The 61760-nt window shown below is 48.3% G+C and overlaps 1 protein-coding gene across 1 annotated transcript; it reads left to right on the forward strand.

Annotated features, from left to right (window-relative positions):
• Positions 1 to 2369: 2369 nt before the first annotated feature.
• Positions 2370 to 48227, forward strand: LOC133349346 (very-long-chain enoyl-CoA reductase-like). Its single transcript, XM_061562700.1, has 13 exons — positions 2370 to 2946; positions 5460 to 5594; positions 7409 to 7460; positions 22831 to 22875; positions 26258 to 26361; positions 26555 to 26670; positions 27045 to 27153; positions 30445 to 30517; positions 35782 to 35819; positions 38524 to 38581; positions 41023 to 41111; positions 43476 to 43521; positions 45055 to 48227. Exons 2-13 carry the CDS (start codon positions 5481 to 5483, stop codon positions 45180 to 45182), a joined length of 972 nt encoding a protein of 323 aa, XP_061418684.1. The 5' UTR covers positions 2370 to 2946; positions 5460 to 5480; the 3' UTR covers positions 45183 to 48227.
• The last annotated feature ends 13533 nt before the right edge of the window (positions 48228 to 61760 follow it).

Raw genomic sequence — 61760 nt, forward strand, 5'->3', positions numbered from 1 at the left:
TGTGCATAAGCTTTCACAACAACAACGAACAAACAAACAAGAGAAAACAACCCATCAGCATTTTCCCGAAGAATACGCATTGTGATCTCATCTTGTGGCCACCATCAAAATGAATTGGAGCAAATGTGTGACCGACTGACAGCGGCTGTCTCGAGCAAAGTGATGGATCATGGAAGATGTGACGTGGATGGAACAAAGCCCATCCACTGCCCCCCCCCCACCCACCTCTACCCGTTCCTCTCGCCATCCCTGGGGGTATTACGGAGGTCCAGAAATGTAAATAACACACGAGCGCGCACGAATCGCAACAAATCGCCGGGCGCACTTCCTACAAACATTCCTTGAAATACAAGTGACCACAGGGGCCAGGGCCCCGACAAGGACAGCTGAGTGCCCTGCGTTCCCGTTCATTCCACCGTGTGCATTCCGTGGCTTCGTTTATACATATTGACAATGTGTGCGTGCGTGCGTGTGAGCGGGTGACTGCGTGGGGAGCGGTGGTGTAGCGGTTAGCGCGCTGCGCTACGAACCCGGCCACCCGAGTTCGATTCCCGCTCACGGCAACCAACACGAGTGGCGATTATTTGAACCGGTCCTGGGCCCTCCTTCTAGGTCGGCTCAGCCTAAAATGAGTAGCTGGTGCGGTGTGTGAACGTCAGCACTTGGGAAGACAGAGGCGGCCGGGCGTGGTGCTGGCCACCCACCCCATCATGTGCCGTGCCAGCCTTCATTGGTGTTCGCGAACAGCACTTGCCCCAACGGTCTGTTAAACACTATACGGGGGATCTTTGTCTTTGGATTTGACCGTGCGTGTTTGTTTTGCGTGGTATTTGTGGTCATGCGCGTGTACATTGAGTGTGGCCGATAGCGAATTCTCCCGGTATGTCACCTAATCTCTGTCAGGTCTCAGAAGTATAACGCATTGTTCGTACTGGACAATGTTTGAATTTTGGGATATATTTGTAGGCTGCCCGTGACTAACGTGGTGGGGACATTCTGAGTAATTTAGCCGTGAGCAAAAATATCTAATTCTAAATTTGAAGCTTTCGTGACTGCAAGGATTCATATTCTTAGGTTTTTTCGGTAAAGTCACGTAGGTAAAAAATTTAAATTAATTAAAGTATAATAAACAAAATTAAAAATCACGACGTTTCGGAAGCAACACAAGCCTCCGTCTTCAGGTGGAACCGTCACAGCCACGACAGCTGTACCTGAAGACGGAGGCTTGTGTTGCTTCCGAAACGTCGTGATTTTTTATTTTGTTTTATTTTACTTTTATTAATCAAATTTTTTTACCTACGTGACTTTACCGAAAAAACCTAAGAATACAAAAATATCTAAGTGTATATATATATACACACTTATAGTTAGCGACTTTTTGATGCCATTAGTTGGCTCGTGTTCATATCAGAGTTTATAACGTTTTATATACTGTTGTGAAATGTACAACTATTATACACGTGGCATGTTACTGCGCGCATTCGTGAAGTTCTAAATTTGTTCACGTTGAGCGATTTCTTTTAAATCCGCTGTTTGTGACAAATGTTGCGAGATTGCGCGCAACAATGCACGTCACTGGCGGCGATCAAAGCAGTGGCGGAGGCGATGGTGCTCGTGGTCATGGATGGTCCTCAGTCCTGGGACTCCCCTAGGTCGACTCAGCCTCGGATTAGCACCTGGCTACGATGTATAAATATCAGCGCTAGGGAGACAAAGGCGGCCGGGTGTGATGCTGGCCACCCAAACCACTCGCGTACCTGGTCAGCCTTCATAGGTGCTACTCGCTTGGTGGCAATGACAATGGTATGTTCCTGATGGTGGTGCCAATGGTGGCAGTGACGGTGGCCGCGTTGCCGGTGTCATAGGCGCAGGGTGACAACACCAGGGTAGCGAGCGATGGAACAATATTTGAGAGAGCAGACACAGGGATTTGTTTGTTTAATAAATAAATCGACGTCCACGTGCCACACGCACCATGCGATGCCTTCTGCCCTCCCTTGCCCATGAGCCAACGTGCAACTCTGCAACTCTACACGAGAACCACCCGCGTTTAGACCTCGCTGCCAAGCCAGTGTCTGATTTCCAGGCAAGAATTTTGCTTCGTTGGGCATTTAAAAAAAAAGTGTTCTAACCTCTCATCAACCATGTCCCCACTTACCTCCCCACCTCACCATTGCCGTGAGCAGCCCCCCCTCTTTACCCCCAACTCCTTCCCGGCCCCCTGGCCCCATCCACCTCTTACCCCTCCCCCCTCTACCCACCCACTCCCCCGTCCTGCCCCCACCCCACCCCCACCCCTGATATTTTTATGTACGCGGTTATTTATTTATTTACTTATTTAAAACTGCCCAAACAGCTGTGCCAAGCAGGCGCGAATTGAGTCAGCTGTACCAAGTGGGATGGATGGAGACAGGAGGCTGCGCATCCCCCCGTATCTTCTGCTCGCACTTTTCGACGGCGTGCCGAGAGCCGGCGGGGAGCGGCGGGGAACGGGATGACAAACTGAGAGCGCGCGCAGGGAAGACGCAGAGGCCGTCAAGAGCCGCCACCGCCACCGCCGACGACACCGCCACGAGAAATATTCGACGCGGCGCAATTTCTCGCCGTTCAAATTTTCGCGGATAAATTAACGCGCGCGTCATTTTTTTTTTTTTTGGCCGCTCTCGCTCGGCCCGCCCGCTCGCGACCTGGGCCGGTGTGACAATTATTCTGTTTTTTCTCGACGGTCGGCAAGGCGTAGGGCTGCTGGGGGAGGAGGGGGGGGGGAACTTTTAACGGGACAAAAAACCCTCGGTAAAAAAACGTCCGTATCTCAACAAGGCACTTCTCCGTTGGACATCCGCGAATTTTTTTTTGACTCCGGCAAGGTGGCCCAGAAAGCGCGAGGCGGATCGCAGCGGAGGCTGTGGCAGGCGTCGTTCGGAAGACGCCACACGTGTCCCCTAGGTGAGGTGTCTTCTTCTCTCGCTCTCTCCTACCTCGCTCTCTCTCCTATCATGCGTAGCATGTCCTCTGCGCGTGTCGCTTCTGAGGTTCTGTGGGCACCAGGGCTCTCAGGAGCTGTACCTGAGCGCGTTCGATGCTTCTGCCTCTCCCTCAATGTCTCGCTGCCTGCCTGCACGTCCGTTTGCGCGCCTCTCCGTGAGTTTGCTCTTCCCGTCCGGCTCAGCCAATGCTGTTTCGCAACTTGGTGCAATCGGCAGAACCGTCAAGAGTGCCTGCCCGTGACTAGATTGACGCGCTTCGCTCGTCTCGTCCCTTTCCGCACGAACACAGTTCTGGGGGTTTTGATGGCAAAGAGCGTCGTAGTTCTTGTGTTCTTGATTTTTTAAATCTCTTTTAATTCCCCCCCCCCGCCCTGCCCGCCCCCCCCCCCCCCACCTTTCCCTGCTGGTTTTGCCCGGCGAGTGCCAGGAGCGCAAAGTTTCATTCTCGCGTGAGCCACGCGCCGGTTCTTGTTGCCACGCTCGCTTCGTGTTCGCGACGATCGTCACGTGGACGCGATGTGAGCGCTGGAGAACATTGGGCCGATGTTGAGCGAGCGCCGCTTTGATTTACTGAATAGGCACCAAAAACACATCGTGACCCTGGTCAACGTCCGAGCCAGCGTGAAGAACGGCGCGTTGCAACGCAGCCGCAGTTTTAGCGCAATTACAACGAAGAATAAATCATCATTGTTGCGTAGAAGTTCGTGCACCACGCGGCAGATTCCCCCAATGCCACCCCCCACCCCCTGAGTTTGATTCCTGGCCTTGGTTGACGGAGTGATATCTGAACCGCTCCCTCTGGTCACCCAACCCCCTTCACCAACCCTGCACTGACCATGTGGTCAGGCACCAAACACGATCGACACAGCATGGGGGACGCCTTCATCCAGCAGTGGATTGACAAAAATGGTGTAATAATTGGTTTTTTTACCCTTTTATCTGGCAACAAAACTGACACCTTTTTTACAAGCAATCATGTTTGCATAGACCACAATAGCTGCAGTCATAATGCAAACAAAAATAATGTTATGTTTTTCTCCTTGTAAAAAACGTGTCAGTTTTGTTGCCAGATAAAAGGGTAAAAAACAATTATCATATTTTTTACTGGCAAATGAGGTTCCATTATATTATGGTGTATATTATTTTTTATTTAAATTTAACATCCGCATTTTCTTTTTCACAGAGCCAGCAACATTATCAGTTATTTGCCTGTGCACGGGCCATCAAAATGGGCAATATTTTTTTTCATGACTAATTAAAAAATATATATTTTATATGAAAGACTGAAAAGCCAGTGTGACCGTTTGTCATGGGTAACGGTACTGAAATCTAGCGAAAAAAAATAGACTTTTCAAGAAAGAAAAACACACAAATGATCGGTTTTAACCCGCACAAAAACACACCCCGTGCCAAATTAGCGAGAGCACAGTAAGCTCATCATCTAATCTCACGGTAGCGGATAACGTTGCAGCCCTGCCTGGACTTGCTCAGGCCGCTGTTGGCAGAGGAGCCTCCACTTGACAGAGCTCGAGACTGCCACTCGAGGGGGCACTTTGGCCAACTCTTCCACACTGCCCAAACAACTGGCATCTAAACTATAAACTTTTATTTTATTTGACCAGGAACACAAATGATAGCCCAAATGAAGTGGCTTACCATGCAAAAGTGTATACCAGCCAAATACTCTAAACGCATGTTTCTAAAAACCAGAGCAACCGGGAAAAAAATCTACGCGACCACAGGGAGAGAGAGACACGCCAACTCTAAATATACAACATGCATCAGAGTCGGGATCGGGATCGAACCCACGACCTCCTGTATACCAGGCAAAGTAGTTAACATCTCACCACCGCAATAGGTAGCTATACCCACACTTTTAATCTTTTTTACCCGCACCACTACACGTGATCTGCCCATCGACGAACCGCGTGATGCGTTAATGGGGTACCACCGGAGTCAGTTGATCGGAAGAAGGGTGGAACAGGATTCTTGACAAACTTGCATCAAATGTTTCGGCTTCCGCGCCGGGAGATCGCGTCGCGAGTCCGGTTTACCATCACACCGCTGCAGCGGCCGGCGGCAGCGGCGGCGGCGGCGGCAGCGTAGCTCCGATCACATGGAAAGACTAAAAATGCGCGCGCGCTGCCAGCATTGTGAGAACAAGTTGTGTGGCCCCTACGATTAATGTGCGTCACGCCCGTTGTATTTGTGTCCGCTGTCCCAAAGGACACGGCGAAACAGTCACCGCACGGTCCACTGGCGAGCAAAACCCCAAATTTAAATTCGAAACGGCTCCTGCTGTTGTGTCTATCGGCCGCCCGACGGGACGGTCCACGGGCATCGCTTCGCGCCGAGTGCAACGCAGCGGAGTCGCTCGCTCGCGACGCCGCGCTGCCTGGCGCGCTCGCGACACGTCGGCCCCGCTAATCCATGGCCGCCAATAACTTAAAAATGTTTGCTGCCGTTTCCAAGTTCCTGGTGACAGCCCACCAGATGATGGACAAGACGAAGAAGGCAAGCCGGGGAAAGAAGGTCAGCAGGGCCACCTTCTTCGAGGTTGAGATCAAGGATGGCCTCAGCAAGGATCAGCTCTGTTTCATGGACAAGGTACTTGTCAGATTTTTTTTTGGGTCTTTAGGAGGTGCGGGCACAACTCTCGTTGTGTGTTTTTTTTGCTTTGGTGCGATGTTGTTGTTGTTGTTTTTTGTGCGCGAAAGTTTATGACATGCTGCGTCGTCGCGCTCTCTCCGTTCGGTCGCTTAGAAATGTTGGCAGAAGTCTGCCAATTAGGCCGTGTTGTGTTTGGCAGTGTCACTTTTTTGAAAATGCAAGCAAAAAATTGGGTTCGGAGTGATTTTGCTACTTTTGTTGTGTCGCAGAAATGTTTAGAGGGATAAAATAAAATAAAAATAACTTACAAACAAAACTTTAAGTGTGCGTTTCTAGTCTCACGGTCACCTACATTCTCCAATAAGCAAAATACGGCCCAAACAGTATGAAGTTTGCTGAAGAAAGTAAAACTCGGTACTAAAGTTTAAATGCAATAGTGCAGTCGCATCCACATCCTAGTGGCGCCTTGGCTTCGGCATTGCATGATGAAGCCTCCCGATAATGCAATTTCCATGTTCTTCCGTTTGATTAATGAGCTTAATAACTGTCCCTCCGACCAGCAGAGGCCGTCTAATGCAAACCGAGGGTCGATTGCCAACATGGTCAGGTCACGTTCAAAAATAACTTTCAATTTGCAAGGCCAATGAGAGCCAACTTTATTGGATTTTTTTCAAAATCTCCTGCTTATATAAACGTTTTTTTCTTCTCTTTAATTGTCATCGTGGGCTGCTGCAAATTATAATTGAATCGCACCTTCTCATCACGGGCCCTGTCAATCAAAGTGCCCAGCCCGGGACGTTTTGGCAGATTTTGTGAATGGGCCATCCGCCAGAGTCCATGAATCAATTGAGTGGTGAGTGCCTCCTGGTTGCTGTTCGCACACATCACGGCTCAAAAGGCCAAGTGGCCAGCAACGAACAGCACCGTCGAAGTTGTAGAAGATAAGTGGTCGATACTTTTGTTGCTTTAGGAGCAAGGTTCGAAGACATTTGGGGGGGGGAGTGGGGGGAGACAGACGACGATGATGTAAGCGATTCCAAAGTCGATGCCAGTGTAAGGGAAGGCACGGGAAGAGAAAAGTTCTTGACCTGCGGTGTTGTGGTTTAATGCAGTGCGGATGAGTTGACCCATTCAGTCTGTTCGACTGAGTTCTCAAAATGTACATCATCTGGTCGAGCACCAATTGAGACGAGGCTCAAAAGAAAGCTGTCTCTGGTGTGGACCAATCAGTTTCAAGGACAATGCATATATTATCAGTGTGGTTTTTGTTTGCATTTCAACTGCAAGTATTGTGGTTAATGCAGACATGAATCCTAGTAAAAAAAGGTTTCAGTTTTGTTGCCAGAAAAAAAGGGGAAAACCCCTATTATTATGGGTGGAAGAATCGATGAGTTAAGATCAGGGGGACGGTAACCGTGTGGTAGTAGCGATAGAAGAGCGACATGGAGGTGCCTGTCTGAAGCGACCTGGCCACAAATGATAGCTCAAAGAAGTGGCTTATCACGTGGAAATGTATACGCAACCACGGGGAGAGAGAGAGAGAGAGAAACATGCAAACTCCAAATAGACAGGCGTCGGAGTCGAACCCACGACCTCCTGCATCCCAAGCGAAGTAGTTAAGATCTCGCCACCGTGGCACCCACGCGGACCATCACGGCACATGGGGACGCCTGAATTCAGCAGTGAAATAACAAAGCGCTGCAAATTCATTTAAAAAAAATCCATCTATACATATATGGTGTTTCATCAATGAATTCATTCCTTTACAATCCGGCTCGTGTGCTATATCCCTTCTGTGTTGCGACGTGCAGGTTGAGCCGACGGTCACCGTCGCTGAGCTCAAGGCCATGTTCCAGAAATCCTGTGAGTTGACATCGTCGCGTGCACGTGCGGTGTGGTGCGACGCGGTGTGACGCGGTGTGACGCGCGGTGCGGTGTGACGCGGTGTGACGTGCGGTGTGACGTGGTGTGACGCGCGCTGCGACGCGGTGTGACGTGCGGTGTGGTGTGACTGCGGTGTGACGTGCAGTGTGACGCGGTGTGACGTGGTGTGACGCACGGTGTGGTGTGACGCGGTGTGACGTGCGGTGTGACGCGGTGTGACGTGGTGTGACGCACGGTGTGGTGTGACGCGGTGTGACGTGCGGTGTGACGCGGTGTGACGTGGTGTGATGCGCGGTGTGGTGCGACGCGGTGTGACGCACAGCCCCCAACGCGTTTCGAGTGAAGAGCGATAAATCCGGCGTGTGAGGCGGCCGGTCGTCTACGGTTGGGTGTAGAGTAGAGGCTTGGCGTGCCAAGGTTGGCACGGGCCCTGGCGCTAGCAATTAAATAGATGGGGGGGGGGGGGGGCTCTGTCCAATTGCCCCCCCCCCTCCCCACCACGAAGCTGGGTACTGGGAAGTGTTTAATGTTCAGTGAAGCTTCAGGCCGAGTATCACAACGCCTCGTGAAGTGTAACCCAGTGTCTGGGCCCCCTCCGTGTCTGCCTGCGGGCTCCAGTGCGATCGCACCGCCTGCACACTCGATAGCCACGCCACTGGTTTGGGTTGACTTGTACGTACGTGCGTATGGATATGTCCGTTGAATTTTTTTCGCTCCGTACGTAACCAACCGTGCTTATCAGAGATGCGATTTGGGGCAGGAAGTGGTTGACAGCTGCCTTTATTCGCAAAATGCTTCTCCCAGCCACTGCTGCTCAACTTGGGAGATGTAGGCCCAGTGTTTACATTCCAGAATGCATCGGGTTTTTTTCCCCCTGCACTAAAATTGTGCCTGCCTCTATAACGGTTGCCCCGATAGAATTGACGTCACGTGCTATGGCATTCAAGATATTTATTCGGTGACCTGTTGACCTCAAAGCCATATCCCTATTCCTTTCACTGTGACGGGGCTACGTTGTGGGCAGCAGAGGGCAGGGCAGTAACATCTGCTGTTGTGCTGTACTTCTACGCGTCCACGTCTACGCACACCCACCACCACCAACCCCTATTGACCGGCGTGGTGAAACATGGTCGATTAATTCTCACAAACTACGAGACCCTCATCCCCCAGTGGACATAAAAAAATGACTGCACGTGCACTTCTGGGGAAGTATGGTCAAACAACCCCCATGGCTGACATGGCGTGGGGAGGTCTTCATCCAGCAGCGGATTGACAAATAATAGCAGGGACCGGTCTCTCCAGGGAACCGATCGCTGATGACTCCGGAAAGGAATTGAACCCACAAACCTTCGTTGTGTCAGGAAATGTTTTAACCGTAGAATTGCCACCAACCCCAAAGCGAGATCCTTGTTCAGACTTGGCGAGGCTTCCTTTGCCGGAGGGCAAATCACCTTGAATACACGCGATGCCATCAGATCTCTGAGGTTAAGCAGAGTTGAGCCTGGATGGTAATTGAATGGGGGAGATTCCCCGGGAATGCCAGCTGTATGCTGGCTTGGCTTGCGTGATGCATAGAGAACACATTGTCCTGCGGGGGGAGCTGGTAAGAACGTTGGGTTGCTCGGTCAATGGTCAGGGTCAACGGCGGCGTGGTGTATTCCGCAAATATGGCCGACTGTGAGGGCGGGCACAAGCCGGCGTGAGTAGGTTAAACGTTGAGTTTTATAAGGGCACCACGGGGTGACCAGCCCCTCCCCACCCAGCCCCACCCCTCCCACCCCCCACCCAGCTCCACCCTCCCCACCCAGCACCTCCCCACCCTCCCCACCCAGCCCCTCCCCACCCTCCCCACCCAGCCCCTCCCCTCTCCACCCAACCCCACCCCTCCCATTTTTGGATGCACGACGGACAGACGGACACAATAATCCCCTGTGGGCTGGTGGAACCAGGTATCTACCAGTATAAAATATATATATAAACGTCAGAGCCAAAGTCAACAAATAAGGTTAGATGCGATGTGCCAGACAAAGCACTTTAGCCTTTGATCAAATAATCATGAATGTGCCCGATCAGATCTGAGAAGGTAAGCAGAGCCAAGCCTGGTTAGGATGGGAGACCGCCTGTCAACACAAGGTGTTGTAGACGAGGCCTGCGAGGTGAAACAGTGCCACGGCAATGGGATTCTTGAATCTAGCCGTGTGGAACGTTGAATGTCACATTCTCGAATGCACGTGGATTTTTTTCCGGATTCTAGAGATACGTTCCAAACGGCCAAACATTCACGTGTGGAATTGGCCAAACGTTCCGATGCAGGAGGACTTTCGTGCCAATAAAAAGTGTTGAGGCTCAGTAAGGCGTTTTACTGGTTGAAGAAAGGGCACTTTTAAAGACTCGTAGGTAGTTTTTTTTGGTGGGGTCGTGTAGGTAAAAATTTTAGTGATAACCCTCCACCACCCGACAGAGCCAATCAAATCAAGTTGTCACGTGATGGGGGGAAATATGCCAATGGGTTTGGTTTTCAGCAAAGATCAGTTAACGTTCAAAAGCAAGCAAAATGTTGACAATTGACGGTGGAGGGTTATAGTAAAAAATTGTTTTACATTATACCCAACATAAACTATTTACATATCGTAATATTGATCATGGCATTATTAATATTGGTATCGTAAAAGTAGCCTTAACCCCCAGGTTCTGTTTATTGCCTGGCTTTCCATACAACCGGTGGCACATTTGGTGGGCATCCACGGATAAAATTCGCCACTTTACAAACGTAAATTTTCATTTTATTTTCGAGGCAAAGAGCCGCAGCGGTAGTTTCGTTTTTTCTTTTTTCTCCGTCCCGCTGCGCCATCACTTTACGTCGCTGATGCCCCAAGTACCTTCACCAATTCAGACGTCCGTCGATCGGCGGCACATGCGGTGGGGGGAGAGGGGGTAGACGGGGGCCCTCTGGGTCGGCCGTCTTGCATCACCGGGGCACGAGGCTGCAGGAAACGATAAGTTTAGCCGCCGTCTCTCGTAAGGCCTCGGTGCAACAAGAAAAAAAAAAAGCAATCCCCATAACCCATACAACGACGTGAAAATAAAAATACGCTCAAAAAGCGATCGCTGCCGCTGTATAATTTTTCACGCTACGGTATCGGATTTCACGACGACACCGCGGTTGTTAGGTCATCCTGTAACGTTGTACTCCTTGTATATGACACTTTTTTTTTTTTACTTTGCTTTAATAAGTGATTTACTTGAGTTTGCCGTACGACAAAAATGACAACGCAATGTGATCGCCATGCCGTCAGTCACCCCGGATAACATTTTGTAAAGCGCCATTTAATTGTAAATAGCTTTTTTACAATGCAACTTTCAAACGTGTTCGTTGTTTCTTCAACATTTATTTTGCCGGCAAATAAAACACGGATCAAGATTTAAGCGAGCCACGATAATTATCACGATACGACACTGTTTGGAAAAAAAACGAACGATACGATTACCGTACGGCTTGTATGATGTTACCCATTTTAGTGCATTACGTCAACTCTAAATAGACCTCGAAACAAAAATATAAATGTCAAAAATCTGGAGCGCGCGGTTCTGGGATTACGGGCCTTGGGATTGCGAGTTAAGAGCGGACAATTTTGGATGACTGCACCGCAACAGCTTGCTATATGTGAATGGCTGATCTCAAAGTTAAAGGCGCAGTCCTGCAATTGCTCACTCGGACCACTGCTGGCAAAAGGGCCTCCATTGCTGGCCAGGCGACTTAGAAGAGGTGTGAGGGTCACCCAGACTTTACCCCGACCACACACGATCTACTTGATCGAGTGGCGTAGCCATTCATTAATTCAGCCGTGTGGACAGAGGCGGCCGATGTTAAGAAACCTGCGCTAATTGTTGCTACTGCCGCCGCCGCTAGATCGGATCGGAGCGGTGACTTCTGGGATTGCAAGTCCACATTGCTCTAGCAAAATCTCCAAATTTGGAACGACGACAAAATAAAAATAAACATTTTGAAGCACGCGGTTACGGTAAACTAGAACTATTTAAAATTTTAATTTTACCTGGTAAGGCTCATTGAAATATACAGCTCTTTTTCAGAAGCGACCTGGCCATCACACATGATAGCTCAACGAAGTGGCTCATCACGTGGACATTTAGAGCAGTAAAATACTCTAAAGTCTAAACGAACGTCGATTCTAAATGTGGAGGGTCAAACGGGAGGACCCGGAGAAAAATCCACGCGACCACGGGGAGAGAGACACGCAACTTCCAAACATATAGCAGGCGTCAGGGTGGACATCAAACCCACGACCTGCTGTATACCAGGCGAGATAGTTGCATCCCCTACCACCGTGGCACTGGGACCGTGGATCAGAGTGAACTGTTACTTGCGGTTGGCCGCTCTGCGTGCGGCTATTTGCGAGCAGCTGTTTAACCGGGAGAGAGAGAGAGAGGGGAGGGAAAAAAACCCGCAAAACTGCAGCTCTCAGCTAAATCCTCTGGTGACACGGAAGATGCGAGCGAGGCGGCTGGCGACCTTCAGTGAGGTCTTTGCCGAATGTTGCTGTCAGGTCTGTAGAGAGAGGGAGAGGAGAAAACAGAGTTGTCCGGTTACTGGAAGACAGCGCCCATGTTTATGGAAATAGCTCAACGTCAACAATGACAATGTTTTACAGCAGCCTGTCGATGAATGCACTGCTGGATGAAGGCCTCTTACCCCACGCTTGCCTCCTCCGTGGGATGTTGTTTGTCCACGGGTTTCATCGCCGAAAGATCAACTTCAAGGACAGTGCATATATTATCAGAGTTGTGTTTTTTGTTTGCATTATGGCTGCAGGTATTGTGGTCTATGCAAACATGGCTCCTTGTAAAAAAAAGGTGTCAGTTTTGTTGCCAGATAGAAGGGTAAAAAAAAAAACAATTATCATATTTTTTACTGTCAAATGAGGTTCCAATGGTATAAGCCACGTCGTTGAGATATCATTTGTGGCCAGGTGGCTTCTGAAAAAAAATAGCTCTATGGCTCAGTGGTAAAGGAAGAAAAAAAGTGAAATAGTAAAAATACAGAAGTGTTGATTTGAAGCTTTCGTGACTGCAGGCATCCATACTCTACGTGACTTTACCGAAAGGACCAATGAGTATCACAGAAATGTGTTTTGTTAGTAAATCCGGAGTGACTGAAACTAGCATTAGCTACTTGACCTGTGAACGGTGGCCCAGGCAGGATCCGGGGGCGATGGATAGCGAACTCGATGACCCGAATTAAATTCCCGCTCACGGCCACAACACCGGTGACGATTATCTGAACTGGTCCTGGGCCTCCCCTAGGTCGACTCAGTCTCAAATCAGTACGTACGTGGTTTTATTAAGGCGATACATGTACAGGGGATCTTTGTCTGTCTGTGCCCCAAATTCAAGAGGTAGCGTAGCGGTTAGCACGCTGAACTATGAACCCGGTGACCCGAGTTCGATTCCTGCCAATTATAGTGGTGAATATTTGAACCGGTCCGGTGCCCTCCCGCCTAGGTCGACTCGGCCTCAAATGCGTACGTGCTTGGTGCGATGTGTGAAACATCACCACTTTTAGGGAGACAAAGGCGGCCGGGCGTGGTACTGTGACCCCCCCCAACCCCCTCGTGTGTCGTGCCGGCCTTCAAAGGTGCTGCCACCCGCTGCTAACAGCACTTGCCCCGACAGTCTGTTAGAGGCTATGAGGGGGATCTTTGTCTTTGGGCCGCGTGAACTCCGGCCAGTAACGCGATCCCTCGGTGTACAGTGTGCACATGTGTGCGAGTGTGAATATAAATTTAGCAAAGAGTGGCACCTATAATTCTAGATGAGAGTGCGTGTCGCGCCGGCCTTAATAGGTGCTCGCCAACAGCAGAACTTACCCCACCCACCCCCCCCCCCCCAAAAACTTTCTGAGGCTAAATGTGGCACAATTTGAGTTTAACGTATCACAGTCTAAAAATAGGCAAAACCGTTCATTGGTTTAAAATCTAATCTGTAAATATTTGGGGGGTGGGAGGGTGGGTGGGGGACCCATCACGGCAGGCTAGAAACCACAGGTTTCAAAGGCTCTCGGCCTTTGTGTGTCATGGAAAGCCGTCAGCAGTTCCAGAATGACTACATTGTAACAATAACATATATATATTGTTCCTGGGTAGTAAGTGTTATTTCCTAATTGCTTATGCGTCAAAAGTATAGAAAGTGGCTATTATTCCCCACAAACTTTGCTTTTGTGACCAGGACAGTGACATTTTGAAATTTACCTATTTCCACTGAGCATATGTGTCATTCCTTCACATAAAGTCCTGGTCACAAAAGCAAAGTTTGTGGGGAATAAAAGCCACTTTCTATACTTTAGAGGCATAAGCAATTGGAAAATAACACTTACTACCGAGGAACAAAAATCGTGTTACATAGCGCTACAATGTGGCCCTCTCGTCAAAATGTCACCATCGAAAAGCCTCTCAGTCGGTCACATTTGCTCAAATCTATTGTGACGGTCACTTGAGGCAAGAAGGCCACGACAAAATGCACTTCTTCGGTAACTGCTGATGGTTTTTGTTCGCACAATGCGCAGAAGCCGATTGCTTTTTGCACATCTTTGCGCGCTGCCTGGACAATTTTCATGATCATCATCCACGATCTATCGCACTGCGAGACGAAGGCCACCCCAAGCCGCCGCCATCTCTCGCGGCCTGTGATATAACAATTATAGATTTACGTTTGCGCAGTTCTTATTTGCTTCGTTTGAAGTTAACAGCACTCGTAGATCAAGTCGGTACACGGTAATTGAGTTGGCACGCATTGCTCTATTTCTCTTCAAGGAATCATTGCGGCGTTTAATGAATCAGTGCACATCCACTAAGTGTGTGTGTGTGCGGATAAAAATGTTTTTACTGAAGCCATCATATCCGGAATATTCCTTCTGGGCGATGTCTCCATTGAGCAAAAAAAAATCTGCCAATATTGAAATGTTCACATCAGTGGCTGCCTCTCCGTCGGATGGAACAAAACAACAAACAGAGCAATGGTTGTGGAACAAGGCAGCCTTGCAGCAGTCGTGGGGGCAACTCCAATATATAATTTGCACTCGTGTCGTGTTTTTTCTTTGTTTGTTGTTGTTACGTTTTGACCCAGTGCCCCTACTGGAACTCTGTTAAAAAAGAGCTTAATGAATTAATATTCTAATTCTTCTGAACTCGGCTGACTCAGTGACGCGAGCATTTGTGTGCCAGTTCGCTCGTGCAGCTGAAATTATATTTTTTAAAATCGACTTTAAAAAAATCAAATCATGACCGTGTTCTCAGACATCTTGGACGCAGTTGGCACTCTGCTGGAGTCGCGGCCACTCAGTGACGGGTAGTGAGATGCGGATGACGGACAAACCGTTTGGAGGTGGAGTACACAGGCCAATCGAATAAAAATACTTTCATTTTATACGTCACTCATGCTACCAGCATCCCATAACGCTGTACGTTAATTATATATGAGGACCAAATGCCATTATACAGCCACGACCAAAGAAAATAAAAAACCCCACTGCTACCAAGCTAAATTAAATTACCAAACAAATGAAGGACTCGCACCAAACAGCAATGCCAACTCAACCACACGTGACCCAAGCCAGCTTCCCAATCATCCTTTTGAATGTAGCCCGACTCCTAACCAGCTGATTAGTCCAGCACTAGCTACCCCAACAGCCGCTATTACTCGCACTTTCCCGAACCAACGAGCTAACCAGCCTCTTAACCCTCCCCCTAACAAAATATCTGACAGCAACTAGCATCAGCCATAACCAGCCACTAGTACCAGCCTCCACACTGACAATGACCAATCTAACTAGCGCTAAGCAGCACTAGTACCAGCCTCCACACTGACCATGACCCATCTAACTAGAGATAACCACCACTAGTACCAGCCTCCACACTGACCATGACCCATCTAACTAGAGATAACCACCACTAGCACTAGCCTCCACACTGACCATGACCCATCTAACTAGAGATAACCACCACTAGCACTAGCCTCCACACTGACCTTGACCCATCTAACTAGAGATAACCAGCACTAGTACCACCTGCACACTGACCATGACCCATCTAACTAGAGATAACCACAACTAGTACCAACCTCCACACTGACCATGACCCATCTAACTAGAGATAACCAGCCACTAGTACTAGCCTCCACACTGACCATGACCCATCTAACTAGAGATAACCACCACTAGTACCACCTCCACACTAACCATGACCCATCTAACTAGAGATAACCACCACTAGTACCAACCTCCACACTGACCATGACCCATCTAACTAGAGATAACCACCACTAGTACCAGCCTCCACAATGACCATGACCCATCTAACTAGAGATAACCACCACTAGTACCAGCCTCCACACTGACCATGACCCATCTAACTAGAGATAACCACCACTAGCACTAGCCTCCACACTGACCATGACCCATCTAACTAGAGATAACCACCACTAGTACCAGCCTCCACACTGACCATGACCCATCTAACTAGAGATAGCCAGCACTAGTACCAGCCTCCACACTGACCATGACCCATCTAACTAGTGCTAACTAACCACTAGTACCACCCTCCACACTGACCATGACCCATCTAACTAGAGATAACCAGCACTAGTACCAGCCTCCACACTGACCATGACCCATCTAACTAGAGATAACCACCACTAGTACCAGCCTCCACACTGACCATGACCCATCTAACTAGAGCTAGCTACCACTAGTACCAGCCTCCACACTGACCATGACTCATCTAACTAGAGTTAACCAGCACTAGTACCAGCCTCCACACTGACCATAACTCATCTAACTAGAGATAACCAGCACTAGTACCAGCCTCCACAATGACCATGACCCATCTAACTAGAGATAACCACCACTAGTACCAGCCTCCACACTGACCATGACCCATCTAACTAGAGATAGCCACCACTAGTACCAGCCTCCACACTGACCATGACTCATCTAACTAGAGATAACCAGCACTAGTACCACCTCCACACTGACCATGACCCATCTAACTAGAGATAACCACCACTAGTACCAGCCTCCACACTGACCATGACCCATCTAACTAGAGATAGCCAGCACTAGTACCAGCCTCCACACTGACCATGACCCATCTAACTAGAGATAACCACCACTAGTACCAGCCTCCACACTGACCATGACCCATCTAACTAGAGATAACCAGCATTAGTACCAGCCTCCACACTGACCATAACCCATCTAACTAGAGCTGCCACCACTAGTACCAGCCTCCACACTGACCGGGACCCATCTAACTAGAGATAGCCAGCACTAGTACCAGTCTCCACACTGACCATGACCCATCTAACTAGAGATAACCACCACTAGTACCAGCCTCCACACTGACCATGACCCATCTAACTAGAGATAACCAGCACTAGTACCACCTCCACACTGACCATGACCCATCTAACTAGAGATAACCACCACTAGTACCAGCCTCCACACTGACCATAACCCATCTAACTAGAGATATCCAGCCACTAGTACCAGCCTCCACACTGACCATAACCCATCTAACTAGAGATAGCCAGCACTAGTACCAGCCTCCACACTGACCATGACCCATCTAACTAGAGCTAACCACCACTAGTACTAGCCTCCACACTGACCATAACCCATCTAACTAGAGATAACCAGCCACTAGTACTAGCCTCCACACTGACCATGACCCATCTAACTAGAGATATCCAGCCACTAGTACCAGCCTCCACACTGACCATAACCCATCTAACTAGAGATAACCAGCCACTAGTACCATCCTCCATACTGACCATGACCCATCTAACTAGAGATATCCAGCCACTAGTACCAGCCTCCACACTGACCATAACCCATCTAACTAGAGATAACCACCACTAGTACCAGCCTCCACACTGACCATAACCCATCTAACTAGAGATAACCAGCCACTAGTACCAGCCTCCACACTGACCATAACTCATCTAACTAGAGATAACCAGCACTAGTACCAGCCTCCACACTGACCATAACTCATCTAACTAGAGATAACCAGCACTAGTACCAGCCTCCACAATGACCATAACTCATCTAACTAGAGATAACCACCACTAGTACCAGCCTCCACACTGACCATAACTCATCTAACTAGAGATAACCAGCACTGGTACCAGCCTCCACAATGACCATAACTCATCTAACTAGAGATAACCACCACTAGTACCAGCCTCCACACTGACCATAACCCATCTAACTAGAGATAACCAGCACTAGTACCAGCCTCCACACTGACCATGACCCATCTAACTAGAGATAACCACCACTAGTACAAGCCTCCACACTGACCATGACCCATCTAACTAGAGATAACCACTACTAGTACCAGCCTCCACACTGACCATGACCCATCTAACTAGAGATAACCACCACTAGTACCAACCTCCACACTGACCATGACCCATCTAACTAGTGATAACCACCACTAGTACCAGCCTCCACACTGACCATGACCCATCTAACTAGAGATAACCACCACTAGTACCATCCTCCACAATGACCATTACCCATCTAACTAGAGATAACCACCACTAGTACCAGCCTCTACACTGACCATAACCCATCTAACTAGAGATAACCAGCCACTAGTACCAGCCTCCACACTGACCATGACCCATCTAACTAGAGATAACCAGCACTTGTACCATCCTCCACAATGACCATGACCCATCTAACTAGAGATAACCACCACTAGTACCAGCCTCCACACTGACCATGACCCATCTAACTAGAGATAACCAGCACTAGTACCAGCCTCCACACTGACCATGACCCATCTAACTAGAGATAATCAGCCACTAGTACCAGCCTCCACACTGACCATAACCCATCTAACTAGAGATAACCAGCACTTGTACCAACCTCCACACTGACCATGACCCATCTAACTAGAGATAACCAGCACTTGTACCAGCCTCCACACTGACCATGACCCATCTAACTAGAGATAACCAGCACTAGTACCAGCCTCTACACTGACCATAACCCATCTAACTAGAGATAACCAGCCACTAGTACCAGCCTCCACACTGACCATAACCCATCTAACTAGAGATAACCAGCCACTAGTACCACCTCCACACTGACCATGACCCATCTAACTAGAGATAACCACCACTAGTACCAGCCTCCACACTGACCATGACCCATCTAACTAGAGATAGCCAGCACTAGTACCAGCCTCCACACTGACCATGACCCATCTAACTAGAGATAACCACCACTAGTACCATCCTCCACACTGACCATGACCCATCTAACTAGCGCTAACCACCACTAGTACCAGCCTCCACACTGACCATGACCCATCTAACTAGAGATAGCCAGCACTAGCACCAGCCTCCACAATGACCATGACCCATCTAACTAGAGATAAACAGCACTAGTACCACCTCCACACTGACCATGACCCATCTAACTAGAGATAGCCAGCACTAGTACCAGCCTCCACACTGACCATGACCCATCTAACTAGAGATAACCAGCACTTTTACCAGCCTCCACACTGACCATTACCCATCTAACTAGAGCTAACCAGCCACTAGTACCAGCCTCCACACTGACCATGACCCATCTAACTAGAGATAACCAACCACTATTACCAGCCTCCACACTGACCATTACCCATCTAACTAGAGATAACCAGCACTAGTACAGCCTCCACACTGACCATGACCCATCTAACTAGAGATAACCAACCACTATTACCAGCCTCCACACTGACCATGACCCATCTGACTAGAGATAACCACCACTAGTACCAGCCTCCACACTGACCATGACCCATCTAACTAGAGATAACCACCACTAGTACCAGCCTCCACACTGAACATGACCCATCTAACTAGAGATAACCACCACTAGTACCAGCCTCCACACTGACCATAACCCATCTAACTAGAGATAACCAGCACTAGTACTAGCCTCCACACTGACCATGACCCATCTAACTAGAGATAACCAGCCACTAGTACCAGCCTCCACACTGACCATGACCCATCTAACTAGATCTGTCCAGCACTAGTACCAGCCTTTACACTGACAATAACCCATCTAACTAGAGCTAACCCCTCCAAACAGTCTGTCAGAGGCTATACGGGGGATCTTTGTCTTTGGGTAGAGGAGGAGGAGGAGGTGGTGGATCTGCTGCGCTGTGTGTTTCGGCCGTAACGCGACACGGGAATGCCGTGCGCTCAGCGGAAAATACGGAACGCGACGCGCGTGTGCGCACTGCAGCGTTGGCGGTGACTTCACACGGCCCGGGAGATCGTCCCAGAGACGTCAACAAAGAAGTCGTGTGCGTGCTGTGAAGTGGCGAGTGTCGTCCGTTAGTAGGTCCAAACTTTGGCTCCGCCGTCGTCGGCGTGTGGAAAAGGAGGGAAATGAACAGAACCTGTAGGGGCGTTGCACGGCCCGGAACTAGTCAGGGGTGGTGAAGGCCAGTTTAGGGAGGTGAGTTTCCAAGACAGGGCTTGAAATATATTCTTAGGTTTTTTTTTGGTAAAGTCACGTAGGTAAAACATCAAAATTAATAAAAATAAAATAAAGATCACGACGTTTCGGAGGCAACACAAGTCTCCGTCATCAGGTGGGACCGTCACAGCCAGATTAGCTGCATCACCTGATGAGACTTGTGTTGCCTCCGAAACGTCGTGATCTTTATTTTATTTTATTTTTTTATTAATTTTGATGTTTTACCTACGTGAATTTACCGAAAAAACCTAAGAATATGAATCCTTGCAGTCACGAAAGCTTCAAATCTAGGGCTTGAAATATTCATAGTGGAGGTTTTTTTGGGTTAGATCGCGTTAGTATAAATGTGTCGAATACCCTCCACCACCCGACACAGCCAGAGATTTATCGCGTAAACAAAATGCCAATTATCTTCTTGGTTCTTTCGATAAGTCACGTAAAATGGTCTTCCGACAGCCCTGTTCTTCACCTGAGGACGGCTGCTTGCGTTGTGGCCGAAACGTCGTGAGAATAATTTTATGATGTTTTATTTTTATTTTATTACTTCCCTTCTACGTGACTTTACCGAAAGAATCAAGAAGATGAATCCCTGCAGTCACGAAAGAAGCTTTAAATCTAAAAACGCCAATTAGTCACCACTTCAGCCCACCAGTGTGTTGGAGAGTAAATCCACGACATTTACAATTTGAGTAGCGTGACGTGTCGCTTGTAATGACATCAACCAGCATCATCGGGCGATTTGCCAGAGTCGTGAAGCCACCCACCTGCTCGCGGTCTCAAATAGATCAGCAGCAGCAGTACGACGTCATCACTGAACCCATCAGGTGCAGAGGTCAGAGGCGGAGGAGAGAGGGGGGGGGCTATTGGTCGCGAAAGTCCACGTGTTTAAAAAGACTTCAAATACATCGAACGATTGCGATTGTCCTATTGGCGAAGGCGCAAAGCGGTGCCAAAGCTTCGTAGCTGCACAGTGGCAACATCCCGACCAGCCTGGCAAGAGAGCCTTGACCTCGGAGTACTTAGAAGGAGGTGGTGTCAGGGACCCTGTCGGAGAGTCAACACGGATCGCTTCCTGCAAACATTTACTCCTTTCGTTCATTCACTCCATTCATTATTCCATGGTCAACGTCAGCCACGGTCAGTCCACGGCTGGACGAAATTCCCTATCCAAAAAAACACCGTCACGGATCCAACAATCTACCGGCAAACCTGCCCCCTGAATTTATTCCATCGTTGCTCCATCTCCCCAGTAGACGTTCCTCTCAGACACGTTCGTTCCGCTGCTTGGCAGCTGCCACTTCCAAGGAGTGGGGTGACACGGTGGCGAAATGTTGTCTCCCTCGCCCGGTGTACAGGAGGTCGTGGGTTCGATCTCAACCCTGACGCCTGCTGCTGTATATTTGTAGTTTGCACGTTCTCTGTTCAGAGCATTTGGCTGCTGTACATTTCCACGTGATAAGCCACTTCGTTGTGCTATCATTTGTGATGACCAGGTCGCTTCTGACAAGGAGCTACATAGCTCAGTGGGCCTTACCTGGTCAAATAAAAAATTGTTCCTCTTGGTTCTTTCGGTAAAGTCACGTAGAAGGGAAGTAATAAAATAATAAAAATAAAACATAATAAAATTATTCTCACGACGTTTCGGCCACAACGCAAGCAGCCGTCCTCAGGTGAAAACCAGGTCCGTCGAGGCGACAGAGTCTGAATTCAGACTCTGTCGCCTCGACCGCCTCGACGGACCTGGTTTTCACCTGAGGACGGCTGCTTGCGTTGTGGCCGAAACGTCGTGAGAATAATTTTATTATGTTTTATTTTTATTATTTTATTACTTCCCTTCTACGTGACTTTACCGAAAGAACCAAGAAGATGAATCCCTGCAGTCACGAAAGCTTTAAATCAAAATTTAAAAATTGTTCTTTTGTCGACTTTTTTTTTTGCATTTGCAGAGAGGCTGTGCGTTTTTTCACGCAATTTCTCGCGTCCGGCATTTGTTGGAAACAAATCGGGGGGGGGGGGGTGGACATGGTTGGGTTGACCCAGACGAGTAGAGGACCCTAGTTTCTTGAACCCCCCCCTCCCTCTTTATCGTGTGGCAATTCCACGCTGGCGGTCGTCGTTTGTAAAATAGATAAGCGTGCTTCTACCGACTTGACTTGTGTTCGTCCAACAAAAGCAACAACAAAAATGGTAGAGAAGTGGCAAATAAAAAACGGACCTCCGTTGAAATCGGGCGCTCGCTGCGTCACGCGGTGGAGGTGTTAATTCATCATGAGGCGTGCACGGCGCGCAAATGACATTTCTGATTTGTACGGGAGACGACGGGAAAGGAACGGTGCGTCGCGAGGCCTTTGGGGGGGAAACCGCTGGCTTATTGGAACGTTTGAGCGTAATTTAACGTTCCAGGTAGATTCGCTAAATTCTAAAAGATTAAAAAATTATGGCGACTGGAATTATCAGTGAGGCATATGCAAGTGGTTGAAATCACGACTACGGCTGAAATTATAATTATCAATTGATGTTCACATAGTAGGCTTGCAATTTACGTGTTTTTTATGTATCGTGGTTTAAACTTGTGAATTATTGTTTGTGATTTTAAGAGAACGTTTGTTCATGTGTATTTAACATCCTTCCCAACATGTGATTCTGCTCAAGGGCAGGATAACAACAACAACAATGTTCATGACCTTTGTAGATGCCAGCAACATCGTATAACTGCACTGAACATCGGCGGTTGTTGTCTGTGCCTATAAGTTGTGCATCACTGAACAAGTCTCTTGCCATGTGCCGCAGATCCCGGGATGTATCCGTCTCGCCAGTGCTTCAAAGTCGACCCAAGTAAGTGCGGTGCCAATCGATTAATTTCCCATACCACACATTTCTTTTCCTCGCGGTTCCAACTGGAAGCTCTCAACTCAGCCTTTGCTTCATTTCTCACGGACTACAGCGCCGTTTTTTTCCGAGTTTGAGGGTAAACTGGAGGAGGTGGCACGTGTGACGAGTAGCCACAGCCATCGCGAGAGGGTATACTGGATGCGGTGGTGTCGGGCGAATTAAAGCCCTGCTCCACATCGTTCCAGCGCGGTTGAGCGGCGAGCTTCCGGCACGTAGAGCGACTAAATTTACAAACTGGAGTGGGACGATTTGACAATATTTTGCCACCAGTTGATGTTCGCCAAAGCCGATCGACCGTGTCCGTCCAGTGGTGGCCGAGCTGCGTTGGCTGCCGGTTGCCGAACGGAATCATTGTGAGGTGGCGCTCGTTAGACACAAAGTGCTTGCCACAAATGAACCACAGTACCTTGCTGATCTCGTCAAGGAGCGTGAACCATCACGAAGACTCCGGCTATCTTCGCAGCAGCCTTTTGGCTGGCCATCGAACAAAGACGGTCACCGCATCGCGCGTTTTCAGATGAGCTTCTGTGGCCATTTGCAACGCCCTTCCTTCCGATATTACGAAGTCACTGGAGCTATGATGCACCCTTTAAATCTCGATTGAAAACTCATTTCTTTCGAACGAATTTTTGTGTTTAGTTTGTTGTCCTTCCCCCGCACCTCCGATTAGTCCAGTTGGCTACGTACGGTGTGAAAGAAGTTCAACGTACATACGTACAACATACAACAATAAAAAATAGGTGGGGGGGGGGGGGGTGAGCAAATAAGCTGATGGCCAGCCGAGTTATATTAATCAGCCTGTTCCCAACTGAGTTAGCTATTGTATGAGTTAGCTATTGTCTTCTTCGGGATAAGCGTGTGTTAGCCTTTACCAGCCAGGGAGATAGGAGTTAAGCACACCTTATATAAGCACGGTTCTGATATAAGCAACGCGTGATTACATTACACCGGTGGTGGTGGGCGGGGGGGGGGGTGAAGGGTAACTTCTGATACAAGCACACAACGTCTAATATAAGCACAGCTGGCCTTGCTCCAAAGGCGGGTGTGCTTATATCCAGCGTCTACAGTACAGGAGCCTCCAAGCTCAGCCGAGATAAAATAGTCCATGAGCCCAGAGGGTGGTATCACTTTAGCGGGTTCCAATGTCTCTACGTGGCCAATCACAGTGAATTGTGCGATAACCACGTGGAATGAGTGGAGGGGGGGCTATTGGGGTCATTTTCACCCCAATTGGCCACGCCAATAAACCCGTTGCACTGAGAGTGCTCCAGATGTCTTGTGACCCCACCCACACCCCCCAATTAATTGACCCCAAACATTTTGTTTTCCTTTGAATATTAATTTCTGTTTTAAATTCACCTTACTTGCTAAAATACAAAGTTTTTTGAGGATTAAAATATGGGGGGGTCACGAGACATGTGGACCACCCTGTACTGCATGTCTAGCTGTAGGCCCGAGGATAAGCTGAGGTGTGGGGGTCGGCCAAAGAGCCTACAGACGAGGGTCAACCACAGCGCACGTATTTCTCGGACGCGGTGGGGAGATGTTAACGACCTCGCCTGATATACAGGAGGTCGTGGGTTCGATCGCGACCCTGACGATGCCTGCTGTGTACACTTGGAGTTTGCGTGTCTTTCTCCACGTGGTCGCGTGGATTCTTGTCCGGGTCCTCCGGTTTTTTTTCCCCCTCCCACATTTAGAATCAAGATCACGCGCGCGTCTAAGAGTATGCACTTCCACGCGACGCTAAGCCACCTCGTCGAGAGCTATCGTTTGTGACAGCCACGTCGCTTCTGAAAAAGAGCGAAATAACTCACCTGGTAAAAAAAAAAAATGTACCTAAATTTTTTTTGGTTAAAAATAGCGAATCGTAGGGAGCTCGCCTCCTGGCTCCTGCCCCGTTCGGCCTGCGGAGGAGAACTCGTGAACGGCGCGGGGGATTTGCGGCGGATTTGGGGCAGGCCTGCGGGAAGTCTGCGCCGCATGCCCTCTGCAGCAGCGCCGTGCAAAGCGATACCCGTGAGTAGAAATAGACGCTGGCGGCTAAGATTGAGCACGCGGTATTTTGGGGCTCGCAACGAGCCAACTCCCCCCCCCCCGCTCCCCGTCCCCCCCCATTGAGGTTGCCCATGTTGGTGCCACCGTCCCAGCCGCCGAGGCTCATGGGGAGCGGTGGCGCAGCGGTTAGCGCTCTGCGGTCCCCGGCTACGACCCGAGTTTGATTCCCGCTCACGGCCACCGCCAACACCGGTGACGATTATCTGAACCGGTCCTGGACCTCCCCTAGATCAATTCGGCCTCAAATGAGCACCTGGTGCCGAGGCTCGTGGGGAGCAGTGGCGCAGCGGTTAGCGCGCTGCGGTCCCCGGCTACGACCCGAGTTTGATTCCCGCTCACGGCCACCGCCAACACCGGTGACGATGATCTGAACCGGTCCTGGACCTCCCCTAGGTCAACTCGGCCTCAAATGAGCACCTGGTGCAGTGTGTAAATGCCGTCACTTGGGAGACAAAGGCGGCCCGGGAGTGGTGCTGGCCACCCACCCCCTCGTGTGCCGTTCCGGCCTTCGTAGGTGCTACTCGCCAACAGCACTTGCCCAAACAGTCTGTTAAAGCCTATACGGGGGATCTTTGTCCTTGTGAGGTCTGTAGAGGGCTCCCTGTCTGCGTTCAGAGGTCAGGTTCACGCACGCGTTCTGCTCGTGCTGGGTTCTTCTTCACTCGGTGTGGCACCAGGGGCCAGAAGTGGCTCCCAATGGCCCGCCAAGCTGTGGCCCGGCAAGTTGTGGCCTCCTGCGAGATAAGGCCCCTGTGGCGACGTGGAAGTGCACATTGGCGAGGTGAAAGCTGGGAAGGTGGAAACTTCGAATGTGAACTAGGACACAGAGTCGGGGTGCCACGGTGGCACGGAGATGTTAACTACCTCACCTGGTGTACAGGAGGTCGTGGGTTCGATACCGACCCTGACTCCTGCTGTATATTTGGAGCTTGCGTGTCTCTCTCTTATCATCATCATCACGGTGGAGACCCCCACTGCAACAGCCCCGAGTCTCCCGCGCATTCTTGATTTGAAGCTTTCGTGACTGCAGGAATCCATACGTGGGAAAGCATGGTCTGCTGCTGAGGCAGACTATGCTTTTCAACCTGATGATGGACGCTTGTGTTGCACCCGAAACGTCGTGATTTATTTTATTTTATACTTACGTGACTTTACCGAAAGAACCAAAGCGTCTTGAGTAATGAATGTGTTTTGAGCTTTTGTTTGTTTGGTCGTTCGTTCTTGTTAAGAGCTAACCGGGAGCGATCTTTGTCTTTGCTGTGGGCAGAGGGCAAGGCGGTGAGGGATGAGGATGTCCTGAAGAGTCTCCCCGTAGGGACCACAGCCACCTTCTACTTCTACGACCTGGGACCTCAGGTCAACTGGACCACGGTGGGTTGGCGGCTGAGCCCAGCGGAGGGGTGGGCGGCTCGGCATTTTTGTATGTGTGCGTAGCCACCCGTGGTAATCGGTGGGGCCTTGTTTTTTATCAGTAATTTTTTTAAAGAAAGGCGCCTTTTTAAAGACACAAAGTTTCGGTTGATCGATTGACACCGCCGCTGGAACCTCTCGCTCGAGTCCCCAGGTGTTCTTCATCAAGTACCTCAGCATCCTCGGCGTCTACTTCCTCTTCTACATCCGCACGCCGTTCCTCTACTCGTCGGAGAGCGACTTCACCCTCAGCGCGCACAGGGTGGTGCAGTAAGTACATGCCGGCACCGCCGCCAGCGCCGCCACCTCCGCTGCCACCAACGACAGCCGGGGTCTCTCGCGCGAGCGAGCGCGCCCACGTGTCGATTCGTCACGCGTAACGCCATCGTGATTAAGTCGTTCGCAATCCCACCGCCAATTAACCCCCTTTCCCATTCCGATGACGTACGCGATTCTTTTTTAGCGTTCGGGCCACCCCCATTAACGAGCGTTCGCTAGGGCGTGATCGAACAGCCCCCATGACTGACGGTGGCGTGGGGGGGAATCCTTCATCCAGCAGAGGTTTGCCAGGACGCTGCTGGCTCTGTGGAGTTGTGAGAAACCCCGCAGTACTGATCGCTCGCGTTTCTCCCCGCTCTGGACAGCTTGGCCTTTGTCTGCCACACATTCCACTACGTCAAGTGTCTCCTGGAGGCCATCTTCGTCCACCAAATCGCGTCCCGCGGCACCATGCCCCTGCGCAACATGATTAAGGCGAGTGGAAGCCGGTGGGTGGGATCCACCGATGCCTTGGTTAGTTTTGTTTTGTAATTATGTATTAAAAAAATATTAATTCGTGATTTGCTAACTTTTCTTCTAGTTTACACTCCGGTTGTGTTTTTATTTATTGTTTGTTGTTATTGTAACGTTCTGACCTGCCTCTGCCGGGCATCTGTGAAAAAAAGAGCTTGAAAGCTCATCGGATTCCTCCAGTCTCAATAAATATTCTGATTCTGACATCATTGTGATTGCCGTCATCATCGTACGTACGTTGCATTTCTTTCGCACCGTACGTAGCCAACCGTGCCAATCGGAGGTGCGGGGCGGATGGGGGGGGAAGGACAACAAACTGAAGACAACTCAACTGCTGGATGAAGGCCACCCCCAGTGCGTCATCGTCGCTCACGGTCCTGCGATTGACCGAGGCATCTATCTCTTGGGCCTCCTTTTGGACGCGCCTCCAACACGCAAGGCCGTGCGCTAGCGGTGCATTGGCTGATCGATGAATGTCGATTATCTTTTTCAATTCACCCCCTCCCCCCCCGCCTCAATTGTATTCCAATCGTGCTCGCTCTCGGCGTGACGTGCGATGAAGAAGAATCCATTTCGGACTGTGGCAGAGCCGTGTGACACCCCCCCCCCCTTCCCCCCAGTGTGCACTAGAGTACGGTGCACGGAAGGTGTCATTACAGAACTATCTTCTTGGTTCTTTCGGTAAAGTCACGTAGAAGGGAAATAATAAAATAATAAAAATAAAACATAATAAAATACAATTCTCACGACGTTTCGGCCACAACGCAAGCAGCCGTCCTCAGGTGAAGAACAGGTCTGTCGCTATCTTCCCGACAGCCCTGTTCTTCACCTGAGGACGGCTGCTTGCATTGTGGCCGAAACGTCGTGATAATTGTATTTTATTATGTTTTATTTTTATTATTTTATTATTTCCCTTCTACGTGACTTTACCGAAAGAACCAAGAAGATGAATCCCTGCAGTCACGAAAGCTTTAAATCGAAATTACAGAACTACTTCTGAGACCCCTTCAGACTCGAGGGCGGAAGCCCTTTCCCACGTTGTCAGAGCGAGAATGTATCCAAATTAAGTGAAATAGTTGTTGTTGACCGGGCTAAGACCAACGACTCTCTTACAGCTAGAGAGCTTCGATGCATTCGGAGGCGGCTGAAAGCCAGGATCTCGGTCGGAGGTGCTGGCTCATCGGCTCTAACCCCTTGAGCTGCCAATCCACCAGTTAATATCGCCCCTCTCAGGGCTCACTGACACAGGAAAACGGCCAAGAAAAAAAAATACAAAAATGGTACAAATGAGACAAGAATTATGAAAAATAAGAAAAGGTTTTAGCCTTTCTGGCAATGAAATAGGAAGTGTTAAGATGTTCAAACACCAAAGAGAAACCTTTTGCGAGGAATGAAGTCTGCATTAACCACACACAGTACTTGTGTTCATCACAAGTTTGCATGTTCATCACAAGTTCTGTGTGTGGTTAATGCAGACTTGATTCCTCGCAATATTAGGTGTTTGAACATCTTAGCACCTCCTGTTTTATTTCATACCTTTTCTTATTCTTCTTGGTTCTTTCGGTAAAGTCACGTAGAAGGGAAATAATAAAATAATAAAAATACAACATAATAAAATACCATTCTCACGACGTTTCGGCCACAACGCAAGCAGCCGTCCTCAGGTGAAGAACAGGGCTGTCGGAAAGACAGCGAAAGACAGCATTCGGACGCTGTCTTTCCGACAGCCTGTTCTTCACCTGAGGACGTCTGCTTGCGTTGTGGCCGAAACGTCGTGATAATTGTATTTTATTATGTTTAATTTTTACTATTTTATTATTTCCCTTCTACGTGACTTTACCGAAAGAACCAAGAAGATGAATTCCTGCAGTCACAAAAGCTTTAAATCCTTTTCTTATTTTTCACACTTTGATCCCGCCAAAAAGGTCCCCTCGAGACGAGAATGAGAATGTTTCACTATTGAATCAAACCGCCGTAAGCGATGGCGACGTTTCGTCGAGGCTGGCTGGGAAAGGGTGGATTGAATTATCGTATTAATAATTGAAACTCTGAGAGCATCTTTCACACAGAGATCACAAAGTGCATTGGCTTCCGTTTGCCGAATGAACACATCATGAGGTCGCACTCATTACACAAAAAGTGCTTCCCCCAAATGAACCACACAATGCCTTGCTGATCTGTTCAAGGAGCTTAAACCATCACGTGAATTCCGGACTTTCTCGCAGCGCCTTGTGGCTGGCCATCAAACAAACAAAGTTGCCGCATCGCGCGCTTCCAGATACGTTTCTGCGGCCATCTGGAACGCTCTTCCTTCCAGTAGTAGGAAGCCACTGGATATAGATTGCAAACTCAGTCCTTTCAAACTGCTTTTTGTGTCGTGATTCAATTTAGTTGTTTTCATTTATTTTATTTTATTGATTGTTTTACCTACGTGACTTTACCGAAAACACCAAAGAGTATGAATCCTTGCAGTCACGAAAGCTTCAAATCTAGAATGAGTTTGTTGTCCTTCCCCGGCACTTCCAATTAGCACGGTTGGCTACGTACGGCGCGAAAGAAGTTCAATATACACACGTGCAGAATCGGTGACAAGAACACCCCTCTGAATGAACCCCCAGGGTGAAAACAAATATGCAGGAAGTGAAAAGGCATTTGAGAACAGGGACTCGGCGCGAGACGGACATGGAATATCTTGTGGAAGTGAATTCCAGAGTCCTGGGAGCCCGCGTTGGAAAAATTCCGGGTCACCCATCGAGCCGATGTTCGACCTTGGCCACGCACAGCAAGAGGCCAGCATGGCAAGGCTGGAGGTCTCTCGCAGGAGCGTTGCGATGGGGGGGATGACGACGAACATGCGACGGAGCGACATCACTCTGGTCCTTACGGATACGCAGCCACGCGCGCACGTGGATGTCTGCCACAATATTGTTGTTGCTGTTTTTTTACTTTACGACTTACACACGGCCTTGCGTGGAGGGAGCTAGATGCCTCGTTCCATTGTAGGGCCGTGAGCGATATCTTGGGGGAAGCCTTCATCCAGCAGTGGAGTTGTAGTTTGTTCTCCCCCCCGCCCGCCCGCACCTCCTGTTAGCACGGCTGGCGACGTACGGTGCAAAAGAAGTTCAACGTGCATACACGCAACAACCACGCGCAGCAGAAGGAGCGGCCACACAGACTGAGTGCAGTACAACAATACACACGCGGCTGTGAAGCGTCTCTCGGTGCTAATCGTGGTCTCCGTGTCGCCCACAGAATTACACCTACTACATGCTCTTCACGTTATGGATGGCATTCTACATCAACCACCCTCTCTACACACCGCCTTGTGAGTACCCCCCTTGCCCCCCTCTTATCGCTTCTCAACGTTTCCCAAGACACGCCTGTGTTGGAGGACTCCCAGCTGCTTCTACGTAAAGTCCAAGAAAACATTTTTTTTTACATTATATTTCGATTTAAAGCTTTCGTGACTGCAGGGATTCATCTTCTTGGTTCTTTCGGTAAAGTCACGTAGAAGGGAAGTAATAAAATAATAAAACATAATAAAATAATTCTCACGACGTTTCGGCTACAACGCAAGCAGCCGTCTTCAGGTGAAGAATGAGACACTGCCAAGCTTGGAGCTTATATATAAGCTGGGTTGGAGGTGGAAGAAGAGCGCCTTGACAAAAGAATTTGCATATCAAGTTAGTTCTCTTAACGTATGTGTACATTAATTAGTTATTGGAACGGAATCGGTAGAAAAACTTTAATAAAATAACGGCCATGCGGCAGGGCGCGTGGCACAATTTGGCGCCAGCTATCATAGAGTGTGGTCATGTCGCTACGGTTCTGTGCGGTGAGTACAATGTCTTTAAGAGACAAAGGCGCTACGCCTCTCTAAACAAAATTAATGCTCAGCCACTTCCGCGTTCTGAGATTCAGCGGCAAACGGGACACCCACCCTGCAACTTGCAGACGTCGTCAGAACGGGAAAGGGTTAAGCAGACCCACCTGCATGATGAATTGCAAAGCATTTCAAACTCACCGCGCCTGCGTTCCGTGTCATTGTTGGAGCCATGGAGTAGTAATTGTGACTGTTGCGACGATGAACTCAGGAGGCCTGAGGTTTGATAACCCGATCACGGCTAACACCGGTAGTGAGTGATATCGAATGTGGCCCTGGGTCAGAGGTCGCAAACGGGTTTTGATTCCCTACCCATACCCGTACCCGGCCGCACCAGGGTCGCAAACGGGTACCTGATTGCGACCTCTGGGATGAAGCCATGTTGCAGGCGCGGGTGGGTTGATTCTAGGAACTTGAATTGTGAGAAGAGACAAGACGTTGGGAAATGAGTGACAAACGGTTACTCACCAGTGACTCACGGTCTACCTGTACCCGTACCCGGCCGCACCAGGGTCGCAAACGGGTACCCGTACCCATACCCGGCTGGGTACGGGTAGCCGGGTATTGGGTAGGGTACGGGTATCGGGTACCCGGTTGCGACCTCTACCCTGGGTATCCCCCATTCTCAACACACCACTGCCTTCATCGACAAATTAAACAAAAAAACTATAACATCTGTTTGTATTTCACAAGATAAAGCCCACTGAGTTATTAAGCTCAAAGAAGTGGCTGGTCGCGTGGAAATTTGTAGCAGCCAAATACTCTAAACCAGGGGTCCTCAAACTACGGCCCGCGGGCCACATGCGGCCCGCCGAGGACATTTATCCGGCCCGCCGGGTGTTTTTGCCGCCGCTGCCTGTCTGTTACTTTTTTTCTGCATGAGAAGGACGGTCATTGGTGGAAGAGGGAGAGGGGGCGGAGTTTCCCCCAATCAGACTGCATTGATGGGCAGTGCAGTCTGTATGTCTCTGTGTGGGCAAAGTTATTACTGGTATATTGTTTTTGTAGCGCTATATATATTGGTATTTTACTAATAGCAATTTTGACTCCCTAGGAAACAATGATGTCAAGAAAGAGAAAAATTGACTCGGTGTGTAGGATATTCAAAAAACAGTGGACTTATGATTACTTTTTCATGCAGTACAAGGAAAGAGCTGTGTGTCTGATATGCCAGAATATAGTGTCTGTGTTCAAAGAATACAATTTACGTCAACACTATAAAACTCAACATAAAGATAAATATGCTTGTTTGGTCGGAGAAGTGAGAAAAGATAAAATATTAAAACTGAAAAATACATTAACAACTCAGCGAAATAGTTTTGTGAAGCAGAAGCAGCTAAATATTTCATCACTGCGAGCAAGTTTTCAAGTTGCCAAGCTAATAGCATGCACTGGCAGACCATTCGTGGAGGGAGAATTTGTTAAAGAATGCCTTCTTTCTGTTGCCAAAGAGATGTGTCCAGAGAAGGCCGATTTATTTAGTACAGTGAGTCTTTTAGGACCTATAATTACACGGAGGATTGAAGAAATGGGAGACAATTTGCATCAGCATTTGCAAAACTCCACAAAAAAACTTTCCTATTTTTCCTTGGCACTCGACGAAAGCAATGATGTTCGTGATTCTGCACAACTTCAAATTTTTATTCGTGCGACGAATGACTATTTCGAAGTCACAGAAGAGCTTGCTGCACAGCAAAGCATCAAAGGAACAACTACAGGAGAGGATATCTTTCGATTTAAAGCTTTCGTGACTGCAGGGATTCATCTTCTTGGTTCTTTCGGTAAAGTCACATAGAAGGGAAGTAATAAAATAATTCTCACGACGTTTCGGCCACAACGCAAGCAGCCGTCCTCAGGTGAAAGCCAGGTCTGTCGGGGAGACAGCGTCTGAATGAAACAGCACACGAGCTTGGAGCATATATAAGCTGGGTTGGAAGCGGGGGAAAGAGCGCCTTGACAAAATAATTTCAATATCAAGAGGAATTTAGCATATTTATGGGAAATGCAGGAATGTGATTAGTACTACATATGCCCGTGCTGCATATGTAGTACTAATAACATTCCTGCATGTCCCATAAATATGCTAAATTCCTCTTGATATGCAAATTATTTGTCAAGGCGCTCTTTCCCCCGTTTCCAACCCAGCTTATATATGCTCCAAGCTCGTGTGCTGTTTCATTCAGACGCTGTCTCCCCGACAGACCTGGCTTTCACCTGAGGACGGCTGCTTGCGTTGTGGCCTAAACGTCGTGAGAATAATTTTATTATGTTTTATTTGTATTATTTTATTACTTCCCTTCTACGTGACTTTACCGAAAGAATCAAGAAGAGAGGATATCTATGAAAATGTTTGCCAAACTGTGAATGGTTTGGAGCTGAACTGGGCTAAACTAGCCAGTGTGACAACTGATGGTGCTCCTAGCATGGTGGGGTCTAAGAAAGGAGTAATTGCTCGCATTAACCAAGAGATGGACAAACATAACCATTCTCATCCAATAGCCATACACTGCCTCATCCACCAACAAGCGCTGTGTAGTAAATCACTGAAGTGGGACTCGGTTATGAAATTTGTGGTATCTTGTGTTAACTTCATTAGAGCTCATGCACTAAACCACAGCCAATTTCAGGCATTTCTGTCTGAGCTAAATGTTGACTATGAAGATGTTCTGTATCACACAGAAGTCCGTTGGCTGAGTCGAGGGAGAGTTTTGAAACGTTTCTATGACTTACTTCCACAGATTACAGCTTTTCTGCTTTAAAAAAACAAAGAAGTACCAGAGCTCAATGATGCAGAATGGAAATGGCACCTTGCCTTTCAGACAGATGTAACAGAGCTACTCAACAGTTTCAATGTGCAACTTCAAGGAAAGGGGAAGCTCATCTGTGATATGCAATCACATGTCAAAGCATTTGAAGTAAAATTAGGCCTCCTCATCAAACAAGTGAAGGAGGAAAACTTCTGCCATCTCCCCACAACTCAAAATCTGTTAGCGGAAAAACCATTGGTTGCATTCCCAAACAAAACGTGTGGATTCACTGGAAAAATTGCAAAAGGAGTTCCAATTTGGATTTAAAGAGCTTCATCTCCATGAACAGGACATACAGCTTTTCCGTAACCCATTTTCTATTGACATTGAAAATGTGGATACAATTTACCAAATGGAACTGGCTGAACTGCAGAATTGTGACTCTCTGAAAGACGCATTCAAGTCAAGCAGCCTTAATAATTTCTATGCATCTCTCCCCTCTGAGACATATCCTCATCTCAGGAACCATGCACTCAATATGGCAACCATCTTTGGCAGCACTTATGTCTGTGAACAGATTTTTTTCCAGAATGAAACATTTGAAATCTCCAACCAGATCTAGACTAATGGATGCACACTTGCATCACTTGTTACGACTAGCAGTGACAAATATGGAACCGGACATTGACCATCTCATTAGCCAAAAGCAGGCCCATAGTTCCCATTGAAATACTGGCAAGTTTGTTGATTTAACTTTACTTGTTCTTCATTTTAAATATTGTATTTATTCCCGTTTTGTTTCTTCACTTCAAAATAAGATATATGCAGTGTGCATAGGAATTTGTTCATAGTTTTTTTTAACTATAGTCCGGCCCTCCAACGGTCTGAGGGACAGTGAACTGGCCCCCTGTTTAAAAAGTTTGAGGACCCCTGCTCTAAACGCACGTTGATTCTAAGCGCGGAGAGAAAAACCGGAGGACCCGGAGAAAAAATGTACGCAACCACGGGGAGAGAGACGCAAACTCCAAAAATACAGCAGCAGGCGTCAGGGTCGGGATCAGGCGAGGTAGTTAACACCGACCAGCGTGCTGCAGTTCGATGGAACAACCTCCGCCGTAAATAATTTGCAACACTGGCACAATCTTTGGGTCAATTGAATTAAAGTAAGAGTAAATTATAACAAATCCACTTTTGGATGAGGTTCTTCTGATGCTGTGTCGATTCAAATATTCCAGAATCACAACAGCGTAATGCGCCGGAGTCCCCGTTATTCATTTTTCCCCCTCCATATTTGGACTCAACGTCACGCGTTTTGAGTACTGGGATCCCAGACATGTCCACGTGATGATGAGCCACTTCGTTGAGCTATCATTTGTGGCCAGGTCACTTCTGAAAAAGAGTGGGCCTTATTTTGCCTTGTAAAATAAAACATTGTTTAGTTTCATACTCTGTCGGTAAAGTCACGTAGGTAAAAAATAATAAAAGTAAAATAATAATAAATGAAAATAAATAAATTAAATCACGACGTTTCGGAGGCAACACAAGCTTCCTCCATCAGGTGTAAAAAGGCACGGCAAAATAACGTTGTGATTTAACGTCGTGATTTAATTGATTTATTTTCATTTATTATTATTATTTAACTTTTATTATTTTTTACCTACGTGACTTTACCGAAAAAACCGAAGAGTATGAATCCTTGCAGTCACGAAAGCTTCAAATCTAGAATTGTTTAGTTTGTCGGCAGTTTCTTTTTGCATTTGCACAGAGGCTGTGTGCTTTTTCGCAAAATTTCACTCGCTACAGTAGTGAGTAAAACATGCAATGGGACATCGTGGGACACGCTGTCAATTGTATTTTTTAAGGACGTTTCTAAAATGCCCCTAGCATTAGCCTCTTTTGAGTTGAACGCACGCACGGCGTGACTTTGCTCCGCACCTGGCCACGTGTGTCTCCCTACAGCAAACAAGCAGATGGGTGTGGGGCTCATGTGCTTCATCGTAAGTACGAACGCAAGAGGCCACACGAGCCTCACTCGCTTTCATCCTTGCTCACAACCAGCTACCAATGCCCGGACTGTGTGTCTGTGTGTGTGTGTCTGTGTGTGTGTCTGTGTGTGTGTCTGTGTGTGTATCTGTGTGTGTGTATGAGTGTCTGTGTGTGTGTATCTGTGTGTGTGTCTGTGTGTGTCTGTGTGTCTGTGTGTGTTGTGTCTGTGTGTGTGTCTGTGTGTGTGTATCTGTGTGTGTGTATGAGTGTCTGTGTGTGTGTATCTGTGTGTGTTGTGTCTGTGTGTGTGTATCTGTGTGTGTGTATTAATGTCTGTGTGTGTGTATCTGTGTGTGTATGTGTGTGTGTCTGTGTGTGTGTGTGTCTGTGTGTGTGTATCTGTGTGTCTGTGTGTGTGTGTATGAGTGTCTGTGTGTGTGTATCTGTGTGTGTGTCTGTGTGTCTGTGTGTGTATCTGTGTCTGTGTGTGTCTGTGTGTGTGTATGTGTGTGTGTCTGTGTATCTCTGTGTGTGTATGTGTGTCTGTGTGTGTATCTGTGTCTGTGTGTGTCTGTGTGGGGGGCGGTGACGTAGCGGCAAGCGGGCCGCACTGCGAGCCTGGTGACCCGAGTTCGATGCCCGTTCATGGCCAACATCAGTGGCGATTATCTGAGCCTGTCCTGGACCTCTCCTAGGTTGGCTCGGCCTTAAATGAGTGCCTGGTGTGGTGTGTAAACATCAGCACTGGGGAGACAAAGGCAGCCCAATGTGGTGTTGACCACCTACCCCCTCGCGTGCCAACCTTAATTGGTGCTCGCTGATAGTAATTGCCCCAAAGGCTATGTGGGGGATCTTTGTCTTTGAATGCCATATGCTGCGTAATAACCGAGTGCATTACAAATTGTGGGGGGGAAGGGCAGGTGGGGAGGGGGGCACGGGGGGGGGGCGGGCGCTGTCTGAAGGCACCCACCTCGCGATCGAAACATCGTTCAGACCAAATCGCCTCCGGTCGAATCACCCTGATTGCGTCAAACCGAACAATCTAAGCAGGATTGAGCCTGGATCGAGCGTGGGCGGGTCGGCCACACACGTGCATGGAGAGCCTTGTGAGATCACTCCGTCGTCGCCGCACCTGTCGAGTTTACTTGAACTTCAAACAACTTGACAGTGCAGGAGGAGGCCCAGTGAACTTGTAGCTGCTACAGCAATGTCAGCAGAGGGCAGTGCAGAATCGATCATTGTTGTACCCTACTATGCTCCCCTGCCTCCTGCCCAATCTCCATCCCCCCTCACCTCCCCCGTTGTAGCTAAGCACCTGGTGCGTGACCTCGCGTCACGTGAGGTCATGCGTGACGACAGTCCTGTTAATGAAAATCATGAAAGCCTGAATGTTCACGACTAACTCAACTCGGCTTCCGTGAAGTCTGTGGATTCTAAACTAAGCCATGTTTTTTATTTTACCAGGTAAGGGTCACTGAGCTGTGTCGCTCTTTTTTCAGAAGCGACCCGGCCACAACTGAAAACTCAACAAAGTCGCTTATCGTGTGGACATGTATAGCAGCCAAATGCTCTAAACGCGTTATGTTGATTCTAAATGTGGAGGGGAAAACCGGAGGACCCGGAAAAAAATCCACACGACCACGTGGAGAGAGACGTAAACTCCAAATATACAGCAGGCGTCAGGGTCATGATTGAACCCACGGCCTCCTGTAGACCAGGCGATGTAGTTAACATCTCCTAGCCACCGTGATGATGATGATGAGAGAGAGAGACACGCAAATTCCAAATATACAGCAGCAGGCGTCAGGGTCATGATTGAACCCACGGCCTGCTGTAGACCAGGCGAGGTAGTTAACATCTCCTTGCTACCGTGACGCCCTTATTCTGAAGCCGAGAGCGTGATAGTCGGTGGGGTGTGGGGAGGGGATGCGAGAGGGAGAGCCAGACTGGGCCACAGAGAATGACATCCTTCACAAATGCTGTGTGGAAATTGATATTTGCATGCCTGATTCGACTGTGTGTGGAGCGAGTGGTGGTGTGTTGGAGAGTAACCCCACAACATTTAAATGTTTCCTCTCCGGCACGCTGGTGTGCTGAAGTAGTAACTCATTGGCGCGTTTTGTTTACGTGACAAACCTTTTTAATTGGCTGTATCGGGTGGTGGTGGGTAAACGACACATTTATATTGACGCATTCTAACCCCACAAAAAAAACTTTTAAAATCCTTTATATTAAGTTCACTTGCTTGCTTGCTTGCGCACTTACGACCGTGCAAATTTTCGGTCGTTTTTTAACCCACTTCCCGTGATCCAATCGAGCTGACATTTTGCACACAGACTCGTTGTGCGTGACAATTTCTTTTCGTGAAAATGTTTTTTCCAAAATTTTACACTTTTTAGGTAAACAAAAAATTATAATTAATTACCAATTGCTTAATGGTGGCAGGCAATCATCTGACCCATAGGTGGCAGCCATCTCAAGCCAGAGGACGAGAGGACTCTAGCCGCCCGTTTCAAAGACCAATGTGGGCTGGGTTGTGGCCCATTGAACACGCATATAAAGGATTAATAGTGAAAAACTTTGTTTTTACGGGTTATTTTTTTATGGATAATATTGGTCGTGAAAGCCTACTACGACGTGTTAAACTCAAGTTCCTCCATCCCCACGGTGATCGCCGTGGTTGCCACGTCTACGTCTCCGTTGCTCTGCGTGCAGGTGTGCGAGATCGGCAACTACTTCATCCACGTGACGCTCCGGGACCAGCAGAGTTCCGGTGAGTGATGACCACACCCAGGGCTCGCCACCACGTTAACAACAACAACAACCACGTAAACAACAACAACAGCTGCAGCAGCAACAGCTGACTTCCGCCCACTCTGATGTTGCTCTCACATTGCAAGAACATCACCAGGCCAGTGGCGTAGCTGTCGAGTGTACAGGCGGTGCAACTGGGGTGCCGAGGTGGCGAGATGTTAACTACCTCGCCTGGTATACAGAAGGTCGTGGGTTCGATCCCGATCCCGACCCTGACGCCTGCTGTATATTTTAGAGTTTAGCTGTCTCGAGTTCTCTCCCCGTGGGTCCTCCGGTTTTTCCCTCCCGCATTTCGAGCCAACGTCACGCGTTTAGAGTGTGGACCAATCAACTTCAAGGACAGTGCATATATTATCAGAGTTATGTTTTTTTTTGCATTATGGCTGCAGGTATTGTGGTCTATGCAAACATAACTCCTTGTAAAAAAAAGGTGTCAGTTTTGTTGCCAGATAGAAGGGTAAAAAAAAACAATTCTCTTATTTTTTACTGGCAAATGAGGTTCCAATGGCGTTTAGAGTTGTTTTGGCCGCGAGAAATTCCCACCCCATAGAAGCCACTTCGTTTGGGCTATCATTTGTGATAGCCAGGTCGCTTCTAAAATCATAACCTCATCATTTTTTAACTGCACCCGGGACGCACGGGGGCAGCAGGGGCATGAGGTGCGAGAATACGGAGCGGGGACCTGGGATGGTGGGATAGAAAACTTTGGACAAGAGGCCCTCCATTGCATTCCCTTCGCCCATCGTCACTATTGCCACCGGCTTGGAAGCCACGCGCCTGTGATGCGGCACCGCCGGTGGGTTTTCGCGTGGACTTTGTGAAACTATCCGGACCAGCTGGGACTGGCGGAGGTGACCAGCAAGAAGGCTGCACGCTCGTGTGGTCCTTTTCAGCGTTAACCCCTCTCGCAGCAGTTTAGCGCGCTGTGCTACGAACCCGGCTACCCGAGTTCGATTCCCACTCATGGGCCAACACGGGTGACGGTTATTTGAACCGGTCTTGTGCCTCCCCTAGGGCGACTCAGCCTCAAAATTACTACCTGGTGTGGTGTGTAAACATTGCGATGTGGAAGACAAAAGCGGACGGGCGTGGTGCTGACCACCCACCCCCTCGTGTGCCGTTCTGGCCCTTCATAAGTGCTCGCTAACAGCACTTGCCCCATCAGTCTGTTGAGTCTCTATGGGGAATCTTTGTTTTTGTGTGTGGTGGGATGTTCTCTGCGAACTCGAGTTTCCTCCCACGTGCAAAGGCGCTCAATAAAAATGGAATCGGTGAAATATTCCAAAGCAGGACGACTCTCCTTTAAATAAAGTCATCGGACTCGATGAGTCCTTCTCGGAAAGATACATAGATACATAAACTATATCATTATATTAAGGAATTGGCCAACCATCCCACTGCAGTCAAGGTCACGGTCTCGAGGTTGTCAAGGTTATCGCCACTGATGCCACCGCATGTTGCCATCGCGTCCTTCCCTCTGCCAGATTCTGCAGCTGCCGCGCAGCTGAAACACAGCCACCAAGGTTTGCTCTTACAATCCCGTAATCGCCACCGTTTGGCATTTAGGTCTTGCACTTGGCAGCCAAGACCAGGCTGCCACTTAATCTCCCGTCTCGGTGACCTACCCTCCTTGCTCCTGCGTTGCGTGTACGAGAAATAACATTGAGAGGCGGCTGAAAATGGCCGGTGATGATGGAGTGGTATGAGTGCTAATTCTTTTCAATTGCTGCTGACCCTGTGTGTACCGTGTGACCGCTTCTTCTCCTGGTGTGTGTTGTTGTTGTTGTGCAGCACACAATATGTGTGACCGCTTCTTCTCCTGGTGTGTGTTGTTGTTGTTGTTGTGCAGCACACAGTATGTGTGACCGCTTCTTCTCCTGGTGTGTGTTGTTGTTGTTGTGCTGCACTCAATGTGTGACCGCTTCTTCTCCTGGTGTGTGTTGTTGTTGTTGTGCAGCACACAATATGTGTGACCGCTTCTTCTCCTGGTGTGTGTTGTTGTTGTTGTGCAGCACACAATATGTGTGACCGCTTCTCCTGGTGTGTGTTGTTGTTGTTGTGCAGCACACAATATGTGTGACCGCTTCTCCTGGTGTGTTGTTGTTGTTGTGCAGCACACAGTATGTGTGACCGCTTCTTCTCCTGGTGTGTGTTGTTGTTGTTGTGCAGCACACAATATGTGTGACCGCTTCTTCTCCTGGTGTGTGTTGTTGTTGTTGTGCAGCACACAAATTGTGTGGCCGCTCCTTCTACTGTGTGTAATTGTTGTGTCCAGCACACAACAACATGTGTTACCACTCCTTCTGGTGTGTGTTATTGTGTGTACGTACCGATGTTTTGAACTTCTTTTGCACCGTACGTAGCCAACCGTGCTAATTGGGGGTGTTTTCCCGCACACAGTGTACAGGCTACGTCAGTATCCGATGCCGACCATGAATCCCTTCACGTGGCCGTTCGTGTTCATCTCCTGTCCCAACTACACGTACGAGGTCAGTGGTGGGACCAGGCCCATTGGGGGGCCGGGAGTCCCCGATTTTTTTAAGTCTATAAACTCCCAGCGAAGGCGAGACAGACAGTAAGAGGTGGTGGGTGTAGCGGGGCGAGAGAAATGCGGACAAAAAGTGACGGATCAGAGAGACGTGAAATGAAATGAGAGAGATTTAGTGAGGTGAGACAAAAGGCAAGGTAGAGTTGAGAGAGATTAATTAGTACGTTTTTATTTGATGGCTTTTTATGCTTATTAGCATCTAAATCCGAGTTGATATTTGGTGAATCGAATTTTTGTTCATGAATACAGTGCCCATTGAGCTGTTTTAGGGCCCTGCGCTTTTGTTGAGTCTCCTTTGCTTAAAGCCACCTAATTCCTTACGCCGAAGCAACAAAGTGGATTTCAAATTTGGATGTTGATTGCTAACTCAAACCACACGCATATGAAGAGGTAGAAGATTCACTACAGACAGTGAATGATCTTTGCTTATAGTATCTGAAAAGCTCAGGATTCAGTTGAAAAAGCCCGAGGCCTGTAATCCAATTCGCATCGAGATTCGTGAAACTCCTAAACCCGGCTGGCTACAAGGTGGCCAGTGGCTGGCAGTACAGCAAGTGGGTTAATCGGTGAGCTCATCAGCAGAGACCTTTGAGCGTGAACCCTCTCGTACGATTGGGTTTTCTCCACGAACTCTCAGACGCAAGAAAAAAACCCAATAATTAATTAATAGGTTAACCATCCCAGTCTATATTACACCCAAATATAACTATAGTCTTGAGACCCAAGCATTTTTTTGTACATAAAAGCCAACATTCTTAATGATTTATTTTACATAATTACAAAATATACATTGTCAGTGACACTCTTAGATTGCAGCCCTGGACTTCCCCAAAGTGTTCCAATAGCCGGGCCCTGCTAGACCCATTACAGCAGTCACGCGTTTTCGCGTTCGCAAAAAAGATCACTTATTACGAGCCCGTGTAAATGTTACGAGATGCTACGTGTCCTCGCGTAAAGGTTGCGCAAAGTGCCTGTCAACCCAACCGTGTTGCCGCGCGCAAGCAAAGTCATCTCGCTGCCCGTGTCCCCTTGGAGACGTGGCTGCGAGCTCGGGGTCGAGATTTGAAACCTCGTTTGTGCCCGCCAACTCTAAGCGCAGCGCTGTCTAAACTCTCGTCTCAAGGGGGGGGAGGGAGGGGGGAGGGGGAGCGGGGAGGGAGGAGGGGGCGGGGGGGAGAGGGGGCGGGGGAGGGGAGGGAGGAGGGTTGGGGGGATGGGGGGTGGGGGGGAGGCAGGAGAAGGGGAGGGGCGGGGGAGGTATGGGGGCGGGGGAGGGGGCGGGGGAGGGAGGGGGGGAGGGTTGGGGGATGGGGGTGGGGGGGAGGCAGAGGAAGGAGGAGGGGCAGGAGAGGTATGGGGGCGGGGGAGGGGCGGGGGAGGGAGGGGGGCGGGGGAGGGAGGAGGGATGGGGGAGGGGGGATGGGGGGGAGGCAGGAGAAGGGGAGGGGCGGGGGAGGTATGGGGGCGGGGAGCGGGGGAGGGAGGGGGCGGGGGAGATAGAAGGGCTCATTCGAAGCGTTTGAGGTCGAACACGCGTGGGTCATCAATTAGAATGCTTGAATGAACTCGCCACGTGGAGTTTCTCATTCTTCTTCTCGCCCTTGTATATATAATAATTATTGGCTCTGCTGACAGACGTTGCGTTTTGGTGGCGGGTTTTAAATGCGCTCGTTAACAAGTCGAGCGTTTCTATTATTTTTTGTTACGCAGCTGGTGACCTGTTAGCCCTGGGGCATTTTTAACGCGCCCTTGGTGGTGGCATCGGTATCGACTTTTTCATGAGCACGGAACGATTTGGCGTTATGTCGACGGCCACTTTCGTGCGGTTGGGATGCTTGCCGTGTGCGCGTGGTGTCGCGGTTAGCACGCAGCCGGACTTGCAAATCGAGAGGTCACCGGTTCGATTTGGCGGTCCCGGGCAGTGGCCAACAACGGCGCAGGTTTATTAAATCTCCCAGCCTCAGCTCTGTCCCCAACCCCCCCAGCCTCCCGCCGCCCCTCCAGCCCCAGCTACCCCCCAGCAAACTTTATATGATGTGCTGACATGGTCTTCCCTCCAGCGCCATACAACCCAATGTATACCTTGCACTGGCAGCCAGCAATTTCGCTTACGGCGTAAAGAACCGGTTCGTCCAGCGATGGCCAAGTGGCGAGGATTTATTGCGGCCTCGTGATTACAAAAGGCAAAAAGCTGGAAATTAATTTGCAGCTTTATGCTCACACGAGGTGCTGTGCTCCGCGTAATTTTTCTTTTCACTTTGTCGATGGCGCGGCGTTGATTGTTGCTGGCTGCTGTGCGCTGCAGATTGGAGCCTGGTTTGGATTTTCCATCATGACCCAGACTGTGGCAGGTGAGACCTCTCGCTCTCTCTCTCTCTCGAGCCTGTGTACCCCAAACTACCAAGGCACACACTTTGCAATTATTTTTGTTTCGATTTTTGGTTCTTTCGGTAAAGTCACGTAGAAGGGAAATAATAAAATAATAATAAATTTACATAATAAAATACAATTCTCACGACGTTTCGGCCACAACGCAAGCAGCCGTCCTCAGGTGAAGAACAGGTCTGTCGGAAAGACAGCGTCCGAATGAACACCATTCGCTGTCTTTCCAACACCCCTGTTATTATTTCCCTTCTACGTGACTTTACCGAAAGAACCAATAAGAATAAGAAAAGGTTTTAGCCTTTCTTGAAATAAAACCTGATGTGATAGACAAAATATTTTCCAAATCTGATGCCAGATTTGGAATCAGCACCCCAAAATTACCTTAAACCCGTTGGAATACCTTATGCCAGAAAAAGTGGGTTGACCAGTGTAATCAGTACCTTTAATGTGCCGGAAAGACTCACGGATTTCCCAGGACAGCAACTACCTCCGCAAAAAGAGGAACGATCCTGGGGGGGGGGAATCCCAGGACAGGTGGGTAACCTCAGTAGGCACCCACAATTGTTTTTATTTCGTTTATTTACCAAGAGGGGGAAACAATGCCTGCGCACCTCTGACACAATGTGGACAGAGGTAAACGTCACGCAATCGTTGTTCTTCGGGGTCGTATATCCTGACAAATGTTGCTTTGAACAACGGCGTCGAATTATACGAAGCTGGTTGAGACCCACGTAGAATGTTGTACGAGATCGCGAATGATCCGGAAAATGCAGCGCATGCATTCTTTCGTGTCAGAGCAGCGAGTTTTCAACCTTGGGTTGGCTACGGTGTCGCCCCTTGTTGAATTTAGTTTCCACCGAGTAAACCCGCCCCCCCCCTCACGTCCCCCCTTGCCTGACCCAATATGGTTCTGAGAAAAAAATGTTTGAAGAATGAACATCAATATTTTAACCAAATTGTCCATTCTGTGAGGTAATCCTTAAGCGATTAAAAATATATATATATAAAACGGAGTTTCGGCATACGTGACCTATTTAATCTTGATTCGAATCTTTCGTGACTCCGGGAATCCATACTCTTTGGTTCTTTCGGTAAAGTCACGTCTAGCGCCATATTTAAATCGCAGTGTCACGAAGCCTGTAGCGATGCTCAAGTATAAGAGGCGCTGGTGACCTTCGGTCTCGAGTGCCAAAGGCTACCCGAAACGATCATGTATTTACACAGTCATTGGTGAACATTTTCAGTCCATCAATTGAGAACCCGATCTGACCTCTGCATCAACCCAGCCACCTCGACACGTGACCAAAACTAGACCTCGGCTGCAACCTGCTAAACCTGAGAACAATTTCACCGTTTAAAGTTGGCGTTATGTCGCTTGCATGTATGTGCGTATGTTCAACTTCTTTCGCACCGTACTTAACCAACCGTGCTAATCTGAAGTGCCGAGGGGGGGGGGAGACAACGAACTGAATTTTGTGCGCGTTGTGTCGCGCCCACAGCTGCCATCTTCCTGGTGTTCGGCTTCGTGCAAATGACCATCTGGGCTCGCGAGAAGCATCAGGTGTACCTCAAGGCGTTCGCAGACTACCCGCGCCTCCGCAAGCCCATCCTGCCCTTTCTGCTGTGACCTCGGAACCTGGAGGCCAGCGACAGGCAGTCGCCTGCACGCGCGACCAAAACTCGTGGTCACCTCGTTCCGTGCCACGCGTGTGTATCGGATTATATGTATTGCTAGAAAGGCAAAGATCCTCCGTGTAGCCTTCGCCGACTGTTAGGGCAAGTGCTGTTGGCGTGTAGCGCCTATGAAGGCCGGCACGGTACACGAGGGGGTGGGTGTCCGACACCCACCCGTTCGTGTAAGTGGCGATGTCCACACATTGCACCAGGTACTCAATTGAGGCTGAGTCATGTGTTCATCAAAATCTGCTCATAGTGTCTTACCTACTCCAGTGAGTGTGTAATGGTGCTCGTATCTTTCGGTGGGCCTAGGGCCAGGGGTGGAAATTCCACGTTCCTCTGGCGGAGTCAGTCTCTCCGTAGGATGGTGACTGTTGACTTTCGACTGAAGCAGTACCTCATTTTAACAGCCCTGCACAGGGGACGATGATGATGGGTTGAGTCGACCCCCGGACAGCATTTTGAACTTGTGGCCCGCTTGATTATGGGTCGCGCACTCTGCCCAAGCAACACCTGACTGAATATTTCAGTACACATATAGCAACAACAAGCAACAACAACAACGACAACATCACTCGGTGGCGGTGATGTGGCCACGGCGCTTGTGCCAGGCTATGTGCGCTTTAAGGCCACGTGAAGTGTTGAAGAATCACCGGCAGGAGGTCATTGGAAAGGTAGCGTACACAACCCATACACGCACGTACACAACACACATACAGATGAACACGTGGAGACTGCCTATCGTATGGAGGCTGACACATGGCAATCAACGGAACGAAACAGATTTCCACGAAGACTTCGTCTGCTGCCGTCCCATGCGTCTATTAGAAGCGGCTCCCGTACACCGAGTGGCCGTGGGTCAAAGCGAGGTCACCGACATCCGAATGCCAACTTCAACCTGTCGGTCGTCGCGAAACCATTCGGTTGAAACGCCTCCGGAGAAGCGGCGAGAACGTCTGGGCGGTGTGATTGCCGGACTGACCTGAAGGTCACACGCGGTCCGTTGTTTTTTTCTTTTTTTTTACTGCATCTTGCAGCATTGTATCACACGTGTATTATATCTGGTAGGTTATTTAATTAGCAGCGCATGGTGCAAAGACGCAATATGCAATGTTTGTGCTACAAAGCTGCCATCGGGTTAATATATTACCGGGCGAGGTTCAGCTGTGTTGATGTGTATTATAAAAAAATATATATTTATTAGAAAGTGGCAACAGTTGAGAGGTGTTTTAAAAAGGCGCTCGCTGCGTGGAACCGAGCGGAGCGGAGGGAGCGGTGGTTAGCGCACTGGCCGGTTACATTTTGGCGGCTTGATTTTGACGATTCCCGGACATGGCAAAATGTACCGGTGGCAAGCGGTTGCCCGAGCCTGGTCCTTCACCAACCACGTAGACCATCTGTGAAAAAGAGCTTCATGGCTCATAGGATTCCTTGAGTAGAAGTTAATATTCTGACTGGGATAAAGAGATGGTCACAATGACTCTCATTGACCAATACGGTGTGTGGGGGTGGAGGGTGAAGCCTTAATTTAGCAGTGGTTTGACAGATGCTGAAAATATCATTCTCGTGTGTACGTATGTTGAACTTCTTCTGCACCGTATGTAGCCAAATGTGCTAATCGGATGTGCGGGGGTGGAGGGGGGGACTGTGGTTCGTACAAGCAAACAATATTGCGTCCGCATGGTTGAACAACCAGCCTTCGAAAAATGCAGCTCTTGTCACAAAAAAAAACCCCAGTGTAACTTTGCCGACTGTGGCCTGTTTCCTTGTACATAGCGCAGTCGTTTATTTTAAGATATTTTTATTGCAACGACTGGTAGCGTGGGCTCGGTCGTTCATGTTGCAGGCCGCTACGTTTACAAAGCGAGATCTGTCCCACAGCGAGTTTGTATTATTTTTTCGCGAGCAGCATGATGCTTTGCGACGAGCGCGTTGTGTGGTTGGTACATTTTTGTTTTTATTTATTTCTGGAGACTGGCATGCGCGCTGCGAAAACAACAACAACAACCCAGAACACAGCCGATGTGCAGTCTGGAATACAGCATCGCCTCGTTTTTTTGCCAGCGATACGTTCAGGAGAAATGTTCGTGAATGGCAAATTTCGCGGGTAAAGAGTTTGTCGTACGAAAACCTATATTTTAAATGAATGAGCTTAAATACATAAGATGTTGAATACGTGAAATTCATTTCATCACTTGATCTCATCACTTTCTTTCTCTCTCTCTCGATGCAGTTGTGTAGAGTTCCAGGTGCGATTCGCGGAAAGCTCAAATCGCCGATAGAAAGTTGGTGAATAGCGAGGGAATACTAAGACGAACTGTTTATGGTTTTTATGTTTTTTTTTTATTCCAGATCAGACGGTCAGTTAGGTGACTGCTGCTGCTGCCACAGGCAGTAGACCATTAATTTGTCTTCGAATCGCTGTTTCCGCATCCAAAGCTCAAGATTGTATTGAGGGAATGAGGCATTTTTAAACGGCTCAGATTTTTTGTGTTTATTTTAAAGCATTTGTGAGAGGAGATTTCAGTAAATTTGTATTGCTATGCTCGCCAACAGAGTCCATGCAAGCCATCTGTTGCAAATGATGTAATCACTATTGATATTACGCGACTGTAATTAATCCCAGAAAGGTTCAACATCAAGATTCAAAATAGTTTTTTTCCTAAATGCTTATAATTTTTTTTCAAATATTATTCCAACGTTGTGTCATCGGCACCACGAGACATCGTACCCTTTCAGAACTCTCGCTAAGCACAATGCAACCGTGTTAGTGGACAGCCCGTGGAACTAGCTGTCACAGAGCTACCGATGTTTGCATGGCACTCAATCCCACATATAAATGTAGTTGATGTGTTACAATTCTCAGAGTTGGAATTTCGCCAAAAATTAAGTGGGAAAAAACTGATTTTAATGCGATGCCTTTTTTAGTGTAGTCATTGGTGGCCAGGCTGAGACCATCACATCGCAAGCTAATAAAGTCGGTACAATGCCTCTCCGCAATGTCAACGTAGTGACGCTTACTAAATGCCTGCGGCAATATAGATTACATTACTTCGTGATTCTGCGTCGGCAGTGGAGCGCGAGTACAATAATCATCAAAACATTTACACGTTCGTTAATGAACCTGCTGTGAAGAAGGGCTACTGCTCCGAAACGTCGCCTATTGCCTTCTCGTTTTTGAAGGCCATCGTGTGTTGGAGAGGGGGGGGGGGGATTGTGTTGCTGTTTCGATATTCGTGACGACAACAACAGCAACAACAACAACAACAACGTGAAGGTCTTCTCGACCTTCGAGAAAAATGCGCAGAGGAATAAAACGACGCCCTCAACGCAGCCAGTTGAGCAACGGGCATCGCCTGCGCGTTGCCACCACCCGCTTCCTCGCCTTGGCACGCGGCTGCCTCTGATCCAACGTTGTGGCAGGCACCAGTGAGGGTTGATGAATCACCCGCACTGAAGAAACTCCCTTCTACCCGTGGGTGGGTGGGCGGGAGGTCGAAGAGAAGCCGTGACCCCCGGCTCGCCGGGCAGAATGCAGTCCGGCAAAGTGTGGACCGATCACCTTCTGTCCCTGAATATTTATTTAAAACTTTTAAAGGCGTGAATTTTTGCTCCGGGCGCTCCGGTGTCCTGCCCGCTGTGTATAACAAACGCTCACGCGTTGGCTGAAAACATCTTAATACGTAGAGGACTGCAGAGCAATTGTTGGTTGCGCCCGGCTCACCGGCTGGCAGCCTCCCAGCTCGTGTCTGCGGTTCCCGCTCGGTGATTGATGGGATTCAAATTTGCGCGAACGACGACGACGACATGCGATATATAGTAATAGGGTTTTACCCTTTCAACTGGTACAAAAACTGATACCTTTATACAAGGGATCATGTTTGCAATAACCACAACACAAGCAGTCAAAATGCAAACAAAAATAAACAACTCTGATAATGATAATAATATGCACTGTCCTTGAAGTTGATTGGTCCACACCCGAGACAGCTTTTCTTAGAGCCTAGTCTCACATTGGTGTTGGACCAGATGACGCCAAAAGGCGTACAACTCAAAAACAAGTTCAAGTTCAAGTTCATTTCTTAGGTATAGCCCTGTGAGCCATTCAGCTCTTGAATCAGCGCACTATCAGAGTATTGAGAGCTCGGGGTAAGCATTGTACCAGTTGAAAGGGTAAAAACCTATTACTATATTTTGCCGCTGGTAAAGAAGATGTCTCATAGTGCGATATATATTTTAGTCTTTTGTTTTCAATCATCGCCCGCCCGCCCGCTTGTCCATTCCTCGAGACGAGACATAAAGGCGCAGCCCTGCAATGGCTTTGCCCGCGTCGCCGCTACCGTCCAGCTGAAACGGCGGCGATGTCCCTGCTGCTGCCGCTGTTGCCGCTGTTGCGGGTGAGATACGTTAACAAGTGTAAGGGTGTATTGAAGATAATTGCACACAATGTGTGCTTTAAAGGTGCTATTTTTGAAACGTTTGGTGATCGTGTTGTGGTAGGGGGGACACGTTGCATGATAGGGGCGGAGGGGAGTTGGGGGGGGGGGTGCAAAGGAGGGTGGCTATTGTCACGGCCACGGCCTTTTGACTGCCAGTTTTTGTTTTGCCTTTGATGTTTTAGGAGATGAGCCGATGTCTTGGTGCACCAGACACGGAGTGAAGACGCAGAATAAAAACGGGGGGTGCGGGGGGAGGGGTATTGAGGGTGGATGCCTTGTCTTTTATTTTCGTGGCGCCTAATATCGCCAATTTTTTTTGTTGTTTTACATTTTGTGTTCCCCCTCCCCCACCCCCAAATGTATTCCATTTGTGAATTCTGCGTCTCGGCTTGAGATGATGAAGAAGGAAACGTGTGTACTGTGTTTGGACATGGACATTTTTTTGTTGCAGACAAATGCATCCGCCCCCACTCCCCCCCCCCCCCCCCATGTTAGAAAACGGCCCGTGGAAGCAGATTTCACAGAACTACTTCTCAGATCTATTCGAGTGAACTCTTATTCACGTCAGGGGCGCTGTACCTTTCAAAGGGAGAAATGTTTGTCACCCGGCAGTCAAAGCTTGGAATTTTAGCAAATTGTGGGAAAAAATATCTAATCTTTTTTTTAACACAAATAATGATCACATGTTTTTGTCCAGCGCCATATTTCAGTCACATTATCACGAGGCCTGTGGCGATGCTCAAGTATAAGATGCGCCGGTGAGCTTCAGTCCAGAGTCCCAAAGGCTAGCCGAAACAATGATGGGTTTTTAGTTTTTACCTTAACCCAGTCATTGGGTGACCAGGCTGGGAAACGTCGACTTGCTGTGATCGAGACACCCGGTTGAACCGCGTGGCTGTCTGGAAACTCGAATTGTAACCCACGGGTCACGGCGGAACCGACAGCTGTCCTCCGAGCCACGCGGCCACCATTGGCGTGGCGGCTCGGATTGTTTAAACGAAGGGGCGGGGGGGAGAAGTGGGTTGCGACGCGTCTGGCGTTGATTAATGCCACCCAGAGCATCGGATGGGGAGGCTGTAATCTGTTCAGCAACAATAACTATATATATACATCTTGATTTAAAGCTTTCGTGACTGCAGGGATTCATATTCTTGGTTCTTTCGGTAAAGTCACGTAGAAGGGAAATAATAAAATAATATAAAACAATACAAATTCTCACGACGTTTCGACTGCAACACAAGCAATCATCATCAGGTGTGAAATCCACAGAAAGAAAATTTGAAAAAAGTGGCGGTTTTTCGTAACGTCAGCACCACGGACAGCGATTTGGCAGTTGGCCAGATGGACGAGTCCATCTATGTTCGGAAAAGAGGAGGGGGGAGCAGAGAATGGAATGCGGTCTGAAAGTCACCATAAGCGTGAACACAATCAATTAAGACCCGAAATGGTTAATTAAATCCTTCCAATGATTGCTAAGCCAGAATCCATCTTCTCGGTTGATAAAATATATAGCAAATCTTCCACAATAGAGGGTTTTTGGGGGTTTGATCGCGTATATAAATATATAAATGTGTCGTTAAACCCGCCAGCACCCGACACAGCCAACTAGTAAGGGTTGTCACGTAAACAGAACGTGGCAAATTCGTCACTAGTACAGCACTAGTGTGTAGTGTAGTGTATAGTAGTGTAGTGTATAGTGTAGTGTATAGTGTAGTGTACTAGTACAGCACTAACCGGTGTGTTGGAGAGCCAAGCCACAACATTTACAATCTGAGAACGACGTTTCGCCAGTAATTACTAGTGACGAATTGCCATGTTCTATGGATGATATTGGTCGCGAAAGCCTACGTGTTAATGAGCAGATCTTAAAAAAAATACGTTTCTCAACAACAAAAATAAACTTGAACCTGATTGCATGGGGGGGGGTCATCTGCTTGGATTCTATTCCGTGCTGCTTCTATCCGCACATCCACTCTCCTCCTTACGTAGCGATCCAACTACAACAACAACCGCCATTCGCCACTAAGTGGCGGTGACGTCACCACGACGCTTGTGCCAGGCCATGTGCACCTTGAGGCCACGTGAAGTGTCGAACGCCCGCTGGCAGGAGGTCACGGGGCAGACCCAGCAGGTGCCACGGGTCGACTGACTGAGATGACCGAGATGACTGGCTGATGCACCACCTGTGCCCCCTACTGTACCCACTTGCTGTGCTTTAACCACCCGGCGCTCTGCTCGTTGTTGTGAGATCCAACTACACGCATACACATACACACACATACAGACCCGTAGACTCACACACGCCTACACCACGTGAGCATAGACTCACACATTCAAACTGTAAGATCTGCGTCGTGTTCCATGCGACAAGTTCCGTTGTTGCATGGGGGGTCCGCCGTTCGGATTTGTCGTTCTCTGTGCTTCGTTCCTTGCCACGTTTCGTTCTACCCACACCCTCCCCATCTCCTTCTGCCCTCCACCGAGTGACATCTTCACTGTGCCTCTCATGTCCACCCCCTTTGTCTCTTTATGAACACAAATTGCGATCTCACCTCCTTAATTTTCTGGAACATGTTTAAAGCCCCACACCCCCACTCTCCCCCTATTTAATTACTTGGCAAACATTCTAGATTTGAAGCTTTCGTGACTGCAAGGATTCATACTCTTAGTTCTTTCGGTAAAGTCACGTTTTAAAAATTCTAACAGATAGGTGGAATTCCTCCCCGTAGAGGGTATTAATTATATATTTGAAGCTTTCGTGACTGCAAGGATTCATACTCTTAGTTCTTTCTTTTGGCAAACATTGTTTGAAATTAATACAAAGTGTCTCCCAACACTAAAATGTCGGTGCGTGGCCAGTGTGGTGTTAAATTCCACATTCCTACGGCAGTGACCAGTTCTCTCCATAGCTATCGTGCAAAGGGGTGCCACATTTGGCACAGCTATTACAGCATGCCTTTATTTATTTTTAAAAGGGACATTTCAAGAAAGGAATGGCTTTCAAGGCACCCGCGTTAACTGCATTTTAAGCAACTGTGAGTCATAGGGGAGGGGGGGCTATCGAAGGCTAGCTGCGAGTTCTGGTTAAAGGGAGCTTTTTACAAGTTTCGGCCAGGCACCTGCATGGATTTTTCTGGGTCGTGACGAGGTCGTGGCGGATAACGCGACTACTACCCTCCCCTCCGCTCCCTCCGCGGCTTTTATTTCAGAAGGTAATTCGTCTGGCCTGCCGTTTGACGGCTCCGCTGGGTGCTCAACTTTATTGCCATTTTTTCTTTTACGAGTGGGCAAAAAGGTGGCTCGTGTTTTTAAGACCGTGAAACTGCGAAACTAAAATGAATAATTACGGTCGTCGTAAAAATGTTCAGGGCGACGTTGAACAACAGGCAACTGCTCGCAAGCACCGCACGCCAGTGGGCGGGGAGGGTGAGACTCGGAGAAACTTTGCAAGTTCAAGTTCATTTATTAGGTATAGCCCTGTGAGCCATTCGGCTCTTGAATCGGGTGCAACCGCAACAAACAAAAAACATGAACAAAAAACATCTTAAAGTGAATATGTGACTAAGTGCAAACAGAAAATCCAAGAAAAGACAGCAAAATATTGCAGAAAAAAACACCGTACACCAACGCTGTGTGCAAAAATCCCAGTTGGGGGGGGGGGGGGTAGACGTTCTATCCGCGAAGAGTTCCCAGTGGTCATTGTGGGTCAGATTGCCGATAGGATTCGCAAAGTTTGCCCAGACCCCACTGTGTCAGGGACGAGAGGAGTTCAACTGCCACGAGAGCAACGGGGTCGCCAACCAAAATAACAAGAAGAGACATTTCTGTCAAAATCGGTGAAAAAACCCCTCAATATTTCAAAAGCCGCAATGCATTGTGGGTGAATAGGAGATGGTGGTTCATGATAAATAACTCTCACGAATCAGTTCCTTTAATGGTTGCCGACGCCTGCCCATTGTGAACTGGACTTCCATGGTGAACTGGACTTCCATGGTAAACTCGACTTCCATGGTAAACTGGACTTCCATGGTAAACTGGACTTCCACGGTAAACTGAACTTCCACGGTAAACTGGACTTCCATGGTGAACTGGACTTCCATGGTGAACTGGACTTCCATGGTAAACTGGACTTCCATGGTGAACTGGACGTCCATGGTAAACTGGACTTCCATGATGAACTGAACTTCCATGGTGAACTGGACTTCCATGGTAAACTTGACTTCCATGGTAAACTGGACTTCCATGGTGAACTGGACTTCCATGGTGAACTGGACTTCCATGGTAAACTGGACTTCCATGGTGAACTGAATTTCCATGGTGAACTGGACTTCCATGGTAAACTTGACTTCCATGGTAAACTGGACTTCCATGGTGAACTGGACTTCCATGGTGAACTGGACTTCCATGGTGAACTGGACTTCCATGGTAAACTGAACTTCCATGGTGAACTGAACTTCCATGGTGAACTGGACTTCCATGGTAAACTTGACTTCCATGGTAAACTGGACTTCCATGGTGAACTGGACTTCCATGGTAAACTGGACTTCCATGGTAAACTGGACTTCCATGGTGAACTGGACTTCCATGGTGAACTGGACTTCCACGGTAAACTGGACTTCCATGGTGAACTGGACTTCCATGGTGAACTGGACTTCCATGGTAAACTGGACTTCCATGGTGAATTGGACTTCCATGGTGAACTGGACTTCCATGGTGAACTGGACTTCCACGGTGAACTGGACTTCCATGGTGAACTGGACTTCCATGGTAAACTGGACTTCCAAGGTGAACTTGACTTCCACGGTGAATTGGACTTCCATGGTGAACTGGACTTCCATGGTAAACTGGACTTCCATGGTGAACTGGACTTCCATGGTAAACTGAACTTCCATGGTGAACTTGACTTCCATGGTAAACTAGACTTCCAAGGTAAACTGGACTTCCATGGTGAACTGGACTTCCACGGTGAACTGGACTTCCATGGTAAACTGGACTTCCATGGTGAACTGGACGTCCATGGTAAACTGGACTTCCATGGTGAATTGGACTTCCAAGATGAACTGGACTTACACGGTAAACTGGACTTCCATGGTGAACTGGACTTCCATGGTAAACTGAACTTCCATGGCGAACTTGACTTCCATGGTGAACTGGACTTCCATGGTGAACTGGACTTCCATGGTCAGGTGTCCGCAACCAAAACAACAAGACGAGCCACTTTTTTCGAATTCGCTAAAAATAAAAACCCTCAATATTTCAAGAGCCACAATGCCACTGTGGGTGACTACGAAACGGCAGTCACCTGATAAATAATTGTCACGAAGCAAGTCCCTGAATGAGCCGCATGGTTTTGCCGACCCCCGCGGTAGAATTACGTCAAGCCGGCGCTCACGTGGACTCACAATACCCCACGATTCTTGTTCCAAAAGGTCGTCTCTTTGCCGTGTTTAATTATTTTACAGGTGCTTCAATGTTTAAACATGGGGGCGCCACGGTGATTAGGAGATGTTACTGACCTCGCCTGGTATGCAGGATGCCATCGGTTCGATTCCGACCCTGACACCTGTGTATTTGGAGTTTGCGGCGTCTCTCTTTCTCTCCTCGTCGTCGAGTGAATTTTTCTCCGAGTCCTCCGGTTTTCTCCCTCCGCATTTATATAATCAACGTGCGTTTCGAGTGTTTTGACTGCGAAAAATGTCCACGCGATGAGCCGTCACGTTGAGCAATCATTTGTGACCAGGTCGCTTCTGACACAACAGCGATATCGCTCGGTGGGCCTCACCTGGTGAAATAAAAATGTTTATAGCTGCCACTGACCCGTGTGGATTAGCATTGTTGAGTTAGAGTCCGGTGACTCATAGCACCCACAGTGGCTGGCCCTGCCCCGCCCCCCACTCCCAATGCCCCCCACTACCCCCCCCCCGCCCCCACTACCCCCCGCCCCCCCATTTCCCCCCCGCCCCCACTCCCCCCCCCGTCCCCCAACCCTGCCTTATGCTGAAATGACGCCATCACGGGCAGCTACTCTGAATATTAATTTCTAAAATAAGTTTTTTTCGTTGTTATTGGGGTGGGGGTTCATTGAAACAAATGTGTATCTTACAGCAGCTGCGCGAAACATGAGTAAAATTAAAAATTAAAACCTCTGTAAATTCAGATTGTGAAATAAAATGTGACGACATCGTTTGTCATTCTTCATTTCTACATCTTTAACTGGGACCTTTGTGATGAAAGGGGTGTTGGCAGCGCCTCTCAGACGCTTCTGGAGGCCCAGGGCACAATGCCAAGGGGGGGGGGGGGAGCTGGGCATCCGTACTAACCAGGGGTGGTCAACCAAAATAACAGGAGAGATTTTTTTTCGAATTCGGGGGAGGAAAAAACCCTCCAATATTTCAAGAGCAACGGTGAATGTGATCACGAGACGGTGGTCCTTGATCTATAACGTCAAGAAACGGCCCTTAATGAGCCGCATGCGGCTCCGAGCCGCAGGTTTTCGACATCTGCCCATGGTAAATTTGACTTCCACCGTGAACTGGAATTCCATGGTGAACTGGACTTCCATGGCGAACTGGACTTCCATGGTGAACTTGACTTCCGTGGTGAACTGGACTTCCATTTTAAATTTGACTCCATGGTGAACTGAACTTCCATGACAAAATTGACTTCCATGGTGAACTGGAATTCCATGGTGAATTGGACTTCCATGGTGAACTTGACTTCCGTGGTGAACTGGACTTCCGTGGTGAACTTGACTTCCATGGTGAACTGGACTTCCATAGTAAACTGAACTTCCATGGTGAACTGGACTTCCATGGTGAACTGGACTTCCATGGTGAACTGAACTTCCATGGTGAACTGAACTTCCATGGCAAAATTGACTTCCATGGTAAACCGAACTTCCATGGTGAACTGAACTTCCATGGTGAACTGGACTTCCATGGTAAACTGAACTTCCAATGGTGAACTGGACTTCCATGGTAAACTGGACTTCCATGGTGAACTGGACTTCCATGGTGAACTGGACTTCCATGGTGAACTGGACTTTCATGACCAGGGGTCGGCAACCAAAATAACAAGAAGAGCGATTTTTATTTTATTTCAAGAGCCGCATGCGGTTGCGGAGGCCGCAGATTGCCGATCCCCCTGGTCATGAGCAACAACTAAAACAGACCCATCGTGGGACCCTCTTTTGTGCGAGGCCACGGGAACATGTTACTCCTTTTGCCCCCCTCCCCATACTCTTAGTTTTTTCGGTAAAGTCACGTAGGTAAAAAATAAAATTAAAATTAATAAAAAATAAAATAATAATAAATCACGACGTTTCGGAGGCAACACAAGTCTCCGTCATCAGGTGGGACCGTCATAGCCAGATTTGCTGTATCAAGTGAGGCACTCCGTGTGCCGGGCAGCCCTGGTTGGCAAAGAGGCCAAGAGGCCAGACCATGCACATTCTGTTGCATGGCTTGAGAGGTCTTGCAAAGTGTAATGGAAGCTCAAAGATCGGGCAGGGTGGAGATTGAGCCAAAGACCTGGCTGTTGGGCGAGGGATTATTGAATATGCAAGGTGGTCCGCTGTCCAGAGGATGTATGTATGTTGAACTTCTTTCGCATCGTACGTAGCCAACCATGCTAATCGGAGGTGCAGGGGAAGGACAACAAACTAAACACAAAAAGCAGTTCGAAAGAAACGAGTTTTCAGTCGAGATTTACAATTGCATAGCTCCACAGTGGCTTTCCTAAGATCGGAAGGAAGAACGTTCCAGACGGCCGCAGAAGCGCATCCGAAAGCCGCTGCTGTGATGGTGACCGGAGCTCACGTGATGGTTTACGCTCCTACAAGAGATTAGCGATGTGCTGTGGTTTATTTGTGGATGCCTGCAATTGCCGTTCGCCGCTGGTCACGAAATAAAACAGCTGGTGTTCTCGAGTTGCAAGTCACGGGGTGACCGGTATGAACTTTATTTATTTCACGCACGTTCACTCGACACCAAGCGTGACTCGGATGTTTTGCGCCTTGCGAGGGCGGCTGATACCAACTCCTTGGGCACACATCTCACTGCCTCTTTTTTCCACCCCCGTACAATGGTTCAGCCCAGATATGGATTATGGTTAGCCTGTGTATACTGTCCTGTCCGCGTGCGTGTTGTGTTGTGGGGAGCGGTAGTGTAGCAGTTGGCGTCGCTGCACTACGAACCCAGCAACCCCAGTTCGATTCCCACTCACGGCCAACACTAGTGACGTATATCTGAACCGATCTTGACTTAGGTCAACTCAGCCTCATATGAGTACCTGGTGCAGTGTATACAAACACTGCCATTCGGGAGACATAGGCGGCCACGCATGGTGTTGGCCACCCACCCCCTCGTGTACCGTGCCGGCCTTCATAGGTGCTCGCTAACATCACTTGCCCCAACAGTCTGTTAAGGCTCAACTCGGGATCTTTGTATGTGTGAACGCTTTTAGAAGTGGTGGATGTTTAGACTGGGGCATTGCAAGTTCTACAAAGGTGCTGGTGAAATTTAACCCAGGTGTACATATCTGAGTTTATACATTTCTGTAAAATACTGAAAAAGATTGGATTGCAATTACCTCTGTGGCTGGCCTTTGTAGATTACAGAAACATTTTTACTCGGGAGAAATAGATAGTCACTCAGACTCCCATAGAGGTCTACATTTTAATATATAAATAATGACTATTTACCATAATCGAATAGTCTCAAACTTAATTTCGGAATTCTCTGAGAATATCTCAGATCAGTACCCAATAGGCAAATGCGGAGCCAGGATTTTCAGGTAGGGGGGGTAATCCCTCCAGCAATGAGAAATGATAGAGGAGTTGTTAGTAAGTAAGGAGTTGTTAGTAAGGAGTTGTTAGTAAGTAAGGAATTGTTAGTAAGTAATGACTTGTTCCTTGTTTTTTATTCGACGCGTGTGCGGCGATGGCGCAGCCATCGATCGAGGGTCGAATTCGAACCGCGTCGTGTGATCGGCATCGCGCTCGCTGAAGGTGTTGATGCCTTCAAGGAAGTCGTGTTCTGTAGACGCAACTGCGCACAGTTATGAGTCACTTATAACTGCTTTGCCGTTACTTATTGCCAATTATGGACTCAGACTATTGTCCTATCATCTCATAGAGTCCCTGGCACGTAATACTATTCTACACGGCGGCAGTGGGGGTCGCAAAACGCCGAATTATTACTAATAAACCCCAATGATCCGATCGAAATGATGGATTTCGATCGGATTATTGGAGGAGGGACACGTGCTACCCCACCCCACTCCACTGGCTCCGCCAGTGCCAATAGGGATGCGTTTCATTCTGTAGGTTTCCACAACCAAGATTACGATTGATAATTGGTTTATTTTGACTCACATCCTCGCGTAGTTATGCATAATGTCAATATCTAAACTGCAAACTCTCCACCAGCCGACAGAGTGAATCGAAATCAAGTTAGTCTCGTGAGTGGGAAAATGTGCCAAAAGATCGACTTTGTTTCTTAGTCAAACCAGGACGTTGACGATTGTATCCGACGCCGCCGCTGCAGATTTGCATCCCAGCATCATCAGGCGGCGTTTGGAAAGAGTTCAGCTCAAATCGCGCGATTACAGAACAGCACGTTTGCCAACCGCGTGGCAGTTAGATTTTTTAAAGTATATATAATTACACGAGCTAAGCTAAAATAAACAAATTAGGGAAAGCATTTCAGATGAAAAAAAAACTTTGAAGGACAATTCTGGATATTTTTCGGATTATTTCCATTGCGTACAAACGGCACGCGTCTTCGTGTTAACAACAGTGACGTCACCCCGACGTCACGTGGTGGCGAGATGTTAACTACCTCGCCTGGTATGCAGGAGGCCATGGGTTTGATTCCGACCCCGACGCCTGCTGTATATTTGGAGTCTGCGTGTCTCTCTCTATCCCCGTGGTCGCGTGGATTTTTCTGTGGGTTCTCCGGTTTCCCCCTCCACATTTAGAATCACGTGCAAAGAGTATTTTACTGCTGCTGTAAATGTCCACTTGAAAAGCCACTTTCGCTACGCAATCATTTGTGATAACCAGATCGCTTCTGAAAAAAAGAGCTGTATAGCTCGGTGCAAAAATAAAAAAAAGTTTGTACTTGTTATTTTTTTAAATGGTTTAGACTTTTTGGTTCTTTCGGTAAAGTCACGTATAACGATAAAATAAGAAATTAAATACTAGCATACGACGTTTCGATTGCAACACAAGCAATAATCATCAGGTATAAATGAAATAGAAACACAAATCTAGTGAACTTCGAAATGTAATGTAATACAACAGAGAGTCGGATAACATAACAGTCAACACCCTACCTGGTTGATTACGTTCTTCCTGAGAATGCTAAATTTGGTTTTGACTCCTGTCTACCGGTGATCCGTACAATGTTCGGTGAGAAATCAAGCCTCGTGGGTCCAATGGAGGAAGACCTACAGGAGCAGATGGAGTGAAATCAGTTCGAACAAGTAACAACAGCGAACAGATCATCGGTGGCTGAAGAAAACAAGTAAAGGCAGCAACACCTAGCCAAAACACTCACTGTGCCCACCTGATTTAAACAACATTACAGGTTTTGCATGGAGGTCACGTACACGACAGTCACGGGAAATCCTGAATTCGAAAAAAACACTCGTACCCATCCTTGCGAATGGTTGTAATATTATCGCCACGCGTCATCTGCCGGAAATATAAATGTTGTGTCAGCATAGCAAGTGTGGGCCTGGGCCGGTGTTGGGTAGAGGGGGGGTGCGATATGGGATGGCGGTGCGTGGACGGGGCGATGTGGGGGAGAGAGAGAGAGAGAGAGTGGCATTGTCACGTCACGGAAACCGTACGTCCCAAATTTCGATAAATATTTTTGTTAAATCGATTTTTTAAAATGGCAAAAAGGGGTGAACTAAAGTATCCACTTGCTTCAACAGCACCCCCGTCCGTCATATCCAATTTTGTGATCCCACTGATTCGGCTACATTTCAGCTTGTGCCACTGCTACCAACGCAAGCAGAACCAACATCATCATCATCAACAGCAGCATCATCATCAACATCATGATCAACATCATCATCAACAGCAGCAGCATCATCAACATCATGATCAACATCATGATCAACATCTATTCTTTGGGTCTTTCGGTAAAGCCACGTAGATAGAAAAAAAATAAACACATAAATATCACGACGTTTAGATCGCCACACAAGCAATCGTCATTACGTTGCCTCAGAGCTGCTGAGGCAACGTCGTGATATTGTTATTATTGTTATTATTTTTTTCTATCTACGTGGCTTTACCGAAAGACACAAATAATATGAATTCCTGCAGTCAGGAAAGCTTTAAGTCCAGATCATCAACATCATCAAAATCATCATCAAAATCATTTACACCATCATCAACATCATCATCAACATCATCATCAACATCATTTACACCATCATCAACATCATCATCAACATCATCATCATCAACATCATCATCAACAGCATAATCAACATCATGAACATCATCATCATGAACATCATCATCAACATCATCATCAACATCATCATCAACATCATGAACATCATCAACATAAGCATCACCAACATAAGCATCAAACATCATCAACATCAACAGCAGCACACCAAATAACGAACCTGTTGTAATTTTTTTTACTATAATTGCCCGCGGGATAATGTTTTTGCATTGATGCGCCACTGTATATGTTAGGGGCAGGAGGCGACTTGAACAGGTGAGGGAGGTTGGGAGGGTGTGAGGGTGGGAGGGGGCTTGAGACCCTTGCTGGGTTCAGGTTACAGACACCAGGTGCGTCTCTCCCCCCCCCCCCCTCTCAATGTCAGCATTAGCAGGTGAGCCGGTCTCTCTTCTCTCCATCTCTCCCGTGTATCTCTCTCCGTCGCATTAAACAAGCGCGGTTCAAAGCTTCCATCTTTTTTCATCTTTTAAAGTAGAATTTTTCTTTAAAAAAATCGTTTTTAAAAGCTTCCATCTTCCTCGCTTTGATCCGTCGAATACAATAAAAATGGCAACAACTATACCGCATTCAGTGGTGTGGGGAATGTTGTGGGCGGGGGTA

The sequence above is a fragment of the Lethenteron reissneri genome, chromosome 4 (assembly GCF_015708825.2).
Source record: "Lethenteron reissneri isolate LAM-NWPU_2019-01 chromosome 4, ASM1570882v1, whole genome shotgun sequence".
NCBI lineage: Eukaryota > Metazoa > Chordata > Hyperoartia > Petromyzontiformes > Petromyzontidae > Lethenteron > Lethenteron reissneri.

Bases quoted from the DNA above. Each gene is read 5' to 3' on its own strand.
- LOC133349346 (XM_061562700.1), top strand. From the start codon at position 5,481: ATGATGGACAAGACGAAGAAGGCAAGCCGGGGAAAGAAGGTCAGCAGG. The intron at 22,876-26,257 runs GTAAGTGCGGTG...TGCTGTGGGCAG, and splicing joins GTGCTTCAAAGTCGACCCAA to AGGGCAAGGCGGTGAGGGAT. The intron at 41,112-43,475 runs GTCAGTGGTGGG...TGTGCGCTGCAG, and splicing joins GTCCCAACTACACGTACGAG to ATTGGAGCCTGGTTTGGATT.